The 72,089-nt window shown below is 46.3% G+C and overlaps 1 long non-coding RNA gene across 1 annotated transcript; it reads left to right on the plus strand.

Annotated features, from left to right (window-relative positions):
• The first annotated feature begins 18,636 nt into the window (after positions 1-18,636).
• Positions 18,637-25,065, plus strand: LOC131901820 (uncharacterized). The gene is made up of 2 exons (XR_009376887.1): positions 18,637-19,084; positions 24,877-25,065. It is a non-coding gene; the product is annotated as an uncharacterized LOC131901820 (long non-coding RNA).
• Positions 25,066-72,089: the final 47,024 nt, after the last annotated feature.

Raw genomic sequence — 72,089 nt, forward strand, 5'->3', positions numbered from 1 at the left:
TGTGCACACTGAACTGTTAGAATGAGTGTGTCCCTGTGGAGGTGTGCACACTGAACTGTTAGAATGATTGTGTCCGCATGAGGTGTGCACACTGAACTGTTAGAATGACTGTGTCCACATTAAGGTGTGCACAATGAACTGTTAGAATGAGTGTGTCCACATGGAGGTGTGCACACTGAACTGTTAGAGTGTGTCCCTGTGGAGGTGTGCACCCTGAACTGTTAGAATGAGTGTGTCCACATGGAGGTGTGCACACTGAACTGTTAGAATGACTGTGTCCACATGGAGGTGTGCACACTGAACTGTTAGAATGAGTGTGTCCACATGGAGGTGTGCACACTGAACTGTTAAAATGAGTGTGTCCACATGGAGTTGTGCACACTGAACTGTTAGAATGTGTCCACATGGAGGAGTGCACACTGAACTGTAAGAATGAGTGTGCCCACATGGAGGCGTGCACACTGAACTGTTAGAATGAGTGTGCCCACATGGAGGTGTGCACACTGAAGTGTTAGAATGAGTGTGTCCCTGTGAAGGTGTGCACACTGAACTGTTAGAATGAGTGTGTCCACATGGAGGTGTGCACAATGATCTCTTCGAATGAGTGTGTCCCTGTGGAGGTGTGCACACTGAACTGTTAGAATGAGTGTGTCCACATGGAGGTGTGGACACTGAAGTGTTAGAATTTGTCCACATGGAGGTGTGCACACTGAACTGTTAGAATGAGTGTGTCCACATGGAGGTGTGCACACTGAACTGTTAGAATGAGTGTGCCCACATGGACGTGTGCACACTGAACTGTTAGAATGAGTGTGTCCACATGGAGGTCTGCACACTGAACTGTTAGAATGAGTGTGTCCCTGTGGAGGTGTGCACACTGAACTGTTAGAATGACTGTGTCCACATGGAGGTGTGCACAATGAACTGTTAGAATGAGTGTGTCCACATGGAGGTGTGCACACTGAACTGTTAGAATGAGTGTGTCCACATGGAGGTGTGCACACGGAACTGTTAGAATGAGTGTGTCCACATGGAGGTGTGCACACTGAACTGTTAGAATGAGTGTGTCCACATGGAGTTGTGCACACTGAACTGTTAGAATGTGTCCACATGGAGGAGTGCACACTGAACTGTAAGAATGAGTGTGCCCACATGGAGGCGTGCACACTGAACTGTTAGAATGAGTGTGCCCACATGGATGTGTGCACACTGAACTGATAGAATGAGTGTGTCCCTGTGGAGGTGTGCACACTGAACTTTTAGAATGAGTGTGTCCACATGGAGGTGTGCACAATGATCTCTTAGAATGAGTGTGTCCCTGTGGTTGTGTGCTCACTGAACTGTTAGAATGAGTGTGTCCACATGGAGGTGTGGACACTGAAGTGTTAGAATTTGTCCACATGGAGGTGTGCACACTGAACTGTTAGAATGAGTGTGTCCACATGGAGGTGTGCACACTGAACTGTTAGAATGACTGTGTACACATGGAGGTGTGCACACTGAACTATTAGAATAATTGTGTCCACATGGAGGTGTGCACACTGAACTGTTAGAATGACTGTGTCACTGTGGAAGTATGCACTCTGAACTGTTAGAATGAGTGTGTCCACATAGAGGTGTGCACACTGAACTGTTAGAATGACTGTGTCCACATTGTGGTGTGCACACTGAACTGTTAGAATGAGTGTGTCCACATGGAGGTGTGCACACTGAACTGTTAGAATGAGTGTGTCCACATGGAGGTGTGCACACTGAACTGTTAGAATGAGTGTGTCCACATGGAGGTGTGCACACTGAACTGTTAGAATGAGTGTGTCCACATGGAGGTGTGCACACTGAACTATTAGAATAATTGTGTCCACATGGAGGTGTGCACACTGAACTGTTAGAATGACTGTGTCCCTGTGGAGGTATGCACTCTGTACTGTTAGAATGAGTGTGTCCACATGGAGGTGTGCACACTGAACTGTTAGAATGAGTGTGTCCACATAGAGGTGTGCACACTGAACTGTTAGAGTGACTGTGTGCACATGGAGGTGTGCACACTGAACTGTTAGAATGAGTGTGTCCACATGGAGGTGTGCACACTGAACTGTTAGAATGAGTGTGTCCACATCGAGGTGTGCACACTGAACTATTAGAATAATTGTTTCCACATGGATGTGTGCACACTGAACTGTTAGAATGACTGTGTCACTGTGGAGGTATGCACTCTGAACTGTTAGAATGAGTGTGTCCACAAAGAGGTGTGCACACTGAACTGTTAGAATGAGTGTGTCCCTGTGGAGTTGTGCACACTGAACTGTTAGAATGATTGTGTCCGCATGAGGTGTGCACACTGAACTGTTAGAATGACTGTGTCCACATTAAGGTGTGCACAATGAACTGTTAGAATGAGTGTGTCCACATGGAGGTGTGCACACTGAACTGTTAGAGTGTGTCCCTGTGGAGGTGTGCACCCTGAACTGTTAGAATGAGTGTGTCCACATGGAGGTGTGCACACTGAACTGTTAGAATGACTGTGTCCACATGGAGGTGTGCACACTGAACTGTTAGAATGAGTGTGTCCACATGGAGGTGTGCACACTGAACTGTTAAAATGAGTGTGTCCACATGGAGTTGTGCACACTGAACTGTTAGAATGTGTCCACATGGAGGAGTGCACACTGAACTGTAAGAATGAGTGTGCCCACATGGAGGCGTGCACACTGAACTGTTAGAATGAGTGTGCCCACATGGAGGTGTGCACACTGAAGTGTTAGAATGAGTGTGTCCCTGTGAAGGTGTGCACACTGAACTGTTAGAATGAGTGTGTCCACATGGAGGTGTGCACAATGATCTCTTCGAATGAGTGTGTCCCTGTGGAGGTGTGCACACTGAACTGTTAGAATGAGTGTGTCCACATGGAGGTGTGGACACTGAAGTGTTAGAATTTGTCCACATGGAGGTGTGCACACTGAACTGTTAGAATGAGTGTGTCCACATGGAGGTGTGCACACTGAACTGTTAGAATGAGTGTGCCCACATGGAGGTGTGCACACTGAACTGTTAGAATGAGTGTGTCCACATGGAGGTCTGCACACTGAACTGTTAGAATGAGTGTGTCCCTGTGGAGGTGTGCACACTGAACTGTTAGAATGACTGTGTCCACATGGAGGTGTGCACAATGAACTGTTAGAATGAGTGTGTCCACATGGAGGTGTGCACACTGAACTGTTAGAATGAGTGTGTCCACATGGAGGTGTGCACACTGAACTGGTAGAATGAGTGTGTCCACATGGAGGTGTGCACACTGAACTATTAGAATAATTGTGTCCACATGGAGGTGTGCACACTGAACTGTTAGAATGACTGTGTCCCTGTGGAGGTATGCACTCTGTACTGTTAGAATGAGTGTGTCCACATGGAGGTGTGCACACTGAACTGTTAGAATGAGTGTGTCCACATAGAGGTGTGCACACTGAACTGTTAGAGTGACTGTGTGCACATGGAGGTGTGCACACTGAACTGTTAGAATGAGTGTGTCCACATGGAGGTGTGCACACTGAACTGTTAGAATGAGTGTGTCCACATCGAGGTGTGCACACTGAACTATTAGAATAATTGTTTCCACATGGATGTGTGCACACTGAACTGTTAGAATGACTGTGTCACTGTGGAGGTATGCACTCTGAACTGTTAGAATGAGTGTGTCCACAAAGAGGTGTGCACACTGAACTGTTAGAATGAGTGTGTCCCTGTGGAGGTGTGCACACTGAACTGTTAGAATGATTGTGTCCGCATGAGGTGTGCACACTGAACTGTTAGAATGACTGTGTCCACATTAAGGTGTGCACAATGAACTGTTAGAATGAGTGTGTCCACATGGAGGTGTGCACACTGAACTGTTAGAGTGTGTCCCTGTGGAGGTGTGCACCCTGAACTGTTAGAATGAGTGTGTCCACATGGAGGTGTGCACACTGAACTGTTAGAATGACTGTGTCCACATGGAGGTGTGCACACTGAACTGTTAGAATGAGTGTGTCCACATGGAGGTGTGCACACTGAACTGTTAAAATGAGTGTGTCCACATGGAGTTGTGCACACTGAACTGTTAGAATGTGTCCACATGGAGGAGTGCACACTGAACTGTAAGAATGAGTGTGCCCACATGGAGGCGTGCACACTGAACTGTTAGAATGAGTGTGCCCACATGGAGGTGTGCACACTGAAGTGTTAGAATGAGTGTGTCCCTGTGAAGGTGTGCACACTGAACTGTTAGAATGAGTGTGTCCACATGGAGGTGTGCACAATGATCTCTTCGAATGAGTGTGTCCCTGTGGAGGTGTGCACACTGAACTGTTAGAATGAGTGTGTCCACATGGAGGTGTGGACACTGAAGTGTTAGAATTTGTCCACATGGAGGTGTGCACACTGAACTGTTAGAATGAGTGTGTCCACATGGAGGTGTGCACACTGAACTGTTAGAATGAGTGTGCCCACATGGACGTGTGCACACTGAACTGTTAGAATGAGTGTGTCCACATGGAGGTCTGCACACTGAATTGTTAGAATGAGTGTGTCCCTGTGGAGGTGTGCACACTGAACTGTTAGAATGACTGTGTCCACATGGAGGTGTGCACAATGAACTGTTAGAATGAGTGTGTCCACATGGAGGTGTGCACACTGAACTGTTAGAATGTGACCACATGGAGGTGTGCACACTGGACTGTTAGAATGATTGTGTCCACATGGAGATGTGCATTCTGAACTGTTAGAATGTGTGTGTCCACATGGATGTGTGTACACTGAACTGTTAGAATGGGTCGATATGGAGGTGGCACACTTAACTGTTAGAATGACTGTGTCACTGTGGAGGTACGCACTCTGAACTGTTAGAATGAGTGTTTCCACATAGAGGTGTGCACACTGAACTGTTAGAATGAGTGTGTCCACATGGAGGTGTGCACACTGAACTGTTAGAGTGTGTCCCTGTGGAGGTGTGCACACTGAACTGTTAGAATGAGTTTGTCAACATGGAGGTGTGCACACTGAACTGTTAAAGTGTGTCCCTGTGGAGGTGTGCACCCTGAACTGTTAGAATGAGTGTGTCCACATGGAGTTGTGCACACTGAACTGTTAGAATGAGTGTGTCCACATGGAGGTGTGCACACTGAACTGTTAGAATGAGTGTGTCCACATGGAGGTGTGCACACTGAACAGTTAGAATGTGTCCACATGGAGGTGTGCACACTGATCTGTTAGAATGACTGTGTACACATGGAGGTGTGCACACTGAACTATTAGAATAATTGTGTCCACATGGAGGTGTGCACACTGAACTGTTAGAATGACTGTGTCACTGTGGAAGTATGCACTCTGAACTGTTAGAATGAGTGTGTCCACATAGAGGTGTGCACACTGAACTGTTAGAATGACTGTGTCCACATTGAGGTGTGCACACTGAACTGTTAGAATGAGTGTGTCCACATGGAGGTGTGCACACTGAACTGTTAGAATGAGTGTGTCCACATGGAGGTGTGCACACTGAACTGTTAGAATGAGTGTGTCCACATGGAGGTGTGCACACTGAACTGTTAGAATGAGTGTGTCCACATGGAGGTGTGCACACTGAACTGTTAGAATAATTGTGTCCACATGGAGGTGTGCACACTGAACTGTTAGAATGACTGTGTCCCTGTGGAGGTATGCACTCTGTACTGTTAGAATGAGTGTGTCCACATGGAGGTGTGCACACTGAACTGTTAGAATGAGTGTGTCCACATAGAGGTGTGCACACTGAACTGTTAGAGTGACTGTGTGCACATGGAGGTGTGCACACTGAACTTTTAGAATGAGTGTGTCCACATGGAGGTGTGCACACTGAACTGTTAGAATGAGTGTGTCCACATCGAGGTGTGCACACTGAACTATTAGAATAATTGTTTCCACATGGATGTGTGCACACTGAACTGTTAGAATGACTGTGTCACTGTGGAGGTATGCACTCTGAACTGTTAGAATGAGTGTGTCCACAAAGAGGTGTGCACACTGAACTGTTAGAATGAGTGTGTCCCTGTGGAGTTGTGCACACTGAACTGTTAGAATGATTGTGTCCGCATGAGGTGTGCACACTGAACTGTTAGAATGACTGTGTCCACATTAAGGTGTGCACAATGAACTGTTAGAATGAGTGTGTCCACATGGAGGTGTGCACACTGAACTGTTAGAGTGTGTCCCTGTGGAGGTGTGCACCCTGAACTGTTAGAATGAGTGTGTCCACATGGAGGTGTGCACACTGAACTGTTAGAATGACTGTGTCCACATGGAGGTGTGCACACTGAACTGTTAGAATGAGTGTGTCCACATGGAGGTGTGCACACTGAACTGTTAAAATGAGTGTGTCCACATGGAGTTGTGCACACTGAACTGTTAGAATGTGTCCACATGGAGGAGTGCACACTGAACTGTAAGAATGAGTGTGCCCACATGGAGGCGTGCACACTGAACTGTTAGAATGAGTGTGCCCACATGGAGGTGTGCACACTGAAGTGTTAGAATGAGTGTGTCCCTGTGAAGGTGTGCACACTGAACTGTTAGAATGAGTGTGTCCACATGGAGGTGTGCACAATGATCTCTTCGAATGAGTGTGTCCCTGTGGAGGTGTGCACACTGAACTGTTAGAATGAGTGTGTCCACATGGAGGTGTGGACACTGAAGTGTTAGAATTTGTCCACATGGAGGTGTGCACACTGAACTGTTAGAATGAGTGTGTCCACATGGAGGTGTGCACACTGAACTGTTAGAATGAGTGTGCCCACATGGAGGTGTGCACACTGAACTGTTAGAATGAGTGTGTCCACATGGAGGTCTGCACACTGAACTGTTAGAATGAGTGTGTCCCTGTGGAGGTGTGCACACTGAACTGTTAGAATGACTGTGTCCACATGGAGGTGTGCACAATGAACTGTTAGAATGAGTGTGTCCACATGGAGGTGTGCACACTGAACTGTTAGAATGAGTGTGTCCACATGGAGGTGTGCACACTGAACTGGTAGAATGAGTGTGTCCACATGGAGGTGTGCACACTGAACTATTAGAATAATTGTGTCCACATGGAGGTGTGCACACTGAACTGTTAGAATGACTGTGTCCCTGTGGAGGTATGCACTCTGTACTGTTAGAATGAGTGTGTCCACATGGAGGTGTGCACACTGAACTGTTAGAATGAGTGTGTCCACATAGAGGTGTGCACACTGAACTGTTAGAGTGACTGTGTGCACATGGAGGTGTGCACACTGAACTGTTAGAATGAGTGTGTCCACATGGAGGTGTGCACACTGAACTGTTAGAATGAGTGTGTCCACATCGAGGTGTGCACACTGAACTATTAGAATAATTGTTTCCACATGGATGTGTGCACACTGAACTGTTAGAATGACTGTGTCACTGTGGAGGTATGCACTCTGAACTGTTAGAATGAGTGTGTCCACAAAGAGGTGTGCACACTGAACTGTTAGAATGAGTGTGTCCCTGTGGAGGTGTGCACACTGAACTGTTAGAATGATTGTGTCCGCATGAGGTGTGCACACTGAACTGTTAGAATGACTGTGTCCACATTAAGGTGTGCACAATGAACTGTTAGAATGAGTGTGTCCACATGGAGGTGTGCACACTGAACTGTTAGAGTGTGTCCCTGTGGAGGTGTGCACCCTGAACTGTTAGAATGAGTGTGTCCACATGGAGGTGTGCACACTGAACTGTTAGCATGACTGTGTCCACATGGAGGTGTGCACACTGAACTGTTAGAATGAGTGTGTCCACATGGAGGTGTGCACACTGAACTGTTAAAATGAGTGTGTCCACATGGAGTTGTGCACACTGAACTGTTAGAATGTGTCCACATGGAGGAGTGCACACTGAACTGTAAGAATGAGTGTGCCCACATGGAGGCGTGCACACTGAACTGTTAGAATGAGTGTGCCCACATGGAGGTGTGCACACTGAAGTGTTAGAATGAGTGTGTCCCTGTGAAGTTGTGCACACTGAACTGTTAGAATGAGTGTGTCCACATGGAGGTGTGCACAATGATCTCTTCGAATGAGTGTGTCCCTGTGGAGGTGTGCACACTGAACTGTTAGAATGAGTGTGTCCACATGGAGGTGTGGACACTGAAGTGTTAGAATTTGTCCACATGGAGGTGTGCACACTGAACTGTTAGAATGAGTGTGTCCACATGGAGGTGTGCACACTGAACTGTTAGAATGAGTGTGCCCACATGGACGTGTGCACACTGAACTGTTAGAATGAGTGTGTCCACATGGAGGTCTGCACACTGAACTGTTAGAATGAGTGTGTCCCTGTGGAGGTGTGCACACTGAACTGTTAGAATGACTGTGTCCACATGGAGGTGTGCACAATGAACTGTTAGAATGAGTGTGTCCACATGGAGGTGTGCACACTGAACTGTTAGAATGTGACCACATGGAGGTGTGCACACTGGACTGTTAGAATGATTGTGTCCACATGGAGATGTGCATTCTGAACTGTTAGAATGTGTGTGTCCACATGGATGTGTGTACACTGAACTGTTAGAATGGGTCGACATGGAGGTGGCACACTTAACTGTTAGAATGACTGTGTCACTGTGGAGGTACGCACTCTGAACTGTTAGAATGAGTGTTTCCACATAGAGGTGTGCACACTGAACTGTTAGAATGAGTGTGTCCACATGGAGGTGTGCACACTGAACTGTTAGAGTGTGTCCCTGTGGAGGTGTGCACACTGAACTGTTAGAATGAGTTTGTCAACATGGAGGTGTGCACACTGAACTGTTAAAGTGTGTCCCTGTGGAGGTGTGCACCCTGAACTGTTAGAATGAGTGTGTCCACATGGAGTTGTGCACACTGAACTGTTAGAATGAGTGTGTCCACATGGAGGTGTGCACACTGAACTGTTAGAATGAGTGTGTCCACATGGAGGTGTGCACACTGAACAGTTAGAATGTGTCCACATGGAGGTGTGCACACTGAACTGTAAGAATGAATGTGCCCACATGCAGGCGTGCACAATGAACTGTTAGAATGAGTGTGCCCACATGGAGGTGTGCACACTGAAGTGTTAGAATGAGTGTGTCCCCGTGGAGGTGTCCACACTGAACTGTTAGAATGAGTGTGTCAACATGGAGGTGTGCACAATGAACTGTTAGAATGAGTGTGCCCACATGGAGTTGTGCACACTGAACTGTTAGAATGAGTGTGTCCACATGAGGTGTGCACCCTGAACTGTTAGAATGAGTGTGTCCACATGGAGGTGTGCACAATGAACTGTTAGAATGAGTGTGCCCACATGGAGGTGTGCACACTGAACTGTTAGAATGAGTGTGGCCACATGGAGGTGTGCACACTGAACTGTTAGAATGTGACCACATGGAAGTGTGCACAATGTACTGTTAGAATGAGTTAGTCCACATGGAGGTATGCACACTGAACTGTTAGAGTGTGTCCCTGTGGAGGTGTGCACCCTGAACTGTTAGAATGAGTTTGTCCACATGGAGGTGTGCACACTGAACTGTTAGAATGACTGTGTCCATATGGAGGTGTGCACTCTGAATTATTAGAATGATTGTGTTCACATGGAGGTGTGCACACTAAAATGTTATAATGAGTGTGTCCACATGGAGGTGTGCACACTGAACTGTTAGAATGTGACCACATGGAGGTGTGCACACTGAACTGTTAGAATGAGTGTGTCCACATGGGGGTGTGCACACTGAACTGTTAGAATGAGTGTGTCCACATGGGGGTGTGCACACTGAACTGTTAGAATGAGTGTGTCCACATGGGGGTGTGCACACTGAACTATTAGAATAATTGTGTCCACATAGAGGTGTGCACACTGAACTGTTAGAATGACTGTGTCCACGTGGAGGTGTGCACACTGAACTGTTAGAATGAGTGTGTCCACATGGGGGTGTGCACACTGAACTTTTAGAATGATTGTGTCCACATGGAGATGTGCATACTGAACTGTTAGAATGTGTGTGTCCACATGGATGTGTGTACACTGAACTGTTAGAATGTGTCGACATGGAGGTGTGCACACTGAACTGTTAGAATGAGTGTGTCCACATGGAGGTGTGCACACTGAACTGTTAGATTGACTGTGTCCACATGGAGGTGTGCACATTGAACTATTAGAATGATTGTGTTCACAAGGAGGTGTGAACACTGAACTGTTAGAATGAGTGTGTCCACATGGAGGTGTGCACACTGAACTGTTAGAATGAGTGTGTCCACATGGAGGTGTGCACACTGAACTGTTAGAATGACTGTGTACACATGGAGGTGTGCACACTGAACTATTCGAATAATTGTGTCCACATGGAGGTGTGCACACTGAACTGTTAGAATGACTGTGTCACTGTGGAGGTATTCACTCTGAACTATTAGAATGAGTGAGACCACATAGAGGTGTGCACACTGAACTGTTAGAATGCCTGTGTCCACATTGAGGTGTGCACACTGAACTGTTAGAATGAGTGTGTCCACATGGAGGTGTGCACACTGAACTGTTAGAGTGTGTCCCTGTGGAGGTGTGCACCCTGAACTGTTAGAATGAGTGTGTCCACATGGAGGTGTGCACACTGAACTGTTAGAATGAGTGTGTCCACATGGTGGTGTGCACACTGAACTGTTAGAATGTGTCCAAATGGTGGTGTGCACACTGAACAGTAAGAATGAGTGTGCCCACATGGAGGCGTCCACACTGAACTGTTAGAATGAATGTGCCCACATGGAGGTGTGCACAATGAACTGTTAGAATGAGTGTGGCCACATGGAGGTGTGCACACTGAACTGTTAGAATGTGACCACATGGAGGTGTGCACACGGAACTGTTAGAATGAGTGTGTCCACATGGAGGTGTGCACACTGAACTGTTAGAATGAGTGTGTCCACATGGAGGTGTGCACACTGAACTGTTAGAATGATTGTGTCCACATGGAAGTGTGCACACTGAACTGTTAGAATGAGTGTGCTTACATGGAGGTGTGTACACTGAACTTTTAGAATGTGTCGACATGGAGGTGTGCACACTGAACTGTTAAAATGAGTGTGTCCACATGGAGGTGTGCACACTGAACTGTTAGATTGACTGTGTCCACATGGAGGTGTGCACATTGAACTATTAGAATGATTGTGTTCACATGGAGGTGTGCGCACTTAACTGTTAGAATGAGTGTATCCACATGGAGGTGTGCACACTGAACTGTTAGAATGAGTGTGTCCACATGGAGGTGTGCACACTGAACTATTAGAATAATTGTGTCCACATGGAGGTATGCACACTGAACTGTTAGAATGACTGTGTCACTAGGGAGGTATGCACTCTGAACTGTTAGAATGAGTGTGTCCACATAGAGGTGTGCACACTGAACTGTTAGAATGACTGTGTCCACATTGAGGTGTTCACACTGAACTGTTAGAATGAGTGTGTCCACATGGAGTTGTGCACACTGAACTGTTAGAATGATTGTGTCCACATGGAGATGTGCATACTGAACTGTTAGAATGTGTGTGTCCACATGGATGTGTGTACACTGAACTGTTAGAATGTGTCGACATGGAGGTGTGCACACTGAACTGTTAGATTGACTGTTTCCACTTGGAGGTGTGCACATTGAACTATTAGAATGATTGTGTTCACAAGGAGGTGTGAACACTGAACTGTTAGAATGAGTGTGTCCACATGGAGGTGTGCACAATGAACTGTTAGAATGAGTGTGTCCACATGGAGGTGGGCACACTGAACTGTTAGAATGACTGTGTACACATGGAGGTGTGCACAATGAACTATTAGAATAATTGTGTCCACATGGAGGTGTGCACACTGAACTGTTAGAATGACTGTGTCACTGTGGAGGTATGCACTCTGAACTGTTAGAATGAGTGAGACCACATAGAGGTGTGCACACTGAACTGTTAGAATGCCTGTGTCCACATTGAGGTGTGCACACTGAACTGTTAGAATAAGTGTGTCCACATGGAGGTGTGCACACTGAACTGTTAGAGTGTGTCCCTGTGAAGGTGTGCACCCTGAACTGTTAGAATGAGTGTGTCCACATGGAGGTGTGCACACTGAACTGTTAGAATGACTGTGTCCACATGGAGTTGTGCACACTGAACTGTTAGTATGAGTGTGTCCACATGGAGGTGTGCACACTGAACTGTTAGAATGAGCGTGTCCACATGGAGGTGTGCACACTGAACAGTTAGAATGTGTCCACATGGAGGTGTGCACACTGAAATGTAAGAATGAGTGTGCCCACATGCAGGCATGCACAATGAACTGTTAGAATGAGTGTGCCCACATTGAGGTGTGCACACTGAAGTGTTAGAATGAGTGTGTCCCTGTGGAGGTGTGCACACTGAACTGTTAGAATGAGTGTGTCCACATGGAGGTGTGCACACTGAACTGTTAGAATGTGTCCACATGGTGGTGTGCACACTGAACTGTAAGAATGAGTGTGCCCACATGTAGGCGTCCACACTGAACTGTTAGAATGAATGTGCCCACTTGGAGGTGTGCACACTGAACTGTTAGAATGAGTGTGTCCACATGGAGGTGTGCACACTGAACTGTTAGAATGAGTGTCTCCACATGGAGGTGTGCACACTGAACTGTTATAATGAGTGTGTCCCTGTGGAGGTGTGCACACTGAACTGTTAGAATTAATGTGCCCACTTGGAGGTGTGCACACTGAACTGTTAGAATGAGTGTGTCCCTGTGGAGGTGTGCACACTGAACTGTTAGAATGATTGTGTCCGCATGAGATGTGCACACTGAACTGTTAGAATGACTGTGTCCACATTGAGGTGTGCACAATGAACTGTTAGAATGAGTGTGTCCACATGGAGGTGTGCACACTGAACTGTTAGAGTGTGTCCCTGTGGAGGTGTGCACCCTGATCTGTTAGAATGAGTGTGTCCACATGGAGGTGTGCACACTGAACTGTTAGAATGAGCGTGTCCACATGGAGGTTTGCACACTGAACTGTTAGAATGAGTGTGTCCACATGGAGGTGTGCACACTGAACTGTTAGAATGAGTGTGTCCACTTGGAGTTGTGCACACTGAACTGTTAGAATGTGTCCACATGGAGGAGTGCACACTGAACTGTAAGAATGAGTGTGCCCACATGGATGCGTGCACACTGAACTGTTAGAATAAGTGTGCCCACATGGAGGTGTGCACACTGAAGTGTTAGAATGAGTGTGTCCCTGTGGAGGTGTGCACACTGAACTGTTAGAATGAGTGTGTCCACATGGAGGTGTGCACAATGATCTCTTAGAATGAGTGTGTCTCTGTGGAGGTGTGCACACTAAACTGTTAGAATGAGTGTGTCCACATGGAGGTGTGGACACAGAAGTGTTAGAATTTGTCAACATGGAGGTGTGCACACTGAACTGTTAGAATGAGTGTGTCCACATGGAGGTGTGCACACTGAACTGTTAGAATGAGGGTGCCCACATGGAGGTGTGCACACTGAACTGTTAGAATGAGTGTGTCCACATGGAGGTGTGCACACTAAACTGTTATAATGAGTGTGTCCCTGTGGAGGTGTGCACACTGAACTGTTAGAATGACTGTGTCCACATGGAGGTGTGCACAATGAACTGTTAGAATGAGTGTGTCCACATGGAGGTGTGCACAATGAACTGTTAGAATGTGACCACATGGAGGTGTGCACACTGAACTGTTAGAATGATTGTGTCCACATGGAGATGTGCATACTGAACTGTTAGAATGTGTGTGTCCACATGGATGTGTGTACACTGAACTGTTAGAATGTGTCGACATGGAGGTGTGCACACTGAACTGTTAGAATGAGTGTGTCCACATGGAGGTGTGCACACTGAACTGTTAGAATGAGTGTGTCCACATGGAGGTGTGCACACTGAACTATTAGAATAATTGTGTCCACATGGAGTTATGCACACTGAACTGTTAGAATGACTGTGTCACTAGGGAGGTATGCACTCTGAACTGTTAGAATGAGTGTGTCCACATAGAGGTGTGCACACTGAACTATTAGAATGACTGTGTCCACATTGAGGTGTTCACACTGAACTGTTAGAATGAGTGTGTCCACATGGAGGTGTGCACACTGAACTGTTAGAATGATTGTGTCCACATGGAGATGTGCATACTGAACTGTTAGAATGTGTGTGTCCACATGGATGTGTGTACACTGAACTGTTAGAATGTGTCGACATGGAGGTGTGCACACTGAACTGTTAGAATGAGTGTGTCCACATGGAGGTGTGCACACTAAACTGTTAGATTGACTGTGTCCACTTGGAGGTGTGCACATTGAACTATTAGAATGATTGTGTTCACAAGGAGGTGTGAACACTGAACTGTTAGAATGAGTGTGTCCACATGGAGGTGTGCACAATGAACTGTTAGAATGAGTGTGTCCACATGGAGGTGTGCACACTGAACTGTTAGAATGACTGAGTACACATGGAGGTGTGCACACTGAACTATTAGAATAATTGTGTCCACATGGAGGTGTGCACACTGAACTGTTAGAATGACTGTGTCCCTGTGGAGGTATGCACTCTGAACTGTTAGAATGAGTGAGACCACATAGAGGTGTGCACACTGAACTGTTAGAATGCCTGTGTCCACATTGAGGTGTGCACACTGAACTGTTAGAATGAGTGTGTCCACATGGAGGTGTGAACACTGAACTGTTAGAGTGTGTCCCTGTGAAGGTGTGCACCGTGAACTGTTAGAATGAGTGTGTCCACATGGAGGTGTGCACACTGAACTGTTAGAATGACTGTGTCCACATGGAGTTGTGCACACTGAACTGTTAGAATGAGTGTGTCCACATGGAGGTGTGCACACTGAACAGTTAGAATGTGTCCACATGGAGGTGTGCACACTGAAATGTAAGAATGAGTGTGCCCACATGCAGGCGTGCACAATGAACTGTTAGAATGAGTGTGCCCACATTGAGGTGTGCACAGTGAAGTGTTAGAATGAGTGTGTCCCTGTGGAGGTGTGCACACTGAACTGTTAGAATGAGTGTGTCAACATGGAGGTGTGCACAATGAACTGTTAGAATGAGTGTGCCCACATGGAGTTGTGCACACTGAACTTTTAGAATGAGTGTGTCCACATGGAGGTGTGCACACCGAACTGTTAGAATGAGTGTGTCCACATGGAGGTGTCCACAATGAACTGTTAGAATGAGTGTGCCCACATGGAGGTGTGCACACTGAACTGTTAGAATGAGTGTGGCCACATGGAGGTGTGCACACTGAACTGTTAGAATGTGACCACATGGAAGTGTGCACACTGTACTGTTAGAATGAGTTAGTCCACATGGAGGTATGCACACTGAACTGTTAGAGTGTGTCCCTGTGGAGGTGTGCAACCTGAACTGTTAGAATGAGTTTGTCCACATGGAGGTGTGCACACTGAACTGTTAGAATGAGTGTGTCCACATGGAGGTGTGCACACTGAACTATTAGAATAATTGTGTCCACATGGAGGTGTGCACACTGAACTGTTAGAATGACTGTGTCACTGTGGAGGTATGCACTCTGAACTGTTAGAATGAGTGTGTCCACATGGAGGTGTGCACACTGAACTGTTAGAATGACTGTGTCCACGTGGAGGTGTGCACACTGAACTGTTAGAATGAGTGTGTCCACATGGATGTGTGCACACTGAACTGTTAGAATGAGTGTGTCCACATGGAGGTGTGCACACTGAACTGTTAGAATGTGTCCACATGGTGGTGTGCACACTGAACTGTAATAATGAGTGTGCCCACATGGAGGCGTCCACACTGAACTGTTAGAATGAATGTGCCCACATGGAGGTGTGCACACTGAAGTGTTAGAATGAGTGTGTCCCTGTGGAAGTGTGCACACTGAACTGTTAGAATGAGTGTGTCCACATGGAGGTGTGGACACTGAAGTGTTAGAATTTGTCCACATGGAGGTGTGCACACTGAACTGTTAGAATGAGTGTGTCCACATGGAGGTGTGCACACTGAACTGTTAGAATGAGTGTCTCCACATGGAGGTGTGCACACTGAACTGTTATAATGAGTGTGTCCCTGTGGAGGTGTGCACCCTGAACTGTTAGAATTAATGTGCCCACTTGGAGGTGTGCACACTGAACTGTTAGAATGAGTGTGTCCCTGTGGAGGTGTGCACACTGAACTGTTAGAATGATTGTGTCCGCATGAGGTGTGCACACTGAACTGTTAGAATGACTGTGTCCACATTGAGGTGTGCACAATGAACTGTTAGAATGAGTGTGTCCACATGGAAATGTGCACACTGAACTGTTAGAGTGTGTCCCTGTGGAGGTGTGCACAATGAACTGTTAGAATGAGTGTGTCCACATGGAGGTGTGCACACTGAACTGTTAGAATGAGCGTGTCCACATGGAGGTTTGCACACTGAACTGTTAGAATGAGTGTGTACACATGGAGGTGTGCACACTGAACTGTTAGAATGAGTGTGTCCACATGGAGTTGTGCACATTGAACTGTTAGAATGTGTCCACATGGAGGAGTGCACACTGAACTGTAAGAATGAGTGTGCCCACATGGATGCGTGCACACTGAACTGTTAGAATGAGTGTGCCCACATGGAGGTGTGCACACTGAACTGTTAGAATGAGTGTGTCCACATGGAGGTGTGCACACTAAACTGTTATAATGAGTGTGTCCCTGTGGAGGTGTGCACACTGAACTGTTAGAATGACTGTGTCCACATGGAGGTGTGCACAATGAACTGTTAGAATGAGTGTGGCCACATGGAGGTGTGCACACTGAACTGTTAGAATGTGACCACATGGAGGTGTGCACACGGAACTGTTAGAATGAGTGTGTCCACATGGAGGTGTGCACACTGAACTGTTAGAATGAGTGTGTCCACATGGAGGTGTGCACACTGAACTGTTAGAATGATTGTGTCCACATGAAAGTGTGCACACTGAACTGTTAGAATGAGTGTGCTTACATGGAGGTGTGTACACTGAACTTTTAGAATGTGTCGACATGGAGGTGTGCACACTGAACTGTTAGAATTAGTGTGTCCCTGTGGAGGTGTGCACACTGAACTGTTAGATTGACTGTGTCCACATGGAGGTGTGCACATTGAACTATTAGAATGATTGTGTTCACATGGAGGTGTGCGCACTTAACTGTTAGAATGAGTGTGTCCACATGGAGGTGTGCACACTGAACTGTTAGAATGAGTGTGTCCACATGGAGGTGTGCACACTGAACTATTAGAATAATTGTGTCCACATGGAGGTATGCACACTGAACTGTTAGAATGACTGTGTCACTAGGGAGGTATGCACTCTGAACTGTTAGAATGAGTGTGTCCACATAGAGGTGTGCACACTGAACTGTTAGAATGCCTGTGTCCACATTGAGGTGTTCACACTGAACTGTTAGAATGAGTGTGTCCACATGGAGTTGTGCACACTGAACTGTTAGAATGATTGTGTCCACATGGAGATGTGCATACTGAACTGTTAGAATGTGTGTGTCCACATGGATGTGTGTACACTGAACTGTTAGAATGTGTCGACATGGAGGTGTGCACACTGAACTGTTAGATTGACTGTGTCCACTTGGAGGTGTGCACATTGAACAATTAGAATGATTGTGTTCACAAGGAGGTGTGAACACTGAACTGTTAGAATGAGTGTGTCCACATGGAGGTGTGCACAATTAACTGTTAGAATGAGTGTGTCCACATGGAGGTGGGCACACTGAACTGTTAGAATGACTGTGTACACATGGAAGTGTGCACAATGAACTATTAGAATAATTGTGTCCACATGGAGGTGTGCACACTGAACTGTTAGAATGACTGTGTCACTGTGGAGGTATGCACTCTGAACTGTTAGAATGAGTGTGTCCACAAAGAGGTGTGCACACTGAACTGTTAGAATGAGTGTGTCCCTGTGGAGGTGTGCACACTGAACTGTTAGAATGATTGTGTCCGCATGAGGTGTGCACACTGAATTGTTAGAATGACTGTGTCCACCTTAAGGTGTGCACAATGAACTGTTAGAATGAGTGTGTCCACATGGAAGTGTGCACACTGAACTGTTAGAGTGTGTTCCTGTGGAGGTGTGCACACTGAACTGTTAGAATGAGTGAGACCACATGGAGGTGTGCACACTGAACTGTTAGAATGCCTGTGTCCACATTGAGGTGTGCACACTGAACTGTTAGAATAAGTGTGTCCATATGGAGGTGTGCACACTGAACTGTTAGAGTGTGTCCCTGTGAAGGTGTGCACCCTGAACTGTTAGAATGAGTGTGTCCACATGGAGGTGTGCACACTGAACTGTTAGAATGACTGTGTCCACATGGAGTTGTGCACACTGAACTGTTAGTATGAGTGTGTCCACATGGAGGTGTGCACACTGAACTGTTAGAATGAGTGTGTCTGTCAGGAGCCAAGTAGCCTAACTGATTCTCATGGGAAAAAGCAGTGTACCCAATCTTCCGTTAACAGTTTCAATAGCAACCATTCTTCGAAAAAGCAGTGTACCCAATCTTCCGTTAACAGTTTCAATAGCAACCATTTTTCAACAAAACCACAGTATGTACCTTTTGATCTACTCCCTGAAACATAATGGTTTGCTGTATGGTCCGTTGATCAGGCCCTGGAACAAAGAGACCTTTTCCTGAACCCTACCTTACCCTAACTTCCTCCTAGTAACTTTCCATACCCCTATCTACTTCTCCTAGCTCCTAGCATATATAAACCCGATTCCCCTTGCAATAAACGAGACCTTGACGCAACTCAGACTGACTTTGTCTTCCTTTACGCGCCTGGTCTCCTTTCTCTCTCACCCCCATTGATCTTTCAGGAGGTGCCTCCTCGGGTCTCATCAAATAACGTGGCCCGCGGGACGGGTCAAGTGGCGCCCGAACGTGGGGCTCGAGGCACGGTGACCTACCGGACGACGGATAACAGAAGGGGCCCCGGAGAGAATTAGGGTAGAGACGCCCGGACCGCATCACTCGTGCAACGCGGGAGAGTCTTGAGGTAAGTGTCGTCCAATCGATCAATGGGAAAAAATTTATCTAAAGAGGCTATTTTTTTAAAGGAGATGAAAGGGAATCTTCGGGAGAGAGGATTAAGAGTTAAAAAAAAGGATTTAATAAAGTTCTTTCAATATGTGGAGGAGAAGTGTCCCTGGTTAGTGATTGATGGACCAGGAATTCACCCTTTGACTTGGAACAAGGTTGGGAAAGATATTAATAAATTACTTAGAGATGGGGAAAATGTCCCCGATGCCTTTTTTAGTTTTTATGGTGTGATTAGAGATGTTCTAAAGGAAGCAGAGGGAGACGGGCGTGTTTCACATTTACTAGCCCTTGCAGAGGATCTTCTCTCAGACTCCCCCTGCCTGACTCCCGATAATGAGTCTGGAGGTGCGGCGGCCACTCCGTTAAAAAATGAAAGTAAAACAAAAACGGCCGCTTCCCCCCTAACAGAGGCTCAAAAGAACATCGAGATCACGGGCGACCCTGCAGCCGCCCCGGTCTCGCGTGCCCCCTCTCTTATCGATGAGCCTGTCCCTAATGAGTTAACACCCCCCCTACTAAAGCCACCCACTGCCGCTCAATCTTGTAAAAAGATCTACCCTGTCATTTATAAAAATGTGTCAGGTGATGAATGGCTTGACCCCTCGTCTGAAGTAAGCTTGGGAGAGGAAGCAGCGCGCTATGAAAAAGAAAGATATGACCCCTCTCCTTTTACTCAGTCCCAGGTTCTGTTTGGTGAAAGGCGCCTTCGTTGGCCCCCCCTGCCTCCCTATGTCCCTCCTATTCCTAACGCCCTGAAGGCCCCTACTCATAGAGAAACAGTGCTGGGACAGATGGGCTGTACTATACCAGGAATGCAGGGTCTCTTAGAGGCCAAGGAATCTTTTCTAAACCAGATCACCAATTTAAAAAATGTTCTTTCTATGAAAAGAGAGTTGAGGGATCTTGCCCAACAGATACAGGAGTTACAAGCTGACCTTACAGGAGAGGCCAACACCACCCTTCCCAACGCCTCCGGTAATTCCCATCACTCAGACTCCCAGTCGAAGGCCAAACCAAAAGTAGAAAAAATCAAAAAGACACTGCCCACCGTTTCTCTCTCCTTCCCGGTAATGACCCGCTCCGGTACTCAGTCCCAGGATGCGGGGGGACAAGTTGACACCACTCAGGATGATAATGAGGACGCTGAGGGTGCAGAGCAAGGCGCCTCAGCCTCCGAAGGGGAGGAGGAAGGCCTAGCGGAGGAACAGGGGGGTGGTACTAATGGCCAGGTCATATATAGAAAACTAAAAATCAGGCATTTAAAAGATTTGCATTCAGCAGTGAAAAATTATGGTATCAACGCCCCCTTCACAATTTCAGTCCTTGAAGGACTGGCTCAGGGGGGCAATTTGTTGCCTCATGAATGGAACAAAGTGGTACAGTCAGTGTTAACTCGAAGTCAATTTTTGACCTGGAAGGCTGAATTTATAGATAGAGCTGAAACACAGGCTGTCATAAATAAAAAAGGCTCCCAGACGGCCTCATGGTCTTCAGATAAAATTACGGGAAGGGGCAAGTATGCCACAGAGGAAAAGCAACAAAAACTCCCAGCAGGGCTTCTGGTACAAACAGCCCAGGCAGCGATGGCTGCCTGGCGGGCTGTGCCTGCACCAGGGACAGCCACTACTTCCCTGTCTAAGATAGTCCAAGGCACCAATGAACCTTACGCCCAGTTCATTGCCAGGCTACTAGAAGCGGCTGAACGAATCCTGGGAGATGATGGGTTGGAAAATATTATGGTTAAACAATTGGCCATAGAAAATGCCAATGCAGCCTGCAGAGCAGCCTTAAGAGGCAAAACTAAGGCCATGGATCTCAATGGCATGATCAAGCTATGTAATGAGGTAGACTCCTTTGATCATAAGATCTCTAAATCCATTAATATGGCCATAGGTGCTGTGCTTCAGGTGCCCATTAGAGGGCCAAATTATGGAGTCAAGAGCTGTTTCAAATGCGGGCGCCCAGGACATTTCGCCAGAGAGTGCCCTGGCACCCAAGGTGAAGGATCCTCTTTTAATAATAATCTAAACAATCTATCCCCAGGGCTCTGCCCTCGATGCAAAAGGGGGCGACATTGGGTCAAAGACTGCCATTCCAGGACTGATATTAATGGCCAGCCATTGTCTGCGGTATCGGGAAACGGGATGCGGGGCCCGTTTCGGGGCCCCACCCATCCATTACAACCCCGTGTAAATCCCAACAACCCCTTCCGCAACAATCAGGAACAGGGGACCCCGCTGCCCCAGACAGCCTTGGCTCAGCTTCCTCAGGCCTATCCCGAGCCACACCAGGAAGTGCAGGATTGGACCTCTGTTCCCCCACCACCCGGGTTGTAACTCCGGAAGAGGGCACAGTGATTATAGAAACTGGGGTCCTTGGCCCTCCCCCACCTGGTATGTTCTTCCTAATTATAGGCCGAGTCTCCAGCTCATTACAAGGGCTCTCCATTGTTCCCTCCATAGTAGATGCTGATTATCAAGGAGAGATAAAATGCCTGGCCATGGCTTCTCGGGGTCCTATCACCATCCCCGCAGGCCACCGCATCGCACAGGCCCTTCCTCTCCCAATGGTTGGACAATTCCCCCATAAGGGTCCAACTCGTGGTCACTCAACACCAGGATCTTCAGATATATTTTGGGTACAACAATTAACGGAGGGCCGGCCTATACTCAACCTCTCCTTGGAGGGGAAGCAATTTTCGGGGATTCTTGATACAGGCGCTGATGCCACCATTATAGCAAAAAAATACTGGCCTGATTCATGGCCACTGGAACCCACTGCCACACATTTAAAGGGAATAGGCCAAATTCAAAATACATTACAAAGCTCTAAATTTTTAAAATGGAAAGACCCTGAGGGAAATACTGGAACAATAAGGCCCTTTATAGTTGAGGGGTTGCCAACCAACCTGTGGGGAAGAGACATTTTGACACAAATGGGGGTTATTATGATGAGTCCCAATGATAAAGTGACCCAAATGATGTTAAAGACAGGCTTTTTGCCTGGCAAAGGGTTGGGGAAGTTTGAACAAGGACGAACTCAGCCCATCATGCTCACCCCTAAGCTGGATAAAAGGGGATTGGGGACAGACCTTTTTTCCTAAGGACCACTGTTCCTCCTGCACGCCAAGCCGATAAAATAACTTGGAAGTCAGATGATCCGGTTTGGATAGATCAGTGGTCAATGCCTCAAGAAAAGGTACAGGCTGCCCTTCAGTTGGTGCAGGAACAGTTAAAACAAGGGCATCTTGAACCTTCCACATCTCCATGGAATACTCCCATTTTTGTGATAAAGAAAAAGACAGGAAAATGGAGGCTATTGCAGGATCTCAGGGAAGTAAACAAAACCATGGTCCCCATGGGAGCGTTACAGCCTGGGTTGCCATCCCCTGTGGCCATTCCAAAAAAATATTTTAAGATAGTCATAGATATTAAAGATTGTTTTTTCTCTATCCCCCTGCATCCTCTGGATTGCAAACGCTTTGCCTTTTCTATACCTGTTGTGAATCACGTTGGGCCTAACCCTCGATTTCAATGGAGAGTATTGCCCCAAGGAATGGCCAATTCCCCTACGTTATGTCAAAAGTATGTAGCTCAGTCTATAGATCCAGTGAGGGTCCAGTACCCTGAAGTTTATATTATACATTATATGGATGATTTGTTAATAGCAGGAAAATCTGAAGAAAAAACACAAAATGTAGCTCAAAAGATAATTATCACACTTCAGGACCGAGGATTTCATATAGCTCCAGAGAAGATACAAACCCAATACCCCTTCCTGTTTTTAGGGTTCGAGTTACACCCGGACCTCCTCTATACACAAAAAATCCAGATTAGAAAAGATACACTTCGTTGTCTCAATGATTTTCAAAAGCTTTTAGGGGATATCAATTGGCTGCGACCCTATTTAAAAATAACCAAGGGAGAGTTACGCCCCCTTGAGGATATCCTCAAAGGAGACTCTGACCCTCAATCCCCTAGATACCTTACGGTGGAGGCAGAGAGGGTGTTACAAAAGGTTGAAACGGCCATCACTCAACAACACACGGGATATTTTGACCCAACTCTCCCATTGTATTTGATCATCTTTTCTACAGATTTTGCCCCTACAGGCCTGCTTTGGCAAGAGTCCGTACCTTTACTGTGGGTACATCTTCCTGTTACTAAAAGAAAAATCCTTCCTACTTATCCTTCCCTGGTTTGCCAATCGATAATGTTAGGAATAAAAGCCTCCACTCGATACTTTGGACATGACCCTGATATGATTGTTATGCCATATGATAAAGAGCAACTTGAATGGTTATGCACCCGCAGTCCTGACTGGGCCATTCTTGTCTGCACCTATGAAGGGAAACTTGACACACAGATGCCCAGTAACAAACTCCTACAATTCTTCTCCCTTACTTCTTTTGTTTTTCTTAAAAATACCCGAATGGAGCCCATCCCGGACTCCCCTGTGCTTTTCATAGATGGGTCAAGCAATGGTAAAGCTGCTTATGTCCTCAATGGCCAAAAGAATGTTATGACAACCCCTTTTAAGTCAGCTCAGCTGGTGGAGCTATATGCTGCCCTTGCTGTCTTTAAAAATTTTGAAGATTGTTCCTTTAATTTGTATTCAGACAGTAGATATGTGGTAGGGGCTTTACAGGCTTTAGAAATGGTCCCAATAATCCAACCCATTACTCCCACCTTCCAAATGTTTTCTGAATTACAAAAATTAATCCGACAAAGGTCGCTACCCTTTTATGTTGGCCATATTCGTGCCCACACAGGCCTACCTGGACCCCTAGCTCAGGGAAATGAACTTGCCGATTCTGCTACACGTTCTATCTTGATTTCTCATTTGGAACATGATCAGGTAGCAGCTGCTCGTGAGGCGCACCGCCTTCATCACCTCAATGCTCAAACTTTGAGACTAAGGTTCTCAATCACTAGAGAACAGGCTAGGGAAATTGTAAAAAGCTGTAAAAATTGCCTGATGCTCTTACCTGAACCTCATTATGGAGTAAACCCCAGAGGGCTTATTCCTGGACAACTATGGCAGATGGATGTCACCCATGTTCCTTCTTTTGGCAAATTAAAGTTTATACATGTTACTGTAGATACCTTCAGTGGATTTATTTGTGCCTCTGCTCATAGTGGAGAAGCCACCAAAGATGTTATCAATCATATGTTACATGTCTTCACAGTGCTGGGTCAGCCGAAATGTATAAAAACTGATAATGGTCCAGGATATACTAGTAGCAAATTTAGACAATTTTGTTTACAATTAGGAATTAAACATATCACTGGAATATCCTATAACCCTCAAGGCCAAGGTATCGTGGAGAGAGCTCACCAAACTTTAAAAAATACTCTTAATAAACTTAGCTCACAAGAGACATTATTTCCCCTTAAGGGAAACCACAAAGCTCTGCTTTCTCATGCCCTATTCGTATTAAATTTTCTGACATTGGACGCTTTTGGAAAATCTGCGGCTGAGCGACACTGGCACCCAGAAACCAAACAAGGATATGCGCAGGCCCTTTGGAAAGATCCAATAACTGGAATATGGAATGGTCCTGATCCAGTTATAATCTGGGGAAAGGGGTCTGCATGTATTTATGACTCCAAGGAAAATGGGGCTCGTTGGCTACCAGAAAGACTGATTAAGCTTTACTCTACACAGATTGCCTCCCTAGATTAAGGAAAAAATAACTGTTATGTCCAGGACACAATCCTGAGACAAAATTCTCTCTTTTTCTTTCAGAAATGCCTCCAGCTTGGAAAATAAAGGGAGCCACGGACATCTCAATGGCAGGACCTGTTCATCGCGAGCCTTGGAAAACCAACCCCTGCTTCATCGTTTGCTTACTACTCTTCCCCCTTCCCCTCTCCTGCATCTCCAAGGAAAGCCCCCATGCTATTAAAAAGCTTACCTGGCGAATTTTCACAGTAACAGGGGAGGAGGTCTGGAGCATTACTGCAAACCATGCTCCCTATTCCTGGTGGCCATCACTCACTCCTGACTTCTGTCAGCTGGCTGCAGGATTGAATTCTTGGGATATACCTACTATTGGCCAACACCAGTTAAATGGTACAGGGATTCAAACGATTCCAAACTGCAATCAATTTCCTCATAGTCCTAAAACCACTTGGACAAGCCCTTGTGGGACATTCCATGATAATGACCCTGCCATGATGACTGCCCCAGGCTGTGTTAGTCCTACAGCTCGTTGTAGGTTAGCACAATCTGACTTTTATGTCTGCCCTAAGGATGGTAGAAGCCGAGCCACGGCTGCTAGATGTGGAGGATTCAAGACCTTCTTTTGTGCTCGATGGGGTTGTGAAACTACAGGGGCAGCTTACTGGAAACCAACTTCATCTTGGGACCTTATTTCAGTTACAAGGGGATACAGTAAGCCTAGCACGAATAGACGTTTTTGCTTTGGCCCCTATACTGGGACAGCCTATAATCCAGGGCTATCATTACCTTTAAACATAACCTTCACCCCTCAGGGTAGGGCGAATCGAGAATGGCCCTCAGGAAAAACATGGGGACTCCGCTGGTATCTTGATGGTACAGATAAAGGAGTCATTTTCAAGATCTTGCTAACAATAGAAAACCTGTACCCACAGTCGGTAGGACCCAATGTAGTTCTCTCTGACCAAAAAGTTCCCTCCAATCATGAAAAGGTGCCATCACCTCCTTCCCCCTCACCTCATCCTCGTCCCTTTCCCTACCATATAGGCACTGTGACTACCATCGTAGACTCCAGCAATGACACTCTCCTTACTCCTTTTGGAGGAACAGGAGATAGATTGTTTAATTTGGTCCAGGGAGCTTATCTGGCCCTAAATGCCACAAATCCAAACAGAACCTTGGGTTGCTGGCTCTGCCTTACCTCCAGTCCCCCTTATTATGAAGGAATCGCCTTTCAGTCTACTGCCAATAACCTAACTTCCCCGAGCAATAGGTGTCAGACTAAGCCACATAAACTAACACTCCCTGAAGTCTCCGGACAAGGTTCTTGTTTGGGCAAGATTCCATCAACCCATAGTCACCTCTGTAAACAAACTCTGACACCCTATAAAGGAAGCTATTATCTTGAAGCACCCAACGGGTCCTACTGGGCCTGTAACACAGGATTGACCCCTTGCATATCTGCTCAGATATTTGATGATTCCCATGAATTTTGTGTGATGGTCCAGTTATGGCCTCGTGTCACTTATCATCAAGAAAGCTCAGTGATGAAATTCTTTGAGCAGAGAGGCAGATACACTCGAGAACCTGTGTCTATGACTATTGCCCTATTGTTAGGTATTGGAGGCATTGCTGCAGGAGTTGGTACAGGAACTGCTGCCCTCATGCAGAGCAACCACCTTATGCAGTTACAAATGGCTATGACTACTGACCTAGAGGCCATAGAAAGATCTATTTCTGCCCTGGAGAAGTCTTTAACCTCGCTCTCTGAGGTTGTGTTACAAAATAGAAGAGGTCTGGATTTACTATTTTTAAAGGAGGGAGGTTTATGTGCAGCCTTGAAGGAAGAATGCTGCTTTTATGCTGATCACACTGGGGTAGTTAGAGAATCAATGGAGAAATTAAGAGAAAGATTAGCACAAAGAAAACGTGATTTTGAAAATCAAAACAATTGGTTTGAGGGTTGGCTAAAGGGGTCCCCTTGGCTTTCTACTCTGATCCCCACCCTCCTGGCCCCCTTGATCATTTTCCTTCTCCTCCTCACCTTTGGTCCTTGGGCTTTTCAACGACTAACACAATTCATCAAAAATCAGATCGATTCGGCCCTATCAAAAACTGTTTCAGTACATTACCATCGGACAGAAACTCGAGAGGAAACTATTGAAACAGGTGAAAGGCTCAGGTTCAGTGGCCTACGAACCTAAAACCCCTATAACTAAAAGCTAGAGGGTACTCAATGACGGGAATAGTATGGGGCCTGTGCTGGGAGCACAACGTACAGAGGTCGCCAGAGACCGGCTCAACATGGCACGTTGCCAGACAGGACTGCACCCCATATAGCCTAAGACAGGGGCCCTCTCGATTTATGACCAAAGCCTGCTTTGGCCATTTTATAGAAAGAAGGGGGAATTGTCAGGAGCCAAGTAGCCTAACTGATTCTCATGGGAAAAAGCAGTGTACCCAATCTTCCGTTAACAGTTTCAATAGCAACCATTCTTCGAAAAAGCAGTGTACCCAATCTTCCGTTAACAGTTTCAATAGCAACCATTTTTCAACAAAACCACAGTATGTACCTTTTGATCTACTCCCTGAAACATAATGGTTTGCTGTATGGTCCGTTGATCAGGCCCTGGAACAAAGAGACCTTTTCCTGAACCCTACCTTACCCTAACTTCCTCCTAGTAACTTTCCATACCCCTATCTACTTCTCCTAGCTCCTAGCATATATAAACCCGATTCCCCTTGCAATAAACGAGACCTTGACGCAACTCAGACTGACTTTGTCTTCCTTTACGCGCCTGGTCTCCTTTCTCTCTCACCCCCATTGATCTTTCAGGAGGTGCCTCCTCGGGTCTCATCAAATAACGTGGCCCGCGGGACGGGTCATGTGTCCACATGGAGGTGTGCACACTGAACAGTTAGAATGTGTCCACATGGAGGTGTGCACACTGAAATATAAGAATGAGTGTGCCCACATGCAGGCGTGCACAATGAACTGTTAGAATGAGTGTGCCCACATTGAGGTGTGCACACTGAAGTGTTATAATGAGTGTGTCCCTGTGGAGGTGTGCACACTGAACTGTTAGAATGAGTGTGTCCACATGGAGGTGTGCACACTGAACTGTTAGAATGTGTCCACATGGTGGTGTGCACACTGAACTGTAAGAATGAGTGTGCCCACATGGAGGCGTCCACACTGAACTGTTAGAATGAATGTGCCCACTTGGAGGAGTGCACACTGAACTGTTAGAATGAGTGTGTCCACATGGAGGTGTGCACACTGAACTGTTAGAATGAGTGTCTCCACATGGAGGTGTGCACACTGAACTGTTATAATGAGTGTGTCCCTGTGGAGGTGTGCACACTGAACTGTTAGAATTAATGTGCCCACTTGGAGGTGTGCACACTGAACTTTTAGAATGAGTGTGTCCCTGTGGAGGTGTGCACACTGAACTGTTAGAATGATTGTGTCCGCATGAGGTGTGCACACTGAACTGTTAGAATGACTGTGTCCACATTGAGGTGTGCCCAATGAACTGTTAGAATGAGTGTGTCCACATGGAGGTGTGCACACTGAACTGTTAGAGTGTGTCCCTGTGGAGGTGTGCACCCTGATCTGTTAGAATGAGTGTGTCCACATGGAGGTGTGCACACTGAACTGTTAGAATGAGCGTGTCCACATGGAGGTTTGCACACTGAACTGTTAGAATGAGTGTGTCCACATGGATGTGTGCACACTGAACTGTTAGAATGAGTGTGTCCACTTGGAGTTGTGCACACTGAACTGTTCGAATGTGTCCACATGGAGGAGTGCACACTGAACTGTAAGAATGAGTGTGCCCACATGGATGCGTGCACACTGAACTGTTAGAATAAGTGTGCCCACATGGAGGTGTGCACACTGAAGTGTTAGAATGAGTGTGTCCCTGTGGAGGTGTGCACACTGAACTGTTAGAATGAGTGTGTCCACATGGAGGTGTGCACAATGATCTCTTAGAATGAGTGTGTCTCTGTGGAGGTGTGCACACTGAACTGTTAGAATGAGTGTGTCCACATGGATGTGTGGACACAGAAGTGTTAGAATTTGTCAACATAGAGGTGTGCACACTGAACTGTTAGAATGAGTGTGTCCACATGGAGGTGTGCACACTGAACTGTTAGAATGAGTGTGCCCACATGGAGGTGTGCACACTGAACTGTTAGAATGAGTGTGTCCACATGGAGGTGTGCACACTAAACTGTTATAATGAGTGTGTCCCTGTAGAGGTGTGCACACTGAACTGTTATAATGACTGTGTCCACATGGAGGTGTGCACAATGAACTGTTAGAATGAGTGTGTCCACATGGAGGTGTGCACACTGAACTGTTAGAATGTGACCACATGGAGGTGTGCACACTGAACTGTTAGAATGTTTGTGTCCACATGGAGATGTGCATACTGAACTGTTAGAATGTGTCCACATGGAGGTGTGCACACTGAACTGTTAGAATGAGTGTGTCCACATGGATGTGTGTACACTGAACTGTTAGAATGTGTCGACATGGAGGTGTGCACACTGAACTGTTAGAATGAGTGTGTCCACATGGAGGTGTGCACACTGAACTGTTAGAATGAGTGTGTCCACATGGAGGTGTGCACACTGAACTATTAGAATAATTGTGTCCACATGGAGGTATGCACACTGAACTGTTAGAATGACTGTGTCACTAGGGAGGTATGCACTCTGAACTTTTAGAATGAGTGTGTCCACATAGAGGTGTGCACACTGAACTATTAGAATGACTGTGTCCACATTGAGGTGTTCACACTGAACTGTTAGAATGAGTGTGTCCACATGGAGGTGTGCAAACTGAACTGTTAGAATGATTGTGTCCACATGGAGATGTGCATACTGAACTGTTAGAATGTGTGTGTCCACATGGATGTGTGTACACTGAACTGTTAGAATGTGTCGACATGGAGGTGTGCACACTGAACTGTTAGAATGAGTGTGTCCACATGGAGGTGTGCACACTAAACTGTTAGATTGACTGTGTCCACTTGGAGGTGTGCACATTGAACTATTAGAATGATTGTGTTCACAAGGAGGTTTGAACACTGAACTGTTAGAATGAGTGTGTCCACATGGAGGTGTGCACAATGAACTGTTAGAATGAGTGTGTCCACATGGAGGTGTGCACACTGAACTGTTAGAATGACTGTGTACACATGGAGGTGTGCACACTGAACTATTAGAATAATTGTGTCCACATGGAGGTGTGCACACTGAACTGTTAGAATGACTGTGTCACTGTGGAGGTATGCACTCTGAACTGTTAGAATGAGTGAGACCACATAGAGGTGTGCACACTGAACTGTTAGAATGCCTGTGCCCACATTGAGGTGTGCACACTGAACTGTTAGAATGAGTGTGTCCACATGGAGGTGTGCACACTGAACTGTTAGAGTGTGTCCCTGTGAAGGTGTGCACCGTGAACTGTTAGAATGATTGTGTCCACATGGAGGTGTGCACACTGAACTGTTAGAATGACTGTGTCCACATGGAGTTGTGCACACTGAACTGTTAGAATGAGTGTGTCCACATGGAGGTGTGCACACTGAACTGTTAGAATGAGTGTGTCCACATGGAGGTGTGCACACTGAACAGTTAGAATGTGTCCACATGGAGGTGTGCACACTGAAATGTAAGAATGAGTGTGCCCACATGCAGGCGTGCACAATGAACTGTTAGAATGAGTGTGCCCACATTGAGGTGTGCACACTGAAGTGTTAGAATGAGTGTGTCCCTGTGGAGGTGTGCACACTGAACTGTTAGAATGAGTGTGTCAACATGGAGGTGTGCACAATGAACTGTTAGAATGAGTGTGCCCACAATGAGTTGTGCACACTGAACTGTTAGAATGAGTGTGTCCACATGGAGGTGTGCACACCGAACTGTTAGAATGAGTGTGTCCACATGGAGGTGTCCACATGAACTGTTAGAATGAGTGTGCCCACATGGAGGTGTGCACACTGAACTGTTAGAATGAGTGTGGCCACATGGAGGTGTGCACACTGAACTGTTAGAATGTGACCACATGGAAGTGTGCACACTGTACTGTTAGAATGAGTTAGTCCACATGGAGGTATGCACACTGAACTGTTAGAGTGTGTCCCTGTGGAGGTGCGCACACTGAACTGTTATAATGAGTGTGTCCCTGTGGAGGTGTGCACACTGAACTGTTAGAATTAATGTGCCCACTTGGAGGTGTGCACACTGAACTGTTAGAACGACTGTGTCCACATTGAGGTGTGCACAATGAACTGTTAGAATGAGTGTGTCCACATGGAAATGTGCACACTGAACTGTTAGAGTGTGTCCCTGTGTAGGTGTGCAGCCTGAACTGTTAGAATGAGTGTGTCCACATGGAGGTGTGCACAATGAACTGTTAGAATGAGCGTGTCCACATGGAGGTGAGCACACTGAACTGTTAGAATGAGTGTGTCCACATGGAGGTGTGCACACTGAACTGTTAGAATGAGTGTGTCCACATGGAGTTGTGCACACTGAACTGTTAGAATGTGTCCACATGGAGGAGTGCACACTGAACTGTAAGAATGAGTGTGCCCACATGGATGCGTGCACACTGAACTGTTAGAATAAGTGTGCCCACATGGAGGTGTGCACACTGAATTGTTAGAATGAGTGTGTCCCTGTGGAGGTGTGCACACTGAACTGTTAGAATGAGTGTGTCCACATGGAGTTGTGCACAATGATCTCTTAGAATGAGTGTGTCTCTGTGGAGGTGTGCACACTGAACTGTTAGAATGAGTATGTCCACATGGAGGTGTGGACACAGAAGTGTTAGAATTTGTCAACATGGAGGTGTGCACACTGAACTGTTAGAATGAGTGTGTCCACATGGAGGTGTGCACACTGAACTGTTAGAATGAGTGTGCCCACATGGAGGTGTCCACACTGAACTTTTAGAATGATTGTGTCCACATGGAGGTGTGCACACTAAACTGTTATAATGAGTGTGTCCCTGTGGAGGTGTGCACACTGAACTGTTAGAATGACTGTGTCCACATGGAGGTGTGCACAATGAACTGTTAGAATGAGTGTGTCCACATGGAGGTGTGCACACTGAACTGTTAGAATGTGACCACATGGAGGTGTGCACACTGAACTGTTAGAATGATTGTGTCCACATGGAGATGTGCATACTGAACTGTTAGAATGTGTGTGTCCACATGGATATGTGTACACTGAACTGTTAGAATGTGTCGACATGGAGGTGTGCACACTGAACTGTTAGAATGAGTGTGTCCACATGGAGGTGTGCACACTGAACTATTAGAATGACTGTGTCCACATGGAGGTGTGCACACTGAACTGTTAGAATGACTGTGTCACTGTGGAAGTATGCACTCTGAACTGTTAGAATGAGTGTGTCCACATAGAGGTGTGCACACTGATCTGTTAGAATGACTGTGTCCACATTGAGGTGTGCACACTGAACTGTTAGAATGAGTGTGTCCACATGGATGTGTGTACACTGAACTGTTAGTGTGTGTCCCTGTGGAGGTGTGCACCCTGAACTGTTAGAATGAGTGTGTCCACATGGAGGTGTGCACACTGAACTGTTAGAATGAGTGTGTCCACATAGAGGTGTGCACACTGAACTGTTAGAATGACTGTGTCCACATGGAGGTGTGCACACTGAACTGTTAGAATGAGTGTGTCCACATGGAGGTGTGCACACTGAACTGTTAGAATGAGTGTGTCCACATGGAGGTGTGCACACTGAACTATTAGAATAATTGCGTCCACATGGAGGTGTGCACACTGAACTGTTAGAATGACTGTGTCCCTGTGGAGGTATGCACTCTGTACTGTTAGAATGAGTGTGTCCACATGGAGGTGTGCACACTGAACTGTTAGAATGACTGTGTGCACATGGAGGTGTGCACACTGAACTGTTAGAATGAGTGTGTCCACATGGAGGTGTGCACACTGAACTGTTAGAATGAGTGTGTCCACATGGAGGTGTGCACAGTGAACTATGAGAATAATTGTGTCCACATGGAGTTTTGCACACTGAACTGTTAGAATGACTGTGTCACAGTGGAGGTATGCACTCTGAACTGTTAGAATGAGTGTGTCCACAAAGAGGTGTGCACACTGAACTGTTAGAATGAGTGTGTCCCTGTGGAGGTGTGTACACTGAACTGTTAGAATGATTGTGTCCGCATGAGGTGTGCACACTGAACTGGTAGAATGACTGTGTCCACATTAAGGTGTGCACAATGAACTGTTAGAATGAGTGTGTCCACATGGAGGTGTGCACACTGAACTGTTAGAGTGTGTCCCTGTGGAGGTGTGCACACTGAACTGTTAGAATGAGTGTGTCCACATGGAGGTGTGGACACTGAAGTCTTAGAATTTGTCCACATGGTGGTGTGCACTCTGAACTGTTAGAATGAGTGTGTCCACATGGAGGTGTGCACACTGAACTGTTAGAATGAATGTGCCCACATGGAGGTGTGCACACTGAACTGTTAGAATGAGTGTGTCCACATGGAGTTGTGCACACTGAACTGTTATAATGAGTGTGTCCCTGTGGAGGTGTGCACACTGAACTGTTAGAATGACTGTGTCCACATGGAGGTGTGCACAATGAACTGTTAGAATGAGTGTGTCCACATGGAGGTGTGAACACTGAACTGTTAGAATGTAACCACATGGAGGTGTGCACACTGAACTGTTAGAATGATTGTGTCCACATGGAGATGTGCATACTGAACTGTTAGAATGTGTGTGTCCACATGGATGTGTGTACACTGAACTGTTAGAATGTGTCGACATGGAGGTGTGCACACTGAACTGTTAGAATGAGTGTGTCCACATGGAGGTGTGCACACTGAACTGTTAGAATGACTGTGTACACATGGAGGTGTGCACACTGAACTATTAGAATAATTGTGTCCACATGGAGGTGTGCACACTGAACTGTTAGAATGACTGTGTCACTGTGGAAGTATGCACTGTGAACTGTTAGAATGAGTGTGTCCACATAGAGGTGTGCACACTGAACTGTTAGAATGACTGTGTCCACATTGAGGCGTGCACACTGAACTGTTAGAATGAGTGTGTCCACATGGAGGTGTGCACACTGAACTGTTAGAGTGTGTCCCTGTGGAGGTGTGCACCCTGAACTGTTAGAATGAGTGTGTCCACATGGAGGTGTGCACACTGAACTGTTAGAATGAGTGTGTCCACATGGAGGTGTGCACACTGAACTGTTAGAATGACTGTGTCCACATAAAGGTGTGCACAATGAACTGTTAGAATGAGTGTGTCCACATGGAGGTGTGCACACTGAACTGTTAGAGTGTGTCCCTGTGGAGGTGTGCACACTGAACTGTTAGAATGAGTGTGTCCACATGGAGGTGTGGACACTGAAGTCTTAGAATTTGTCCACATGGTGGTGTGCACTCTGAACTGTTAGAATGAGTGTGTCCACATGGAGGTGTGCACACTGAACTGTTAGAATGAATGTGCCCACATGGAGGTGTGCACACTGAACTGTTAGAGTGCGTCCCTGTGGAGGTGTGCACCCTGAACTGTTAGAATGAGTGTGTCCACATGGAGGTGTGCACACTGATCTGTTAGAATGACTGTGTCCACATGGAGGTGTGCACACTGAACTGTTAGAATGAGTGTGTCCACATGGAGGTGTGCACACTGAACTGTTAAAATGAGTGTGTCCACATGGAGTTGTGTACACTGAACTGTTAGAATGTGTCCACATGGAGGAGTGCACACTGAACTGTAAGAATGAGTGTGCCCACATGGAGGCGTGCACACTGAACTGTTAGAATGAGTGTGCCCACATGGAGGTGTGCACACTGAAGTGTTAGAATGAGTGAGTCCCTGTGAAGGTGTGCAGACTGAACTGTTAGAATGAGTGTGTCCACATGGAGGTGTGCACAATGATCTCTTAGAATGAGTGTGTCCCTGTGGAGGTGTGCACACTGAACTGTTAGAATGAGTGAGTCCACATGGAGGTGTGGACACTGAAGTGTTAGAATTTGTCCACATGGAGGTGTGCACACTGAACTGTTAGAATGAGTGTGTCCACATGGACGTGTGCACACTGAACAGTTAGAATGTGTCCACATGGAGGTGTGCACACTGAACTGTAAGAATGAGTGTGCCCACATGCAGGCGTGCACACTGAACTGTTAGAATGAGTGTGCCCACATGGAGGTGTGCACACTGAAGTGTTAGAATGAGTGTGTCCCTGTGGAGGTGTGCACACTGAACTGTTAGAATGAGTGTGTCAACATGGAGGTGTGCACAATGAACTGTTAGAATGAGTGTGCCCACATGGAGTTGTGCACACTGAACTGTTAGAATGAGTGTGTCCACATGGAGGTGTGCACCCTGAACTGTTAGATTGAGTGTGTCCACATGGAGGTGTGCACAATGAACTGTTAGATTGAGTGTGCCCACATGGAGGTGTGCACACTGAACTGTTAGAATGAGTGTGGCCACATGGAGGTGTGCACACTGAACTGTTAGAATGTGACCACATGGAAGTGTGCACAATGTACTGTTAGAATGAGTTAGTCCACATGGAGGTATGCACACTGAACTGTTAGAGTGTGTCCCTGTGGAGGTGTGCACCCTGAACTGTTAGAATGAGTATGTCCACATGGAGGTGTGCACACTGAAATGTTAGAATGACTGTGTCCATATGGAGGTGTGCACTCTGAATTATTAGAATGTTTGTGTTCACATGGAGGTGTGCACACCAAAATGTTATAATGAGTGTGTCCACATGGAGGTGTGCACACTGAACTGTTAGAATGTGACCACATGGAGGTGTGCACACTGAACTGTTAGAATGAGTTTGTCCACATGGGGGTGTGCACACTGAACTATTAGAATAATTGTGTCCACTGGAGGTGTGCACACTGAACTGTTAGAATGACTGTGTCACTAGGGAGGTATGCACTCTGAACTGTTAGAATGAGTGTGTCCACATAGAGGGGTGCACACTGAACTGTTAGAATGACTGTGTCCACATTGAGGTGTGCACACTGAACTGTTAGAATAAGTGTGTCCACATGGGGGTGTGCACACTGAACTGTTACAATGATTGTGTCCACATGGAGATGTGCAAACTGAACTGTTAGAATGTGTGTGTCCACATGGATTTGTGTACACTGAACTGTTAGAATGTGTCGACATGGAGTTGTGCACACTGAACTGTTAGAATGAGTGTGTCCACATGGAGGTGTGCACACTGAACTGTTAGATTGACTGTGTCCACATGGAGGTGTGCACATTGAACTATTAGAATGATTGTGTTCACAAGGAGGTGTGCACACTGAACTGTTAGAATGAGTGTGTCCACATGGAGGTGTGCACACTGAACTGTTAGAATGATTGTGTCCGCATGAGGTGTGCACACTGAACTGGTAGAATGACTGTGTCCACATTAAGGTGTGCACAATGAACTGTTAGAATGAGTGTGTCCACATGGAGGTGTGCACACTGAACTGTTAGAGTGTGTCCCTGTGGAGGTGTGCACACTGAACTGTTAGAATGAGTGTGTCCACAGGGAGGTGTGGACACTGAAGTCTTAGAATTTGTCCACATGGTGGTGTGCACTCTGAACTGTTAGAATGAGTGTGTCCACATGGAGGTGTGCACACTGAACTGTTAGAATGAATGTGCCCACATGGAGGTGTGCACACTGAACTGTTAGAATGAGTGTGTCCACATGGAGTTGTGCACACTGAACTGTTATAATGAGTGTGTCCCTGTGGAGGTGTGCACACTGAACTGTTACAATGACTGTGTCCACATGGAGGTGTGCACAATGAACTGTTAGAATGAGTGTGTCCACATGGAGGTGTGAACACTGAACTGTTAGAATGTGACCACATGGAGGTGTGCACACTGAACTGTTAGAATGATTGTGTCCACATGGAGATGTGCATACTGAACTGTTAGAATGTGTGTGTCCACATGGATGTGTGTACACTGAACTGTTAGAATGTGTCGACATGGAGGTGTGCACACTGAACTGTTAGAATGAGTGTGTCCACATGGAGGTGTGCACACTGAACTGTTAGAATGACTGTGTACACATGGAGGTGTGCACACTGAACTATTAGAATAATTGTGTCCACATGGAGGTGTGCACACTGAACTGTTAGAATGACTGTGTCACTGTGGAAGTATGCACTCTGAACTGTTAGAATGAGTGTGTCCACATAGAGGTGTGCACACTGAACTGTTAGATTGACTGTGTCCACATTGAGGTGTGCACACTGAACTGTTAGAATGAGTGTGTCCACATGGAGGTGTGCACACTGAACTGTTAGAGTGTGTCCCTGTGGAGGTGTGCACCCTGAACTGTTAGAATGAGTGTGTCCACATGGAGGTGTGCACACTGAACTGTTAGAATGAGTGTGTCCACATGGAGGTGTGCACACTGAACTGTTAGAATGACTGTGTCCACATAAAGGTGTGCACAATGAACTGTTAGAATGAGTGTGTCCACATGGAGGTGTGCACACTGAAGTGTTAGAGTGTGTCCCTGTGGAGGTGTGCACACTGAACTGTTAGAATGAGTGTGTCCACATGGAGGTGTGGACACTGAAGTCTTAGAATTTGTCCACATGGTGGTGTGCACTCTGAACTGTTAGAATGAGTGTGTCCACATGGAGGTGTGCACACTGAACTGTTAGAATGAATGTGCCCACATGGAGGTGTGCACACTGAACTGTTAGAGTGCGTCCCTGTGGAGGTGTGCACCCTGAACTGTTAGAATGAGTGTGTCCACATGGAGGTGTGCACACTGATCTGTTAGAATGACTGTGTCCACATGGAGGTGTGCACACTGAACTGTTAGAATGAGTGTGTCCACATGGAGGTGTGCACACTGAACTGTTAAAATGAGTGTGTCCACATGGAGTTGTGTACACTGAACTGTTAGAATGTGTCCACATGGAGGAGTGCACACTGAACTGTAAGAATGAGTGTGCCCACATGGAGGCGTGCACACTGAACTGTTAGAATGAGTGTGCCCACATGGAGGTGTGCACACTGAAGTGTTAGAATGAGTGAGTCCCTGTGAAGGTGTGCAGACTGAACTGTTAGAATGAGTGTGTCCACATGGAGGAGTGCACAATGATCTCTTAGAATGAGTGTGTCCCTGTGGAGGTGTGCACACTGAACTGTTAGAATGAGTGAGTCCACATGGAGGTGTGCACACTGAACTGTTAGAATGAGTGTGTCCACATGGACGTGTGCACACTGAACAGTTAGAATGTGTCCACATGGAGGTGTGCACACTGAACTGTAAGAATGAGTGTGCCCACATGCAGGCGTGCACAATGAACTGTTAGAATGAGTGTGCCCACATGGAGGTGTGCACACTGAAGTGTTAGAATGAGTGTGTCCCTGTGGAGGTGTGCACACTGAACTGTTAGAATGAGTGTGTCAACATGGAGGTGTGCACAATGAACTGTTAGAATGAGTGTGCCCACATGGAGTTGTGCACACTGAACTGTTAGAATGAGTGTGTCCACATGGAGGTGTGCACCCTGAACTGTTAGATTGAGTGTGTCCACATGGAGGTGTGCACAATGAACTGTTAGAATGAGTGTGCCCACATGGAGGTGTGCACACTGAACTGTTAGAATGAGTGTGGCCACATGGAGGTGTGCACACTGAACTGTTAGAATGTGACCACATGGAAGTGTGCACAATGTACTGTTAGAATGAGTTAGTCCACATGGAGGTATGCACACTGAACTGTTAGAGTGTGTCCCTGTGGAGGTGTGCACCCTGAACTGTTAGAATGAGTATGTCCACATGGAGGTGTGCACACTGAAATGTTAGAATGACTGTGTCCATATGGAGGTGTGCACTCTGAATTATTAGAATGATTGTGTTCACATGGAGGTGTGCACACTAAAATGTAATAATGAGTGTGTCCACATGGAGGTGTGCACACTGAACTGTTAGAATGAGTGTGTCCACATGGGGGTGTGCACACTGAACTATTAGAATAATTGTGTCCACTGGAGGTGTGCACACTGAACTGTTAGAATGACTGTGTCACTAGGGAGGTATGCACTCTGAACTGTTAGAATGAGTGTGTCCACATAGAGGGGTGCACACTGAACTGTTGGAATGACTGTGTCCACATTGAGGTGTGCACACTGAACTGTTAGAATAAGTGTGTCCACATGGGGGTGTGCACACTGAACTGTTACAATGATTGTGTCCACATGGAGATGTGCAAACTGAACTGTTAGAATGTGTGTGTCCACATGGATTTGTGTACACTGAACTGTTAGAATGTGTCGACATGGAGTTTGCACACTGAACTGTTAGAATGAGTGTGTCCACATGGAGGTGTGCACACTGAACTGTTAGATTGACTGTGTCCACATGGAGGTGTGCACATTGAACTATTAGAATGATTGTGTTCACAAGGAGGTGTGCACACTGAACTGTTAGAATGAGTGTGTCCACATGGAGGTGTGCACACTGAACTGTTAGAATGAGTGTGTCCACATGGAGGTGTGCACACTGAACTGTTAGAATGACTGTGTACACATGGAGGTGTGCACACTGAACTATTAGAATAATTGTGTCCACATGGAGGTGTGCACACTGAACTGTTAGAATGACTGTGTCACTGTGGAGGTATTCACTCTGAACTATTAGAATGAGTGAGACCACATAGAGGTGTGCACACTGAACTGTTAGAATGCCTGTGTCCACATTGAGGTGTGCACACTGAACTGTTAGAATGAGTGTGTCCACATGGAGGTGTGCACACTGAACTGTTAGAGTGTGTCCCTGTGGAGGTGTGCACCCTGAACTGTTAGAATGATTGTGTCCACATGGAGGTGTGCACACTGAATTGTTAGAATGAGTGTGTCCACATGGTGGTGTGCACACTGAACTGTTAGAATGTATCCAAATGGTGGTGTGCACACTGAACAGTAAGAATGAGTGTGCCCACATGGAGGCGTCCACACTGAACTGTTAGAATGAATGTGCCCACATGGAGGTGTGCACACTGAACTGTTAGAATGAGTGTGGCCACATGGAGGTGTGCACACTGAACTGTTAGAATGAGACCACATGGAGGTGTGCACACGGAACTGTTAGACTGAGTGTGTCCACATGGAGGTGTGCACACTGAACTGTTAGAATGAGTGTGTCCACATGGAGGTGTGCACACTGAACTATTAGAATAATTGTGTCCACATGGAGGTGTGCACACTGAACTGTTAGAATGACTGTGTCCCTGTGGAGGAATGCACTCTGTACTGTTAGAATGAGTGTGTCCACATGGAGGTGTGCACACTGAACTGTTAGAATGAGTGTGTCCACATAGAGGTGTGCACACTGAACTGTTAGAATGACTGTGTGCACATGGAGGTGTGCACACTGAAATGTTAGAATGAGTGTGTCCACATGGAGGTGTGCACACTGAACTGTTAGAATGAGTGTGTCCACATCGAGGTGTGCACACTGAACTATTAGAATAATTGTGTCCACATGGAGGTGTGCACACTGAACTGTTAGAATGACTGTGTCACTGTGGAGGTATGCACTCTGAACTGTTAGAATGAGTGTGTCCACAAAGAGGTGTGCACACTGAACTGTTAGAATGAGTGTGTCCCTGTGGAGGTGTGCACACTGAACTGTTAGAATGATTGTGTCCGCATGAGGTGTGCACACTGAACTGTTAGAATGACTGTGTCCACATTAAGGTGTGCACAATGAACTGTTAGAATGAGTGTGTCCACATGGAGGTGTGCACACTGAACTGTTAGAGTGTGTCCCTGTGGAGGTGTGCACCCTGAACTGTTAGAATGAGTGTGTCCACATGGAGGTGTGCACACTGATCTGTTAGAATGACTGTGTCCACATGGAGGTGTGCACACTGAACTGTTAAAATGAGTGTGTCCACATGGAGTTGTGTACACTGAACTGTTAGAATGTGTCCACATGGAGGTGTGCACACTGAACTGTAAGAATGAGTGTGCCCACTTGGAGGCGTGCACACTGAACTGTTAGAATGAGTGTGCCCACATGGAGTTGTGCACACTGAAGTGTTAGAATGAGTGTGTCCCTGTGAAGGTGTGCAGACTGAACTGTTAGAATGAGTGTGTCCACATGGAGGTGTGCACAATGATCTCTTAGAATGAGTGTGTCCCTGTGGAGGTGTGCACACTGAACTGTTAGAATGAGTGAGTCCACATGGAGGTGTGGACACTGAACTGTTAGAATTTGTCCACATGGAGGTGTGCACACTGAACTGTTAGAATGAGTGTGTCCACATGGAGGTGTGCACACTGAACTGTTAGAATGAGTGTGCCCACATGGACTTGTGCACACTGAACTGTTAGAATGAGTGTGTCCACATGGAGGTGTGCACACTGAACTGTTAGAATGACTGTGTCACTGTGGAGGTACGCACTCTGAACTGTTAGAATGAGTGTTTCCACATAGAGGTGTGCACACTGAACTGTTAGAATGAGTGTGTCCACATGGAGGTGTGCACACTGAACTGTTAGAGTGTGTCCCTGTGGAGGTGTGCACCCTGAACTGTTAGAATGAGTTTGTCCACATGGAGGTGTGCACACTGAACTGTTGAAGTGTGTCCCTGTGGAGGTGTGCACCCTGAACTGTTAGAATGAGTGTGTCCACATGGAGTTGTGCACACTGAACTGTTAGAATGAGTGTGTCCACATGGAGGTGTGCACACTGAACTGTTAGAATGACTGTGTCCACATGGAGGTGTGCACACTGAACAGTTAGAATGTGTCCACATGGAGGTGTGCACACTGAACTGTAAGAATGAGTGTGCCCACATGTAGGCGTGCACAATGAACTGTTAGAATGAGTGTGCCCACATGGAGGTGTGCACACTGAAGTGTTAGAATGAGTGTGTCCCTGTGGAGGTGTGCACACTGAACTGTTAGAATGAGTGTGTCCACATGGAGGTGTGCACAATGAACTGTTAGAATGAGTGTGCCCACATGGAGGTGTGCACACTGAACTGTTAGAATGAGTGTGTCCACATGGAGGTGTGCACACTGAACTGTTAGAATGAGTGTGTCCACATGGAGGTGTGCACACTGAACTGTTAGAATGAGTGTGGCCACATGGAGGTGTGCACACTGAACTGTTAGAATGTGACCACATGGAAGTGTGCACAATGTACTGTTAGAATGAGTTAGTCCACATGGAGGTATGCACACTGAACTGTTAGAGTGTGTCCCTGTGGAGGTGTGCACCCTGAACTGTTAGAATGAGTATGTCCACATGGAGGTGTGCACACTGAAATGTTAGAATGACTGTGTCCATATGGAGGTGTGCACTCCGAATTATTAGAATGATTGTGTTCACATGGAGGTGTGCACACTAAAATGTTATAATGAGTGTGTCCACATGAAGGTGTGCACACTGAACTGTTAGAATGTGACCACATGGAGGTGTGTACACTGAACTGTTAGAATGAGTGTGTCCACATGGGGGTGTGCACACTGAACTATTAGAATAATTGTGTCCACTGGAGGTGTGCACACTGAACTGTTAGAATGACTGTGTCACTAGGGAGGTATGCACTCTGAACTGTTAGAATGAGTGTGTCCACATAGAGGGGTGCACACTGAACTGTTAGAATGACTGTGTCCACATTGAGGTGTGCACACTGAACTGTTAGAATGAGTGTGTCCACATGGGGGTGTGCACACTGAACTGTTAGAATGATTGTGTCCACATGGAGATGTGCATACTGAACTGTTAGAATGTGTGTGTCCACATGGATTTGTGTACACTGAACTGTTAGAATGTGTCGACATGGAGGTGTGCACACTGAACTTTTAGAATGAGTGTGTCCACATGGAGGTGTGCACACTGAACTATTAGATTGACTGTGTCCACATGGAGGTGTGCACATTGAACTATTAGAATGATTGTGTTCACAAGGAGGTGTGCACACTGAACTGTTAGAATGAGTGTGTCCACATGGAGGTGTGCACACTGAACTGTTAGAATGAGTGTGTCCACATGGAGGTGAGAACACTGAACTGTTAGAATGACTGTGTCACTGTGGAGGTATTCACTCTGAACGATTAGAAGGAGTGAGACCACATAGAGGTGTGCACACTGAACTGTTAGAATGCCTGTGTCCACATTGAGGTGTGCACACTGAACTGTTAGAATGCCTGTGTCCACATTGAGGTGTGCACACTGAACTGTTAGAATGAGTGTGTCCACATGGAGGTGTGCACACTGAACTGTTAGAGTGTGCCCCTGTGGAGGTGTATACCCTGAACTGTTAGAATGATTGTGTCCACATGGAGGTGTGCACACTGAACTGTTAGAATGAATGTGTCCACATGGTGGTGTGAACACTGAACTGTTAGAATGTGTCCAAATGTTGGTGTGCACACTGAACAGTAAGAATGAGTGTGCCCACATGGAGGCATCCACACTGAACTGTTAGAATGAATGTGCCCACATGGAGGTGTGCACACTGAACTGTTAGAATGAGTGTGGCCACATGGAGGTGTGCACACTGAACTGTTAGAATGTGACCACATGGAGGTGTGCACACGGAACTGTTAGAATGAGTGTGTCCACATGGAGGTGTGCACACTGAACTGTTAGAATGAGTGTGTCCACATGGAGGTGTGCACACTGAACTGTTAGAATGTGACCACATGGAGGTGTGGACACTGAACTGTTAGAATGAGTGTGTCCACATGGAGGTGTGCACACTGAACTGTTAGAATGATTGTGTCCACATGGAAGTGTGCACACTGAACTGTTAGAATGAGTGTGCTTACATGGAGGTGTGTACACTGAACTTTTAGAATGTGTCGACATGGAGGTCTGCACACTGAACTGTTAGAATTAGTGTGTCCCTGTGGAGGTGTGCACACTGAACTGTTAGATTGACTGTGTCCACATGGAGGTGTGCACATTGAACTATTAGAATGATTGTGTTCACATGGAGGTGTGCGCACTTAACTGTTAGAATGAGTGTGTCCACATGGAGGTGTGCACACTGAACTGTTAGAATAATTGTGTCCACATGGAGGTATGCACACTGAACTGTTAGAATGACTGTGTCACTAGGGAGGTATGCAATCTGAACTGTTAGAATGAGTGTGTCCACATAGAGGTGTGCACACTGAACTGTTAGAATGACTGTGTCCACATTGAGGTGTTCACACTGAACTGTTAGAATGAGTGTGTCCACATGGAGGTGTGCACACTGAACTGTTAGAATGATTGTGTCCACATGGAGATGTGCATACTGAACTGTTAGAATGTGTGTGTCCACATGGATGTGTGTACACTGAACTGTTAGAATGTGTCGACATGGAGGTGTGCACACTGAACTGTTAGAATGAGTGTGTCCACATGGAGGTGTGCACACTGAACTGTTAGATTGACTGTGTCCACTTGGAGGTGTGCACATTGAACTATTAGAATGATTGTGTTCACAAGGAGGTGTGAACACTGAACTGTTAGAATGAGTGTGTCCACATGGAGGTGTGCACAATGAACTGTTAGAATGAGTGTGTCCACATGGAGGTGTGCACACTGAACTGTTAGAATGACTGTGTACACATGGAGGTGTGCACACTGAACTATTAGAATAATTGTGTCCACATGGAGGTGTGCACACTGAACTGTTAGAATGACTGTGTCACTGTGGAGGTATGCACTCTGAACTGTTAGAATGAGTGAGACCACATAGAGGTGTGCACACTGAACTGTTAGAATGACTGTGTCCACATTGAGGTGTGCACACTGAACTGTTAGAATGAGTGTGTCCACATGGAGGTGTGCACACTGAACTGTTAGAGTGTGTCCCTGTGAAGGTGTGCACCCTGAACTGTTAGAATGAGTGTGTCCACATGGAGGTGTGCACACTGAACTGTTAGAATGACTGTGTCCACATGGAGTTGTGCACACTGAACTGTTAGAATGAGTGTGTCCACATGGAGGTGTGCACACTGAACTGTTAGAATGAGTGTGTCCACATGGAAGTGTGCACACTGAACATTTAGAATGTGTCCACATGGAGGTGTGCACACTGCACTGTAAGAATGAGTGTGCCCACATGCAGGCGTGCACAATGAACTGTTAGAATGAGTGTGCCCACATTGAGGTGTGCACACTGAAGTGTTAGAATGAGTGTGTCCCTGCGGAGGTGTGCACACTGAACTGTTAGAATGAGTGTGTCAACATGGAGGTGTGCACAATGAACTGTTAGAATGAGTGTGCCCACATGGAGTTGTGCACACTGAACTGTTAGAATGAGTGTGTCCACATGGAGGTGTGCACACTGAACTGTTAGAATAAGTGTGTCCACATAGAGGTGTCCACAATGAACTGTTAGAATGAGTGTGCCCACATGGAGGTGTGCACACTGAACTGTTAGAATGAGTGTGGCCACATGGAGGTTTGCACACTGAACTGTTAGAATGTGACCACATGGAAGTGTGCACACTGTACTGTTAGAATGAGTTAGTCCACATGGAGGTATGCACACTGAACTGTTAGAGTGTGTCCCTGTGGAGGTGTGCACCCTGAACTGTTAGAATGAGTTTGTCCACACGGAGGTGTGCACACTGAACTGTTAGAATGACTGTGTCCATATGGAGGTGTGCACACTGTATTATTAGAATGATTGTGTTCACATGGAGGTGTGCACACTAAAATGTTATAATGAGTGTGTCCACATGGAGGTGTGCACACTGAACTGTTAGAATGTGACCACATGGAGGTGTGGACACTGTACTGTTAGAATGAGTTAGTCCACATGGAGGTATGCACACTGAACTGTTAGAGTGTGTCCCTGTGGAGGTGTGCACCCTGAACTGTTAGAATAATTTTTTCCACATGGAGGTGTGCACACTGAACTGTTAGAATGACTGTGTCCATATGGAGGTGTGCACACTGTATTATTAGAATGATTGTGTTCACATGGAGGTGTGCACACTAAAATGTTATAATGAGTGTGTCCACATGGAGGTGTGCACACTGAACTTTTAGAATGTGACCACATGGAGGTGTGCACACTGAACTGTTATAATGAGTGTGTCCACATGGAGGTGTGCACACTGAACTGTTAGAATGATTGTGTCCACATGGAAGTGTGCACACTGAACTGTTAGAATGAGTGTGCTTACATGGAGGTGTGTACACTGAACTTTTAAAATGTGTTGACATGGAGGTGTGCACACTGAACTGTTAGAATTAGTGTGTCCCTGTGGAGGTGTGCACACTGAACTGTTAGATTGACTCTGTCCACATGGAGGTGTGCACATTGAACTACTAGAATGATTGTGTTCACATGGAGGTGTGCGCACTTAACTGTTAGAATGAGGGTGTCCACATGGAGGTGTGCACACTGAACTGTTAGAATGAGTGTGTAGACATGGAGGTGTGCACACTGAACTATTAGAATAATTGTGTCCACTGGAGGTATGCACACTGAACTGTTAGAATGACTGTGTCACTAGGGAGGTATGCACTCTGAACTGTTAGAATGACTGTGTCCACATTGAGGTGTGCACACTGAACTGTTAGAATGAGTGTGTTCACATGGAGGTGTGTACACTGAACTGTTAGAATGTGTCGACATGGAGGTGTGCACACTGAACTGTTAGAATGAGTGTGTCCACATGGAGGTGTGCACACTGAACTGTTAGAATGAGTGTGTCCACATGGAGGTGTGCACACTGAACTTTTAGTATGACTGTGTACACATGAAGGTGTGCACACTGAACTATTAGAATAATTGTGTCCACATGGAGGTGTGCACACTGAAATGTTAGAATGACTGTGTCACTGTGGAGGTATTCACTCTGAACTATTAGAATGAGTGAAACCTCATAGAGGTGTGCACACTGAACTATTAGAATGCCTGTGTCCACATTGAGGTGTGCACACTGAACCTTTAGAATGAGTGTGTCCACATGGAGGTGTGCACACTGAACTGTTAGAGTGTGTCCCTGTGGAGGTGTGCACCCTGAACTGTTAGAATGAGTGTGTCCACATGGAGGTGTGCACACTGAACTGTTAGAATGAGTGTGTCCACATGGAGGTGTGCACACTGAACTGTTAGAATGTGTCCACATGGAGGTGTGCACACTGAACTGTAAGAATGAGTGTGCCCACATGGAGGCGTGCACACTGAACTGTTAGAATGAGTGTGTCCACATGTAGGTGTGCACACTGAAGTGTTAGAATGAGTGTGTCTCTGTGGAGGTGTGCACCCTGAACTGTTAGAATGAGTGTGTCCACATGGAGGTGTGCACAATGAACTGTTAGAATGAGTGTGCCCACATGGAGTTGTGCACACTGAACTGTTAGAATGAGTGTGGCCACATGGAGGTGTGCACACTGAACTGTTAGAATGTGACCACATGGAGGTGTGCACACTGAACTGTTAGAATGAGTGTGTCCACATGGAGGTGTGCACACTGAACTGTTAGAATGAGTGTGTCCACATGGAGGTGTGCACACTGAACTGTTAGAATGAGTGTGTCCACATGGAGGTGTGCACACTAAACTGTTAGAATGAGTGTGTCCACATGGAGGTGTGCAAACAGAACTGTTAGAATGAGTGTTTCCACATGGAGGTGTGCACACTGATCTGTTATAATGAGTGTGTCCCTGTGGAGGTGTGCACACTGAACTGTTAGAATGAGTGTGCCCACATGGAGGTGTGCACACTGAACTGTTAGAATGAGTGTGTCCACATGGAGGTGTGCACACTGAACTGTTAGAATGAGTGTGTCCACATGGAGATATGCACACTGCACTGTTAGAATGTGACCACATGTAGGTGTGCACACTGAACTGTTAGAATGAGTGTGTCCCTGTGAGGTGTGCACACTGAACTGTTAGATTGACTGTGTCCACATGGAGGTGTGCACATTGAACTATTAGAATGATTGTGTTCACATGGAGGTGTGCGCACTTAACTGTTAGAATGAGTGTGTCCACATGGAGGTGTGCACACTGAACTGTTAGATAGAGTGTGTACACATGGAGGTGTGCACACTGAACTATTAGAATAATTGTGTCCACATGGAGGTGTGCACACTGAAATGTTAGAATGACTGTCACTGTGGAGGTATGCACTCTGAACTGTTAGAATGAGTGTGTCCACATAGAGGTGTGCACACTGAACTGTTAGAATGACTGTGTCCACATTGAGGTGTGCACAATGAACTGTTAGAATGAGTGTGTCCACATGGAGGTGTGCACACTGAACTGTTAGAGTGTGTCCCTGTGGAGGTGTGTACCCTGAACTGTTAGAATGAGTGTGTCCACAAGGAGGTGTGCACACTGAACTGTTAGAATGAGTGTGTCCACATGGAGGTGTGCACACTGAACTGTTAGAATGAGTGTGTCCACATGGAGGTGTGCACAATGAACTGTTAGAATGAGTGTGTCCACATGGAGGTGTGCACACTGAACTGTTAGAATGTGTCCACATGGAGGAGTGCACACTGAACTGTAAGAATGAGTGTGCCCACATGGAGGCGTGCACACTGAACTGTTAGAATGAGTGTGCCCACATGGAGGTGTGCACACTGAAGTGTTAGAATGAGTGTGTCCCTGTCGAGGTGTGCACACTGAACTGTTAGAATGAGTGTGTCCACATGGAGGTGTGCACAATGAACTCTTAGAATGAGTGTGTCCCTTGGAGGTGTGCACACTGAACTGTTAGAATGAGTGTGTCCACATAGAGGTGTGGACACTGAAGTGTTAGAATGAGTGTGTCCACATGGAGGTGTGCACACTGAACTGTTATAATGAGTGTGTCCCTGTGGATGTGTGCACACTGAACTGTTTGAATGATTGTGTCCACATGGAGGTGTGCACACTGAACTGTTAGAATGATTGTGTCCACATAGAGGTGTGCACAGTGAATTATTAGAATGATTGTGTCCACATGGAGGTGTGCACACTGAACTGTTAGAATTACTGTGTCCCTGTTGAGGTATGCACTCTGAACTGTTAGAATGAGTGTGTCCACATGGAGGTGTGCACACTGAACTGTGAGAATGAGTGTGTCCTGTGGAGGTGTGCACACTGAACTGTTAGAATGACTGTGTCCACATGGAGTTGTGCACACTGAACTGTTAGAATGAGTGTGCCCACATGGAGGTTTGCACACTGAAATGTTATAATGAGTGTGTCCCTGTGGGGATATGCACACTGAACTGTTAGAATGAGTGTGCCCACATAGTGGTGTGCACACTGAACTGTTAGAATGAGTGTGTCCACATGGAGGTGTGCACACTGAACTGTTAGGATGTGTCCACATGGAGGTGTGCACACTGAACTGTTAGAATGAGTGTGTCCACATGGCGGTGTGCACACTGAACTGTTAGAATGATTGTGTCCACATGGAAGTGTGCACACTGAACTGTTAGAATGAGTGTGGTTACATGCAGGTGTGCACACTGAACTGTTAGAATGATTGTGACCATATGGATGTGTACACACTGAACTGTTAGAATGAGTGTGCCCACATGGAGGTGTGCACTCTCAACTATTAGAATGACTGTGTCCACATGGAGGCGTGCACACTGAACTGTTAGAATGAGTGTGTCCCTGTGGACGTGTGCACACTTTAATGTTAGAATGAGTGTGTCCCTGTGGAGGTGTGATCACTGAACTGTTAGAATGATTGTGTCCACATGGAGGTGTGCACACTGAACTGTTAGAATGAGTGTACCCACATGGAGGTGTTCACACTGAACTGTTACAATGAGTGTGTCCACATGGAGGTGTGCACACTGAACTGTTAGAATGACTGTGTACACATAGAGGTGTGCACACTGAACTATTAGAATAATTGTGTCCATATGGAGGTGTGCACACTGAACTGTTAGAGTTACTGTGTCCCTGTGGAGGTATGCACTCTGAACTGTTAAAATGAGTGTGTCCACATAGAGGTGTGCACACTGAACTGTTAGAATGACTGTGTCCCCATTGAGGTGTGCACACTGAACTGTTAGAATGAGTGTGTCCACATGGAGGTTTGCACACTGAACTGTTAGAGTGTGTCCCTGTAGAGGTTTGCACACTGAACGGTTAGAATGAGTGTGTCCACATGGAGGTGTGCAGACTGAACTGTTAGAATGAGTGTTTCCACATGGAGGTGTGCACACTGAACTGTTAGAATGAGTGTTTCCACATGGAGGTGTGCACACTGAACCATTATAATGAGTGTGTCCCTGTGGACGTGTGCACACTGAACTGTTAGAATGAGTGTGCCCACATGGAGTTGTGCACACTGAAGTGTTATAATGAGTGTGTCCCTGTGGAGGTGTGCACACTGAACTGTTGGAATGAATTGTGCACTTGGAGGTGTGCACACTGAACTGTTAGAATGATTGTGTCCCTGTGGAGGTGTGCACACTGAACTGTTAGAATGAGTGTGTCGACATGGAGATGTGCACACTGAACTGTTAGAATGTGACCACATGGAGGTGTGCACACTGAACTGTTAGAATGAGTGTGTTCACATGGCGGTAGGCACACTGAACTGTTAGAATGAGTGTGTCCCTGTGGAGGTGTGCACACTGAACTGTTAGAATGAGTGTGTCCCTGTGGAGGTGTGCACACTGAACTGTTAGAATGATTGTGTCCACATGGAGGTGTGGACAGTGAACTGTTAGAATGACTGTGTCCCTGTGGAGGTATGCACTCTGAACTGTTAGAATGAGTGTGTCCACATAGAGGTGTGCACACTGAATTGTTAGAATGACTGTGTCCACATTGAGGTGTACACACTGAACTGTTAGAATGATTGTGTCCACATGGAGGTGTGCACACTGCACTGTTAGAATGTGACCACATGAACGTGTGCACACTGAACTGTTAGAATGACTGTGTACACATGGAGGTGTGCACACTGAACTATTAGAATAATTGTGTCCATATGGAGGTGTGCACACTGAACTGTTAGAGTGACTGTGTCCCTGTGGAGGTATGCACTCTGAACTGTTACAATGAGTGTGGCCACATAGAGGTGTGCACGCTGAACTGTTAGAATGACTGTGTCCAAATTGAGGTGTGCACACTGAACTGTTAGAATGAGTTTGTCCACATGGAGGTGTGCATACTGAACTGTTAGAGTGTGTCCATGTGGAGGTGTGCACACTGAACTGTTAGAATGAGTGTGTCCACATGGAGGTGTGCACACTGAACTGTTAGAATGAGTGTGTCCACATGGAGGTGTGCACACTGAACTGTTATAATGAGTGTGTCCCTGTGGAGGTGTGCACACTGAACTGTTAGAATGAATGTGTGCACTTGGAGGTGTGCACACTGAACTGTTAGAATGATTGTGTCCCTGTGGAGGTGTGCACACTGAACTGTTAGAATGAGTGTGTCCACGTGGAGATGTGCACCCTGAACTGTTAGAATGTGACCACATATAGGTGTGCACACTGAACTGTTAGAATGAGTGAGTCCACATGGAAGTGTGCACACTGAACTGTTAGAATGACTGTGTCCACATGGGAGTGTGCACACTGAACTATTAGAATGATTGTGTTCACATAATGTGTGCACACTGAACTGTTAGAATGAGTGTGTCCACATGGAGCTGTGCACACTGAACTGTTAGAATGTGACCACATGGAGGTGTGCACACTGAACTGTTAGAATGAGTGTGTCCACATGGCGGTGTGCACACTGAACTGTTAAAATGATTGTGTCCACATGGAAGTGTGCACACTGAACTGTTACAATGAGTGTGCTTACATGGAGGTGTGCACACTGAACTGTTAGAATGAGTGTGTCCACATGGAGGTGTGCACACTGAACTGTTAGAATGTGTCCACATGGAGGTGTGCACACTGAACTGTTAGAATGAGTGTGTCCCTGTGGAGGTGTGCACACTGAACTATTAGAATGAGTGTGTCCACATGGAGGTGTGCACACTGAACTATTAGAATGAGTGTGTCCACATGGAGGTGTGCACATGAACTGTTAGAATGAGTGTGTCCACATGGAGGTGTGCACTCTCAACTATTAGAATGACTGTGTCCACATGGAGGCGTGCACACTGAACGGTTAGAATGAGTGTGTCCCTGTGGACGTGTGCACACTGAAATGTTAGAATCAGTGTGTCCCTGTGGAGGTGTGATCACTGAACTGTTAGAATGATTGTGTCCACATGGAGGTGTGCACACTGAACTGTTAGAATGAGTGTACCCACATGGAGGTGTTCACACTGAACTGTTAGAATGAGTGTGTCCACATGGTGGTGTGCACACTGAACTGTTAGAATGACTGTGTACACATGGAGGTGTGCACACTGAACTATTAGAATAATTATGTCCATATGGAGGTGTGCACACTGAACTGTTAGAGTTACTGTGTCCCTGTGGAGGTATGCACTCTGAACTGTTAAAATGAGTGTGTCCACCTAGAGGTGTGCACACTGAACTGTTAAAATGACTGTGTCCACATTGAGGTGTGCTCACTGAACTGTTAGAATGAGTGTGTCCACATGGAGGTGTGCACACTGAACTGTTAGAGTGTGTCCCTGTGGAGGTGTGCACACTGAACTGTTAGAATGAGTGTGTCCACATGGAGGTGTGCACACTGAACTGTTAGAATGAGTGTTTCCACATGGAGGTGTGCACACTGAACTGTTAGAATGAGTGTTTCAACATGGAGGTGTGCACACTGAACCATTATAATGAGTGTGTCCCTGTGGACGTGTGCACACTGAACTGTTAGAATGAGTGTGCCCACATGGAGTTGTGCACACTGAACTGTTATAATGAGTGTGTCCCTGTGGAGGTGTGCACACTGAACTGTTGGAATGAATTGTGCACTTGGAGGTGTGCACACTGAATTGTTAGAATGATTGTGTCCCTGTGGAGGTGTGCACACTGAACTGTTAGAATGAGTGTGTCGACATGGAGATGTGCACACTGAACTGTTAGAATGTGACCACATGGAGGTGTGCACACTGAACTGTTAGAATGAGTGTGTCCACATGGCGGTGGGCACACTGAACTGTTAGAATGATTGTGTCCACATGGAAGTGTGCACACTGAACTGTTAGAATGAGTGTGTCCCTGTGGAGGTGTGCACACTGAACTGTTAGAATGAGTGTGTCCCTGTGGAGGTGTGCACACTGAACTGTTAGAATGATTGTGTCCACATGGAGGTGTGGACAGTGAACTGTTAGAATGACTGTGTCCCTGTGGAGGTATGCATTCTGAACTGTTAGAATGAGTGTGTCCACATAGAGGTGTGCACACTGAATTGTTAGAATGACTGTGTCCACATTGAGGTGTGCACACTGAACTGATAGAATGAGTGTGTCCCTGTGGAGGTGTGCACACTGATCTGTTAGAATGAGTGTGTCTACATGGAGGTGTGCACACTGAACTGTTAGAATGATTGTGTCCCTGTGGAGGTGTGCACACTGAACTGTTAGAATGAAGGTGTCCATTGGAGGTGTACACACTGAACTGTTAGAAAGATTGTGTCACTGTAGAGGTGTGCACACTGAACTGTTAGAATGATTGTGTCCACATGGAGGTGTGCACACTGAACTGTTAGAATGTGACCACATGGAGGTGTGCACACTGAACTGTTAGAATGAGTGTGTCCACATGGAGGTGTGCACACTGAACTATTAGAATGATTGTGTCCACAAAGGGCGTGTGCACACTGAACTATTAGAATGATTGTGTTCACATGGAGGTGTGCACACTGAACTGTTAGAATGAGTGTGTCCACATGGAGGTGTGCACACTGAACTGTTAGAATGTGACCACATGGATGTGTGCACACTGAACTGTTAGAATGAGTGTGTCCACATGGAGGTGTGCACTCTCAACTATTAGAATGACTGTGTCCACATGGAGGCGTGCACACTGAACTGTTAGAATGAGTGTGTCCCTGTGGACGTGTGCACACTGAAATGTTAGAATCAGTGTGTCCCTGTGGAGGTGTGATCACTGAACTGTTAGAATGATTGTGTCCACATGGAGGTGTGCACACTGAACTGTTAGAATGAGTGTACCCACATGGAGGTGTTCACACTGAACTGTTAGAATGAGTGTGTCCACATGGTGGTGTGCACACTGAACTGTTAGAATGACTGTGTACACATGGAGGTGTGCACACTGAACTATTAGAATAATTATGTCCATATGGAGGTGTGCACACTGAACTGTTAGAGTTACTGTGTCCCTGTGGAGGTATGCACTCTGAACTGTTAAAATGAGTGTGTCCACCTAGAGGTGTGCACACTGAACTGTTAAAATGACTGTGTCCACATTGAGGTGTGCTCACTGAACTGTTAGAATGAGTGTGTCCACATGGAGGTGTGCACACTGAACTGTTAGAGTGTGTCCCTGTGGAGGTGTGCACACTGAACTGTTAGAATGAGTGTGTCCACATGGAGGTGTGCACACTGAACTGTTAGAATGAGTGTTTCCACATGGAGGTGTGCACACTGAACTGTTAGAATGAGTGTTTCAACATGGAGGTGTGCACACTGAACCATTATAATGAGTGTGTCCCTGTGGACGTGTGCACACTGAACTGTTAGAATGAGTGTGCCCACATGGAGTTGTGCACACTGAACTGTTATAATGAGTGTGTCCCTGTGGAGGTGTGCACACTGAACTGTTGGAATGAATTGTGCACTTGGAGGTGTGCACACTGAATTGTTAGAATGATTGTGTCCCTGTGGAGGTGTGCACACTGAACTGTTAGAATGAGTGTGTCGACATGGAGATGTGCACACTGAACTGTTAGAATGTGACCACATGGAGGTGTGCACACTGAACTGTTAGAATGAGTGTGTCCACATGGCGGTGGGCACACTGAACTGTTAGAATGATTGTGTCCACATGGAAGTGTGCACACTGAACTGTTAGAATGAGTGTGTCCCTGTGGAGGTGTGCACACTGAACTGTTAGAATGAGTGTGTCCCTGTGGAGGTGTGCACACTGAACTGTTAGAATGATTGTGTCCACATGGAGGTGTGGACAGTGAACTGTTAGAATGACTGTGTCCCTGTGGAGGTATGCATTCTGAACTGTTAGAATGAGTGTGTCCACATAGAGGTGTGCACACTGAATTGTTAGAATGACTGTGTCCACATTGAGGTGTGCACACTGAACTGATAGAATGAGTGTGTCCCTGTGGAGGTGTGCACACTGATCTGTTAGAATGAGTGTGTCTACATGGAGGTGTGCACACTGAACTGTTAGAATGATTGTGTCCCTGTGGAGGTGTGCACACTGAACTGTTAGAATGAATGTGTCCACTTGGAGGTGTACACACTGAACTGTTAGAAAGATTGTGTCCCTGTAGAGGTGTGCACACTGAACTGTTAGAATGATTGTGTCCACATGGAGGTGTGCACACTGAACTGTTAGAATGTGACCACATGGAGGTGTGCACACTGAACTGTTAGAATGAGTGTGTCCACATGGAGGTGTGCACACTGAACTATTAGAATGATTGTGTCCACAAAGGGCGTGTGCACACTGAACTATTAGAATGATTGTGTTCACATGGAGGTGTGCACACTGAACTGTTAGAATGAGTGTGTCCACATGGAGGTGTGCACACTGAACTGTTAGAATGTGACCACATGGAGGTGTGCACACTGAACTGTTAGAATGACTGTGTACACATGGAGGTGTGCACACTGAACTATTAGAATAATTGTGTCCATATGGAGGTGTGCACACTGAACTGTTAGAGTGACTGTGTCCCTGTGGAGGTATGCACTCTGAACTGTTACAATGAGTGTGTCCACATAGAGGTGTGCACACTGAACTGTTAGAATGACTGTGTCCAAATTGAGGTGTGAACACTGAACTGTTAGAATGAGTGTGTCCACATGGAGGTGTGCACACTGAACTGTTAGAGTGTGTCCAGGTGGAGGTGTGCACACTGAACTGTTAGAATGAGTGTGTCCACATGGAGGTGTGCACACTGAACTGTTAGAATGTGTCCACATGGAGGTGTGCACACTGAACTGTTAGAATGAGTGTGTCCCTGTGGAGGTGTGCACACTGAACTATTAGAATGAGTGTGTCCACATGGAGGTGTGCACACTGAACTATTAGAATGAGTGTGTCCACATGGAGGTGTGCACATGAACTGTTAGAATGAGTGTGTCCACATGGAGGTGTGCACTCTCAACTATTAGAATGACTGTGTCCACATGGAGGCGTGCACACTGAACTGTTAGAATGAGTGTGTCCCTGTGGACGTGTGCACACTGAAATGTTAGAATCAGTGTGTCCCTGTGGAGGTGTGATCACTGAACTGTTAGAATGATTGTGTCCACATGGAGGTGTACACACTGAACTGTTAGAATGAGTGTACCCACATGGAGGTGTTCACACTGAACTGTTAGAATGAGTGTGTCCACATGGTGGTGTGCACACTGAACTGTTAGAATGACTGTGTACACATGGAGGTGTGCACACTGAACTATTAGAATAATTATGTCCATATGGAGGTGTGCACACTGTACTGTTAGAGTTACTGTGTCCCTGTGGAGGTATGCACTCTGAACTGTTAAAATGAGTGTGTCCACCTAGAGGTGTGCACACTGAACTGTTAAAATGACTGTGTCCACATTGAGGTGTGCTCACTGAACTGTTAGAATGAGTGTGTCCACATGGAGGTGTGCACACTGAACTGTTAGAGTGTGTCCCTGTGGAGGTGTGCACACTGAACTGTTAGAATGAGTGTGTCCACATGGAGGTGTGCACACTGAACTGTTAGAATGAGTGTTTCCACATGGAGGTGTGCACACTGAACTGTTAGAATGAGTGTTTCAACATGGAGGTGTGCACACTGAACCATTATAATGAGTGTGTCCCTGTGGACGTGTGCACACTGAACTGTTAGAATGAGTGTGCCCACATGGAGTTGTGCACACTGAACTGTTATAATGAGTGTGTCCCTGTGGAGGTGTGCACACTGAACTGTTGGAATGAATTGTGCACTTGGAGGTGTGCACACTGAATTGTTAGAATGATTGTGTCCCTGTGGAGGTGTGCACACTGAACTGTTAGAATGAGTGTGTCGACATGGAGATGTGCACACTGAACTGTTAGAATGTGACCACATGGAGGTGTGCACACTGAACTGTTAGAATGAGTGTGTCCACATGGCGGTGGGCACACTGAAATGTTAGAATGATTGTGTCCACATGGAAGTGTGCACACTGAACTGTTAGAATGAGTGTGTCCCTGTGGAGGTGTGCACACTGAACTGTTAGAATGAGTGTGTCCCTGTGGAGGTGTGCACACTGAACTGTTAGAATGATTGTGTCCACATGGAGGTGTGGACAGTGAACTGTTAGAATGACTGTGTCCCTGTGGAGGTATGCATTCTGAACTGTTAGAATGAGTGTGTCCACATAGAGGTGTGCACACTGAATTGTTAGAATGACTGTGTCCACATTGAGGTGTGCACACTGAACTGATAGAATGAGTGTGTCCCTGTGGAGGTGTGCACACTGATCTGTTAGAATGAGTGTGTCTACATGGAGGTGTGCACACTGAACTGTTAGAATGATTGTGTCCCTGTGGAGGTGTGCACACTGAACTGTTAGAATGAATGTGTCCACTTGGAGGTGTACACACTGAACTGTTAGAAAGATTGTGTCCCTGTAGAGGTGTGCACACTGAACTGTTAGAATGATTGTGTCCACATGGAGGTGTGCACACTGAACTGTTAGAATGTGACCACATGTAGGTGTGCACACTGAACTGTTAGAATGAGTGTTTCCACATGGAGGTGTGCACACTGAACTATTAGAATGATTGTGTCCACAAAGGGCGTGTGCACACTGAACTATTAGAATTATTGTGTTCACATGGAGGTGTGCACACTGAACTGTTAGAATGAGTGTGTCCACATGGAGGTGTGCACACTGAACTGTTAGAATGTGACCACATGGAGGTGTGCACACTGAAATGTTAGAATGACTGTGTACACATGGAGGTGTGCACACTGAACTATTAGAATAATTGTGTCCATATGGAGGTGTGCACACTGAACTGTTAGAGTGACTGTGTCCCTGTGGAGGTATGCACTCTGAACTGTTACAATGAGTGTGTCCACATAGAGGTGTGCACACTGAACTGTTAGAATGACTGTGTCCAAATTGAGGTGTGCACACTGAACTGTTAGAATGAGTGTGTCCACATGGAGTTGTGCACACTGAACTGTTAGAGTGTGTCCAGGTGGAGGTGTGCACACTGAACTGTTAGAATGAGTGTGTCCACATGGAGGTGTGCACACTGAACTGTTAGAATGACTGTGTCCACATGGAAGTGTGCACACTGAACTGTTAGAATGAGTGTGTCCACATGGAGGTGTGCACACTGAACTGTTATAATGAGTGTGTCCCTGTGGAGGTGTGCACACTGAACTGTTAGAATGAGTGTCCCCACATGGAGGTGTGCACACTGAACTGTTATAATGAGTGTGTCCCTGTGGAGGTGTGCACACTGAACTGTTAGAATGAATGTGTGCACTTGGAGGTGTGCACACTGAACTGTTAGAATGATTGTGTCCCTGTGGAGGTGTGCACACTGAACTGTTAGAATGAGTGTATCCACGTGGAGATGTGCACACTGAACTATTAGAATGTGACCACATGTAGGTTTACACACTGAACTGTTAGAATGAGTGTGTCCACATGGAGCTGTGCACACTGAACTGTTAGAATGTGACCACATGGAGGTGTGCACACTGAACTGTTAGAATGAGTGTGTCCACATGGCGGTGTGCACACTGAACTGTTAAAATGATTGTGTCCACATGGAAGTGTGCACACTGAACTGTTAGAATGAGTGTGCTTACATGGAGGTGTGCACACTGAACTGTTAGAATGAGTGTGTCCACATGGAGGTGTGCACACTGAACTGTTAGAATGTGTCCACATGGAGGTGTGCACACTGAACTGTTAGAATGAGTGTGTCCCTGTGGAGGTGTGCACACTGAACTATTAGAATGAGTGTGTCCACATGGAGGTGTGCACACTGAACTATTAGAATGAGTGTGTCCACATGGAGGTGTGCACATGAACTGTTAGAATGAGTTTGTCCCTGTGGAGGTGTGCACACTGAACAGTTAGAATGAGTGTGTTCCTGTGGAGGTGTGCACACTGAACTGTTAGAATGAGTGTGTCCACATGGAGGTGTGCAAACTGAACTGTTAGAATGAGTGTGTCCACATGGAGGTGTGAGCACTGAACTGTTAGAATGAGTGTTTTCACATGGAGGTGTGCACATTGAACTGTTATAATGAGTGTGTCCCTGTGGAGGTGTGCACACTGAACTGTTAGAATGAGTGTGCCCACATGGAGGTGTGCACACTGAACTGTTAGAATGAGTGTGTCCACATGGAGGTGTGCACACTGAACTGTTATAATGAGTGTGTCCCTGTGGAGGTGTGCACACTGAACTGTTAGAATGATTGTGTCCACATGGAGGTGTGCACACTGAACTGTTAGAATGAGAGTGTCCACAAGGAGATGTGCACACTGAACTGTGAGAATGAGTGTGTCCACATGGAGGTGTGCACACTGAACTGTTAGAATGACTGTGTCCACATGGGGGTGTGCACACTGAACCATTATAATGAGTGTGTCCCTGTGGACGTGTGCACACTGAACTGTTAGAATGAGTGTGCCCACATGGAGTTGTGCACACTGAAGTGTTATAATGAGTGTGTCCCTGTGGAGGTGTGCACACTGAACTGTTGGAATGAATTGTGCACTTGGAGGTGTGCACACTGAACTGTTAGAATGATTGTGTCCCTGTGGAGGTGTGCACACTGAACTGTTAGAATGAGTGTGTCGACATGGAGATGTGCACACTGAACTGTTAGAATGTGACCACATGGAGGTGTGCACACTGAACTGTTAGAATGAGTGTGTTCACATGGCGGTAGGCACACTGAACTGTTAGAATGAGTGTGTCCCTGTGGAGGTGTGCACACTGAACTGTTAGAATGAGTGTGTCCCTGTGGAGGTGTGCACACTGAACTGTTAGAATGATTGTGTCCACATGGAGGTGTGGACAGTGAACTGTTAGAATGACTGTGTCCCTGTGGAGGTATGCACTCTGAACTGTTAGAATGATTGTGTCCACATGGAGGTGTGCACACTGCACTGTTAGAATGTGACCACATGAAGGTGTGCACACTGAACTGTTAGAATGACTGTGTACACATGGAGGTGTGCACACTGAACTATTAGAATAATTGTGTCCATATGGAGGTGTGCACACTGAACTGTTAGAGTGACTGTGTCCCTGTGGAGGTATGCACTCTGAACTGTTACAATGAGTGTGGCCACATAGAGGTGTGCACGCTGAACTGTTAGAATGACTGTGTCCAAATTGAGGTGTGCACACTGAACTGTTAGAATGAGTTTGTCCACATGGAGGTGTGCATACTGAACTGTTAGAGTGTGTCCATGTGGAGGTGTGCACACTGAACTGTTAGAATGAGTGTGTCCACATGGAGGTGTGCACACTGAACTGTTAGAATGAGTGTGTCCACATGGAGGTGTGCACACTGAACTGTTATAATGAGTGTGTCCCTGTGGAGGTGTGCACACTGAACTGTTAGAATGAATGTGTGCACTTGGAGGTGTGCACACTGAACTGTTAGAATGATTGTGTCCCTGTGGAGGTGTGCACACTGAACTGTTAGAATGAGTGTGTCCACGTGGAGATGTGCACCCTGAACTGTTAGAATGTGACCACATGTAGGTGTGCACACTGAACTGTTAGAATGAGTGTGTCCACATGGAAGTGTGCACACTGAACTGTTAGAATGACTGTGTCCACATGGGAGTGTGCACACTGAACTATTAGAATGATTGTGTTCACATAATGTGTGCACACTGAACTGTTAGAATGAGTGTGTCCACATGGAGCTGTGCACACTGAACTGTTAGAATGTGACCACATGGAGGTGTGCACACTGAACTGTTAGAATGAGTGTGTCCACATGGCGGTGTGCACACTGAACTGTTAAAATGATTGTGTCCACATGGAAGTGTGCACACTGAACTGTTACAATGAGTGTGCTTACATGGAGGTGTGCACACTGAACTGTTAGAATGAGTGTGTCCACATGGAGGTGTGCACACTGAACTGTTAGAATGTGTCCACATGGAGGTGTGCACACTGAACTGTTAGAATGAGTGTGTCCCTGTGGAGGTGTGCACACTGAACTATTAGAATGAGTGTGTCCACATGGAGGTGTGCACACTGAACTATTAGAATGAGTGTGTCCACATGGAGGTGTGCACATGAACTGTTAGAATGAGTGTGTCCACATGGAGGTGTGCACTCTCAACTATTAGAATGACTGTGTCCACATGGAGGCGTGCACACTGAACTGTTAGAATGAGTGTGTCCCTGTGGACGTGTGCACACTGAAATGTTAGAATCAGTGTGTCCCTGTGGAGGTGTGATCACTGAACTGTTAGAATGATTGTGTCCACATGGAGGTGTGCACACTGAACTGTTAGAATGAGTGTACCCACATGGAGGTGTTCACACTGAACTGTTAGAATGAGTGTGTCCACATGGTGGTGTGCACACTGAACTGTTAGAATGACTGTGTACACATGGAGGTGTGCACACTGAACTATTAGAATAATTATGTCCATATGGAGGTGTGCACACTGAACTGTTAGAGTTACTGTGTCCCTGTGGAGGTATGCACTCTGAACTGTTAAAATGAGTGTGTCCACCTAGAGGTGTGCACACTGAACTGTTAAAATGACTGTGTCCACATTGAGGTGTGCTCACTGAACTGTTAGAATGAGTGTGTCCACATGGAGGTGTGCACACTGAACTGTTAGAGTGTGTCCCTGTGGAGGTGTGCACACTGAACTGTTAGAATGAGTGTGTCCACATGGAGGTGTGCACACTGAACTGTTAGAATGAGTGTTTCCACATGGAGGTGTGCACACTGAACTGTTAGAATGAGTGTTTCAACATGGAGGTGTGCACACTGAACCATTATAATGAGTGTGTCCCTGTGGACGTGTGCACACTGAACTGTTAGAATGAGTGTGCCCACATGGAGTTGTGCACACTGAACTGTTATAATGAGTGTGTCCCTGTGGAGGTGTGCACACTGAACTGTTGGAATGAATTGTGCACTTGGAGGTGTGCACACTGAATTGTTAGAATGATTGTGTCCCTGTGGAGGTGTGCACACTGAACTGTTAGAATGAGTGTGTCGACATGGAGATGTGCACACTGAACTGTTAGAATGTGACCACATGGAGGTGTGCACACTGAACTGTTAGAATGAGTGTGTCCACATGGCGGTGGGCACACTGAACTGTTAGAATGATTGTGTCCACATGGAAGTGTGCACACTGAACTGTTAGAATGAGTGTGTCCCTGTGGAGGTGTGCACACTGAACTGTTAGAATGAGTGTGTCCCTGTGGAGGTGTGCACACTGAACTGTTAGAATGATTGTGTCCACATGGAGGTGTGGACAGTGAACTGTTAGAATGACTGTGTCCCTGTGGAGGTATGCATTCTGAACTGTTAGAATGAGTGTGTCCACATAGAGGTGTGCACACTGAATTGTTAGAATGACTGTGTCCACATTGAGGTGTGCACACTGAACTGTTAGAATGAGTGTGTCTACATGGAGGTGTGCACACTGAACTGTTAGAATGATTGTGTCCCTGTGGAGGTGTGCACACTGAACTGTTAGAATGAATGTGTCCACTTGGAGGTGTACACACTGAACTGTTAGAAAGATTGTGTCCCTGTAGAGGTGTGCACACTGAACTGTTAGAATGATTGTGTCCACATGGAGGTGTGCACACTGAACTGTTAGAATGTGACCACATGTAGGTGTGCACACTGAACTGTTAGAATGAGTGTTTCCACATGGAGGTGTGCACACTGAACTATTAGAATGATTGTGTCCACAAAGGGCATGTGCACACTGAACTATTAGAATTATTGTGTTCACATGGAGGTGTGCACACTGAACTGTTAGAATGAGTGTGTCCACATGGAGGTGTGCACACTGAACTGTTAGAATGTGACCACATGGAGGTGTGCACACTGAACTGTTAGAATGAGTGTTTCCACATGGAGGTGTGCACACTGAACTATTAGAATAATTGTGTCCATATGGAGGTGTGCACACTGAACTGTTAGAGTGACTGTGTCCCTGTGGAGGTATGCACTCTGAACTGTTACAATGAGTGTGTCCACATAGAGGTGTGCACACTGAACTGTTAGAATGACTGTGTCCAAATTGAGGTGTGCACACTGAACTGTTAGAATGAGTGTGTCCACATGGAGGTGTGCACACTGAACTGTTAGAGTGTGTCCAGGTGGAGGTGTGCACACTGAACTGTTAGAATGAGTGTGTCCACATGGAGGTGTGCACACTGAACTGTTAGAATGACTGTGTCCACATGGAAGTGTGCACACTGAACTGTTAGAATGAGTGTGTCCACATGGAGGTGTGCACACTGAACTGTTATAATGAGTGTGTCCCTGTGGAGGTGTGCACACTGAACTGTTAGAATGAGTGTCCCCACATGGAGGTGTGCACACTGAACTGTTATAATGAGTGTGTCCCTGTGGAGGTGTGCACACTGAACTGTTAGAATGAATGTGTGCACTTGGAGGTGTGCACACTGAACTGTTAGAATGATTGTGTCCCTGTGGAGGTGTGCACACTGAACTGTTAGAATGAGTGTATCCACGTGGAGATGTGCACACTGAACTATTAGAATGTGACCACATGTAGGTTTACACACTGAACTGTTAGAATGAGTGTGTCCACATGGAGCTGTGCACACTGAACTGTTAGAATGTGACCACATGGAGGTGTGCACACTGAACTGTTAGAATGAGTGTGTCCACATGGCGGTGTGCACACTGAACTGTTAAAATGATTGTGTCCACATGGAAGTGTGCACACTGAACTGTTAGAATGAGTGTGCTTACATGGAGGTGTGCACACTGAACTGTTAGAATGAGTGTGTCCACATGGAGGTGTGCACACTGAACTGTTAGAATGTGTCCACATGGAGGTGTGCACACTGAACTGTTAGAATGAGTGTGTCCCTGTGGAGGTGTGCACACTGAACTATTAGAATGAGTGTGTCCACATGGAGGTGTGCACACTGAACTATTAGAATGAGTGTGTCCACATGGAGGTGTGCACATGAACTGTTAGAATGAGTTTGTCCCTGTGGAGGTGTGCACACTGAACAGTTAGAATGAGTGTGTTCCTGTGGAGGTGTGCACACTGAACTGTTAGAATGAGTGTGTCCACATGGAGGTGTGCAAACTGAACTGTTAGAATGAGTGTGTCCACATGGAGGTGTGAGCACTGAACTGTTAGAATGAGTGTTTTCACATGGAGGTGTGCACATTGAACTGTTATAATGAGTGTGTCCCTGTGGAGGTGTGCACACTGAACTGTTAGAATGAGTGTGCCCACATGGAGGTGTGCACACTGAACTGTTAGAATGAGTGTGTCCACATGGAGGTGTGCACACTGAACTGTTATAATGAGTGTGTCCCTGTGGAGGTTTGCACACTGAACTGTTAGAATGATTGTGTCCACATGGAGGTGTGCACACTGAACTGTTAGAATGAGAGTGTCCACAAGGAGATGTGCACACTGAACTGTGAGAATGAGTGTGTCCACATGGAGGTGTGCACACTGAACTGTTAGAATGACTGTGTCCACATGGGGGTGTGCACACTGAACTATTAGAATGATTGTGTTCACATGGAGGTGTGCACACTGAACTGTTAGAATGAGTGTGTCCACATGGAGGTGTGCACACTGAACTGTTAGAATGTGATCACATGGAGGTGTGCACACTGAACTGTTAGAATGAGTGTGTCCACATGTCGGTGTGCACACTGAACTGTTAGAATGATTGGTCCACATGGAAGTGTGCACACTGAACTGTTAGAATGAGTGTGCTTACATGGAGGTGTGCACACTGAACTGTTAGAATGAGTGTGTCCACATGGAGGTGTGCACACTGAACTGTTAGAATGAGTGCGCCCACATGGCGGTGTGCACTCTCAACTATTAGAATGATTGTGTCCACATGGAGGTGTGCACACTGAACTGTTAGAATGAGTGTGTCCCTGTGGAGTAGTGCACGCTGAAATGTTAGAATGAGTGTGTCCCTGTGGAGGTGTGCTAACTGAACTGTTAGAATGACTGTGACCACATGGATGTGTGCACACTGAACTGTAAGAATGAGTGTGTCCACATGGCGGTGTGCACACTGAACTGTTAAAATGATTGTGTCCACATGGAAGTGTGCACACTGAACTGTTAGAATGAGTGTGCTTACATGGAGGTGTGCACACTGAACTGTTAGAATGAGTGTGTCCACATGGAGGTGTGCACACTGAACTGTTAGAATGTGTCCACATGGAGGTGTGCCCACTGAACTGTTAGAATGAGTGTGTCCCTGTGGAGGTGTGCACACTGAACTATTAGAATGAGTGTGTCCACATGGAGGTGTGCACACTGAACTATTAGAATGAGTGTGTCCACATGGAGGTGTGCACATGAACTGTTAGAATGAGTTTGTCCCTGTGAAGGTGTGCACACTGAACAGTTAGAATGAGTGTGTTCCTGTGGAGGTGTGCACACTGAACAGTTAGAATGAGTGTGCCCACATGGAGGTGTTCACACTGAACTGTTAGAATGAGTGTGTCCACATGGAGGTGTGCACACTGAACTGTTATAATGAGTGTGTCCCTGTGGAGGTGTGCACACTGAACTGTTAGAATGATTGTGCCCACATGGAGGTGTGCACACTGAACTGTTAGAATGAGTGTGTCCACAAGGAGATGTGCACACTGAACTGTGAGAATGAGTGTGTCCACATGGAGGTGTGCACCCTGAACTGTTAGAATAACTGTGTCCACATGGGGGTGTGCACACTGAACTGTTAGAATGAGTGTGTCCACATGTCGGTGTTCACACTGAACTGTTAGAATGATTGGTCCACATGGAAGTGTGCACACTGAACTGTTAGAATGAGTGTGCTTACATGGAGGTGTGCAAACTAAACTGTTAGAATGAGTGTGTCCACATGGAGGTGTGCACACTGAACTGTTAGAATGAGTGCGCCCACATGGCTGTGTGCACTCTCAACTATTAGAATGATTGTGTCCACATGGTGTTGTGCACACTGAACTGTTAGAATGAGTTTGTCCCTGTGGAGTAGTGCACGCTGAAATGTTAGAATGAGTGTGTCCCTGTGGAGGTGTGCTAACTGAACTGTTAGAATGATTGTGTCCACATGGAGGTGTGCACACTGAACTGTTAGAATGAGTGTGCCCACATGGAGGTGTTCACACTGAACTGTTAGAATGAGTGTGTCCACATGGAGGTGTGCACACTTAACTGTTAGAATGACTGTGCACACATGGAGGTTTGCACACTGAACTATTAGAATAATTGTGTCCATATGGATGTGTGCACACTGAACTGTTAGAATGACTGTGTCCTTGTGGAGGTGTGCACACTTAACTATTAGAATGATTGTGTTCACATGGAGGTGTGCACAGTGAACTGTTAGAATGAGTGTGTCCCTGTGAAGGTGTGCACACTGAACTGTTAGAATGATTGTGTCCACATGGAGGTGTGCACACTGAACTGTTAGAATTACTGTGTCCCTGTTGAGGTATGCACTCTGAACTGTTATAATGAGTGTGTCCACATGGAGGTGTGCACACTGAACTGTTAGAATGAGTGTGTCCTGTGGAGGTGGGCACACTGAAAAGTTAGAATAAGTGTGTCCACATGGAGGTGTGCACACTGAACTGTTAGAATGACTGTGTCCACATGGAGCGGTGCACACTGAACTGTTAGAAGGTGTCCATATGGAGGTGTGCACACGGAACTGTTAGAATGAGTGTGTCCCTGTGGAGGTATGCACAATGAACTGTTAGATTGACTGTGTCCACATGGTGGTGTGCACACTGAACTGTTAGAATGATTGTGTTCACATGGAGGTGTGCACACTGAACTGTTAGAATGTGTCCACATGGAGGTGTGCACACTGAACTGTAAGAATGAGTGTGCCCACATGGAGGTGTGCACACTGAACTGTTAGAATGTGTCCACATGGAGGTGTGCACACTGAACTGTAAGAATGAGTGTGCCCACATGGAGGCGTGCACACTGAACTGTTAGAATGAGTGTGTCCACATGTAGGTGTGCACACTGAAGTGTTAGAATGAGTGTGTCCCTGTGGAGGTGTGCACCCTGAACTGTTAGAATGAGTGTGTCCACATGGAGGTGTGCACAATGAACTGTTAGAATGAGTGTGCCCACATGGAGTTGTGCACACTGAACTGTTAGAATGAGTGTGGCCACATGGAGGTGTGCACACTGAACTGTTAGAATGTGACCACATGGAGGTGTGCACACAGAACTGTTAGAATGAGTGTGTCCATATGGAGGTGTGCACACTGAACTGTTAGAATGAGTGTGTCCACATGGAGGTGTGCACACTGAACTGTTAGAATGAGTGTGTCCACATGGAGGTGTGCACACTAAACTGTTAGAATGAGTGTGTCCACATGGAGGTGTGCAAACAGAACTGTTAGAATGAGTGTTTCCACATGGAGGTGTGCACACTGAACTGTTATAATGAGTGTGTCCCTGTGGAGGTGTGCACACTGAACTGTTAGAATGAGTGTGCCCACATGGAGGTGTGCACACTGAACTGTTAGAATGAGTGTGTCAACATGGAGGTGTGCACACTGAACTGTTAGAATGAGTGTGTCCACATGGAGATATGCACACTGCACTGTTAGAATGTGACCACATGTAGGTGTGCACACTGAACTGTTAGAATGAGTGTGTCCCTGTGGAGGTGTGCACACTGAACTGTTAGATTGACTGTGTCCACATGGAGGTGTGCACATTGAACTATTAGAATGATTGTGTTCACATGGAGGTGTGCGCACTTAACTGTTAGAATGAGTGTGTCCACATGGAGGTGTGCACACTGAACTGTTAGAATGAGTGTGTACACATGGAGGTGTGCACACTGAACTATTAGAATAATTGTGTCCACATGGAGGTGTGCACACTGAACTGTTAGAATGACTGTCACTTTGGAGGTATGCACTCTGAACTGTTAGAATGACTGTGTCCACATTGAGGTGTGCACAATGAACTGTTAGAATGAGTTTGTCCACATGGAGGTGTGCACACTGAACTGTTAGAGTGTGTCCCTGTGGAGGTGTGCACCCTGAACTGTTAGAATGAGTGTGTCCACAAGGAGGTGTGCACACTGAACTGTTAGAATGAGTGTGTCCACATGGAGGTGTGCACACTGAACTGTTAGAATGAGTGTGTCCACATGGAGGTGTGCACAATGAACTGTTAGAATGAGTGTGTCCACATGGAGGTGTGCACACTGAACTGTTAGAATGTGTCCACATGGAGGAGTGCACACTGAACTGTAAGAATGAGTGTGCCCACATGGAGGCGTGCACACTGAACTGTTAGAATGAGTGTGCCCACATGGAGGTGTGCACACTGAAGTGTTAGAATGAGTGTGTCCCTGTCGAGGTGTGCACACTGAACTGTTAGAATGAGTGTGTCCACATGGAGGTGTGCACACTGAACTCTTAGAATGAGTGTGTCCCTTGGAGGTGTGCACACTGAACTGTTGGAATGAGTGTGTCCACATGTAGGTGTGCACACTGAACTGTTAGAATGAGTGTGCCGACATGGAGGTGTGCACACTGAACTGTTAGAATGAGTGTGTCCACATGCAGGTGTGCACACTGAACTGTTATAATGAGTGTGTCCCTGTGGAGGTGTGCACACTGAACTGTTAGAATGAATGAGCCCACTTGGAGGTGTGCACACTGAACTGTTAGAATGATTGTGTCCCTGTGAAGGTGTGCACACTGAACTGTTAGAATGATTGTGTTTACATGGTGGTGTGCACAATGAACTGTTAGAATGAGTGTGGCCACATGGAGGTGTGCACACTGAACTGTTAGAATGTGACCACATGGATTTGTGCACACTGTACTGTTAGAATGACTGTGTCCACCTGGAGGTGGGCACACTGAACTGATAGAATGACTGTGTCCATATGGAGGTGTGCACACTGAATTATTAGAATGATTGTGTTCAAATGGAGGTGTGCACATTAAACTGTTAGAATGAGTGTGTCCACATGGAGGTGTGCACAATGAACTGTTAGAATGTGACCACATGGAGGTGTGCACACTGAACTGTTCTTAATGATTGTGTCCACATGGAGATGTGCATACTGAACTGTTAGAATGTGTGTGTCCCCATGGATGTGTGTACACTTAACTGTTAGAATGTGTCGACATGGAGGTGTGCACACTGAACTGTTAGAATGAGTGTGTCCACATGGAGGTGTGCACACTGAACTGTTAGATTGACTGTGTCCACATGGAGGTGTGCACATTGAACTATTAGAATGATTGTGTTCACATGGAGGTGTGCACACTGAACTGTTAGAATGAGTGTGTCCACATGGAGGTGTGCATACTGAACTGTTAGAATGAGTGTGTACACATGGAGGTGTGCACACTGAACTATTAGAATAATTGTGTCCACTGGAGGTGTGCACACTGAACTGTTAGAATGACTGTGTCACTAGGGAGGTATGCACTCTGAACTGTTAGAATGAGTGTGTCCACATGGAGTTGTGCACACTGAACTGTTAGAAAGACTGTGTCACTAGGGAGGTATGCACTCTGAACTGTTAGAATGTGTGTGTCCACATGGATGTGTGTACACTGAACTGTTAGAATGTGTCGACATGGAGGTGTGCACACTGAACTGTTAGAATGAGTGTGTCCACATGGAGGTGTGCACACTGAACTGTCAGATTGACTGTGTCCACATGGACGTGTGCACATTGAACTATTAGAATGATTGTGTTCACAAGGAGGTGTGCACACTGAAATGTTAGAATGAGTGTGTACACATGGAGGTGTGCACACTGAACTGTTAGAATGAGTGTGTCCACATGGAGGTGTGCACACTGAACTTTTAGAATGACTGTGTACACATGAAGGTGTGCACACTGAACTATTATAATAATTGTGTCCACATGGAGGTGTGCACACTGAACTGTTAGAATGACTGTGTCACTGTGGAGGTGTGCACACTGAACTGTTAGAATGCCTGTGTCCACATTGAGGTGTGCACACTGCACTGTTAGAATGAGTGTGTCCACATGGAGGTGTGCACACTGAACTGTTAGAGTGTGTCCCTGTGGAGGTGTGCACCCTAACTGTTAGAATGAGTGTGTCCACATGGAGGTGTGCACACTGAACTGTTAGAATGACTGTGTCCACATGGAGTTGTGCACACTGAACTGTTAGAATGAGTGTGTCCACATGGAGATGTGCACACTGAACTGTTAGAATGAGTGTGTCCACATGGAGGTGTGCACACTGAACTGTTAGAATGTGTCCACATGGAGGTGTGCACACTGAACTGTAAGAATGAGTGTGCCCACATGGAGGCGTGCACACTGAACTGTTAGAATGAGTGTGCCCACATGGAGGTGTGCACACTGAAGTGTTAGAATGAGTGTGTCCCTGTGGAGGTGTGCACACTGAACTGTTAGAATGAGTGTGTCCACATGGAGGTGTGCACAATGAACTGTTAGAATGAGTGTGCCCACATGGAGTTGTGCACACTGAACTGTTAGAATGAGTGTGGCCACATGGAGGTGTGCACACTGAACTGATAGAATGTGACCAAATGAAGGTGTGCACACTGTACTGTTAGAATGAGTGTGTCCACATGGAGGTGTGCACACTGAACTGTTAGAATGACTGTGTCCATTTGGAGGTGTGCACACTGAATTATTAGAATGATTGTGTTCACATGGAGGTGTGCACACTAAACTGTTAGAATGAGTGTGTCCACATGGAGGTGTGCACACTAAACTGTTAGAATGAGTGTGTCCACATGGAGGTGTGCAAACAGAACTGTTAGAATGAGTGATTCCACATGGAGGTGTGCACACTGAACTGTTATAATGAGTGTGTCCCTGTGGAGGTGTGCACACTGAACTGTTAGAATGATTGTGTCCCTGTGAAGGTGTGCACACTGAACTGTTAGAATGATTTTGTTTACATGGTGGTGTGCACAATGAACTGTTAGAATGAGTTTGTCCACATGGAGGTGTGCACACTGAACTCTTAGATTGACTGTGTCCACATGGAGGTGTGCACATTGATCTATTAGAATGATTGTGTTCACAAGGAGGTGTGCACACTGAACTGTTAGAATGACTGTGTCCACATTGAGGTGTGCACAATGAACTGTTACAATGAGTGTGTCCACACAGAGGTGTGCACACTGAACTGTTAGAGTGTGTCCCTGTGGAGGTGTGCACACTGAACTGTTAGAATGAGTGTGTCCACATGGAGGTGTGCACACTGAACTGTTAGAATGAGTGTGTCCACATGGAGGTGTGCACACTGACTGTTAGAATGAGTGTGTCCACATGGAGGTGTGCACAATGAACTGTCAGAATGAGTGTGTCCACATGGAGGTGTGCACACTGAACTGTTAGAATGTGTCCACATGGAGGAGTGCACACTGAACTGTAAGAATGAGTGATTCCACATGGAGGCGTGCACACTGAACTGTTAGAATGAGTGTGCCCACATGGAGGTGTGCACACTGAAGTGTTAGAATGAGTGTGTCCCTGTGGAGGTGTGCACACTGAACTGTTAGAATGAGTGTGTCCACATGGAGGTGTACACAATGAACTCTTAGAATGAGTGTGTCCCTGTGGAGATGTGCACACTGAACTGTTAGAATGAGTGTGTCCACATAGAGGTGTGGACACTGAAGTGTTAGAATTTGTCCACATGGAGGTGTGCACACTGAACTGTTGGAATGAGTGTGTCCACATGTAGGTGTGCACACTGAACTGTTAGAATGAGTGTGCCGACATGGAGGTGTGCACACTGAACTGTTAGAATGAGTGTGTCCACATGCAGGTGTGCACACTGAACTGTTAGATTGACTGTGTCCACATGGAGGTGTGCACATTGAACTATTAGAATGATTGTGTTCACATGGAGGTGTGCACACTGAACTGTTAGAATGAGTGTGT

The sequence above is a fragment of the Peromyscus eremicus genome, unplaced genomic scaffold (assembly GCF_949786415.1).
Source record: "Peromyscus eremicus unplaced genomic scaffold, PerEre_H2_v1 PerEre#2#unplaced_454, whole genome shotgun sequence".
NCBI classification, from domain to species: domain Eukaryota; kingdom Metazoa; phylum Chordata; class Mammalia; order Rodentia; family Cricetidae; genus Peromyscus; species Peromyscus eremicus.